The sequence below is a fragment of the Trichosurus vulpecula genome, chromosome 2 (genome assembly GCF_011100635.1).
Source record: "Trichosurus vulpecula isolate mTriVul1 chromosome 2, mTriVul1.pri, whole genome shotgun sequence".
NCBI lineage: Eukaryota > Metazoa > Chordata > Mammalia > Diprotodontia > Phalangeridae > Trichosurus > Trichosurus vulpecula.
The window spans coordinates 188,151,678-188,217,629 of record NC_050574.1 but is presented as its reverse complement, the minus strand read 5'-3'; the positions used below and the strand labels follow the sequence as shown (position 1 = coordinate 188,217,629).

At 41.3% G+C, this 65,952-nt stretch overlaps 1 protein-coding gene across 1 annotated transcript; it reads right to left on the bottom strand.

Moving 5' to 3' along the window:
- Nucleotides 1-30,246: 30,246 nt before the first annotated feature.
- PDX1 (pancreatic and duodenal homeobox 1) lies at nucleotides 30,247-35,855 on the bottom strand. The gene is made up of 2 exons (XM_036747831.1): nucleotides 35,450-35,855; nucleotides 30,247-30,716 (listed from the first exon to the last, which is right to left on the bottom strand). The coding sequence occupies exons 1-2, from the start codon at nucleotides 35,853-35,855 to the stop codon at nucleotides 30,247-30,249; spliced, it is 876 nt and encodes a 291-aa protein (XP_036603726.1).
- Between the last annotated feature and the right edge of the window lie 30,097 nt (nucleotides 35,856-65,952).

Below are 65,952 nucleotides of genomic sequence, written 5' to 3'. Positions count from 1 at the left end.
CAGTTACATGTAAAGACAACTTTTAATATTTTTAAACAAAATTTTGAGTTCCAAATTTTCTCCCTCCCTTCCTCCTCCCTAAGATGGTAAGCAATTTTATATAGGTTGCATATGTGCAATAGTGGAAAAGATTTCCATTAATATGGAAATGTCATTTGGAAATATGGATACTAATGTCATGTTGTGAAAGAAGAATCAGAACAAAAGGGGAAAACACGAAAAAATAAAGTGAAAATAGTGCAATTTGATCTGCATTCAGATTCCATAAGCTGTTTTTCTGGATATGGATAATATTTTCCATCATGAATCTTTTGGGACTGGTTTTTGGAACCACCGTATTGCTGACAAGAGCTAAGTCAAACATAGTCCATCATTGCACAATGTTGTTGTTACTGTATACAGTGATCTCCTGGCTCTGCTCACTTCACTTTTGATCAGTTCATGTAAGTAAGTCTTTCTAGGTTTTTCTGCAATCTGCCTGCTCATCATTTCTTATAAGCACAGTAGTATTTTATTACATTGATATACCACAACTTCTTCAGCCACTCCCCAACTGATGGATATCCCCTCAATTTCCTATTCTTTGCCACCACAGAAAGAGCTGCTATAAATATTTTTGTACATGTAGGTCTTTTCCCCTTTTTTATGATCTTTTTAGGATACACATCTAGTAGTGGTGTTGCTGGATCAAAGGGTATGCACAGTTTGATTGCTCTTTGGGCATGATTTCATATTGCTCTCCAGAATGGTTGGATCAATTCATAACTTCACCAACAGTCAACACACTTTTATTGAGTCTCATATGTGAAAGGTACTGTGCTAAGAACTGGAGCTAAAGACAAAAATGAGATAATCCCTGCCCTGGAAGAGCTTCTACTCTAGGGGAGGGAGTAACACATATTCAGACAAATAGAGAGAACATTAATCACTTGAAAGAGATTAAGAAAGCCTGTCTTGGGAGAGGCTTCTATTCCTTGAAACAATAGAGGAACTCTAAGAGGCAGAGGGGAGACAGGAGTGCATTTTAAACCTGGGGAATAGCTTGTGCAAAGTTGTGGAAATGAGAGGTAGCATATTGAATTCATGGAAAAGCTAGTAGATTGTTTGGCTAAAATTAGCACTGATTATTACACATTTCAAGCTGGATGTCCCATAAGCATCTCAAAGTCAGCATATTCAAAACAACCCATTATCTATCCCCACACTAAACCTTCCCATTTTTGAACTTCTCTATTTCTGTCAAGAGGACTTTCCAGACTTCTAAATTTGAAACTGTGGTGTTTTCCTTCTCATTCTTTCTCACCCCTCACATCCAATTAGTTGCCAAATCTTGTCACTTCTACCTCTACAACATCTCTCCAATCTGACCCCTCTTACCACTCACATAGCCACCACAGTAGCTCAGACTCTCATACCTCTCTCCTAGAACTATTTCAATGGTCTCCTAATGAGTCTCCCTGCCTCAGTCTCTAACCACTCCAACTCACCCTCCAAATGACTACCAAAGTCATTTTCTTTAAGCACGCATATGATCTTTTCTTGCTCCTGCTTGAAAAACTATGTTGATTTCCTGTTGCTTGAAGAATCAAATACAAACACCCCTGTTTGCTATTTAAAGCTTTTCACAATCTACTACCAACTTACTTCTCTAGCTTCATTAAATATGACTCCCTTTCCTGTACTCTATGATCCAGCTACACTGGCCTTCTTGCTGTTCTTTACATAGGACACCTCATTTCCCAACTATTTGCCTTTGCAAAGGCCATTCCCGATGCCTAGAATGCATCCTCTCCTTACTTCCTCCTTTTAGAATTCAATTCCTAGCTTGTTTCATGGCTCAGCTCAGGTATCACCTTTTTACTTTAAAAAGAAAAAAAGCCTTTATTATCTCTCACTTCCACTGCCCCAATTAAATGATTAAAAAAAAAAGAAAACACAACCCTTTGTGACAAATATCCACAATTCAGCCAAAAAAACTCCTGCATTGGTCAAAAGTGTCTGTCTCATGCTTCATTTTACCTTTAGCAGAATGGCACAGTGTGTCTCACCTCCAGTCCTCTGCACTCATGGTTTATCATTTCATTGTTAAGAGAATTAAAGTCCTTTAGAGTTATTTTTCTTCATAAGCATTACCTTCTACATAGGATCTTTCTTGATCCTGATGGTAGCTAGGGAACTTCCTTCTCAAACTACCTTGTATTTATTTTGCATGTGTTCTTTACATATTTTTGCCTATAAATTCTTTATGTGTTTACATATGTACATGTTACTTCCCTTCCCCTCCTCCCCACCTCCTGTACCAGGGGTGGGGAACCTTCATCCTTGAGGTCACATGTGGCCCTCTAGCCCCTCAAATGTGGCCCTTTGACTGTGGCCTCAAGGCCACAGGTTCCCCACACTTGGCCTACACCAATGAAATAGAGAAGAATAGGTGGTCAAAGGGACTTCCCTCAATCTACCATAATACCTCTAAGTTTGATTAGAGAAAGGAAGAAAAGTCTCTAACCACAATATATAGTTATTCTTGTTTAAGATCTTTCATTTTGAAGGAATCTACATGTCAAATTCTCACTTTCCCTTATACATTTTACCTGAAGCCATCCCAATAGGCTGCTGTGGCAATGACTTTTCAAGGCTGCCATTAAATTAGGCCAAAAGTTCATTTGGGCCACTTGGCCCAAATCATTATCTCAACTCCCAGAGATTTTTCCTTAGTATGAGAAATACTGTTAGTACTATTTGTGTTAAACAACTTTTGCTTTGTTCAATGGGAGGAAAGGAGGAAAGGATATGTGTCCAAGTCTCTTGTAGATCGTTTGAATTAGCTTTAGCTAGCTTTTGGGTGATTCTCCTTAATGGGCATTCATTCTACATAACCCATATCCCACAGCTCTCAGTCTCAGGGAGCATGATTTATCCTCCTTTTCCTTTTCTTGCTCCTCCTCCTCTTTTTTTTTTAAATCAGAAGAGTTATATAATTGAGAAGGCTTTGGGTCTTTTCTGTGTTTTTGTGTTTTTGGGGGGGCAAAACCACCCTAATGACTCCCCTACAAATTATGAATATCAAATATCTTCCATAGATGATTTGCAGATACTGAAATTAAGCCTGGAAAGGAATCTTGGGCTCCTACAAAGAAAATAATATCGAAATGAAGTCCAGATCTTATTATGACAGTCGCATACATGAGGTTAACTTTCTTCCTGGATTACTAGGTCAAGAAGTGATGGATTAGTTTACAGAGAAAGGAATGCAGGTGACCTTTTGGCTCATATATTCCTGGAAGCAGCAGATATAAATTTGATGTTCCTTTGTGCAAAGTGAAATTTTTGTCATTAACCAGCAATGGATAAAGATCATATTAACCAGGTACAGTTTTTTCTGCCACAAAATTCTTCCCTTACAAATCTTGTCTTCATATTTCATTCAATTATATCACACAAACTGAGCTTTCCCCATTGAGAAATGATTGCTAAATCTTACATTGACCACCCACATGATGACACACACATAATCATTATAAAGAAAAAGAATTCAGGTCATGCCTAGTTTTCTCAGGACTGCCAAGCAATAAGATTATCTTTACATAGATGTTAGGTCATACCTCTTCAGCGACTTCTTGGTAATGAGGAAATCTAGGCATTTTGTGCATGGGTGGTGGTGGGGGGGGGGTAGGATTGCTGCTAAAGCATCCAGTCCTTGGCTTAGTTTTCCCTCTTAGAAAAGGAGCTTTTTTGCCCCCGTAATTATTCACTTGTTATCTCAGAACCTTCAGCATCACCAGTCTGCTATCTTAACACTTTGTGTCTGAAGTATAACAATAATAGGTTTTATGCAAGTGATAGTTGATAAATTCTCTTCCAACTCAACTAAAGCAAACAATGAGAAACAATGTAGGAGCCACCACTACTGTTGTGCAAACATACAATCTCTTGTTGTGGGGCACTTAAATAATTTCAATTTATTGATGATTAGTGGAATCAGTGACAAGTATTAAGTGTCTAAGCAACAGATTAGGGGCTATTTGAAATCTAGGACTACAGTTACTTAGAAGTCTGCTCTGACACTTAGAGTGTTATTCCATATTGTGATAATCTGTATCATCTGTGAGGAAAAAAAAATAAAAACTTGTGAAGGATAAGAGCTCTGTTCCTTTGCTATGACTGAGAATTCCCTTGGTAGAGCCAGGATAGGGTGTGTTCAAAGCACTGAAAATGAAAAGTAGCAAAGGATGCAGATGAAAACCAGGGAATATTTTACAAGAGAAATAGCCAAAGTGATACAAATGCTTGTAGGAGCAAAGAAGAGAAAGATTAGTTGCCTGGATTCCACAAAAAATCAAGGTGATAAATATTTCTCAAACCATTTTAGTAAATAGAAAAGAGCTATAACTTTTTTGGGTGTTGGTAGCAGGGCTTCTACTAGGTATTAGACATACATAATTCCATGAGCTAAAAGGAGATTACAATGATCTCCTGGAAACTAAAGGATGAAAATAAAAGACGGGGAAAAGAAAAATTGTTTATTCTTACCTATCCTCAGACGTTTCAAATAGGGTCTAAATTCCATTAATTGTCTAAAATCCAATAATACCTATACATCTAAAGTATATTATTTTTACTGTCTCAAAATATATTGAACTAAATTATAGCAGGATGGTCTCTCCATGAAAAGCAATTTGGAATCATACCCACAAAGTCACTAAACTATTCAAACCTTTTGACCCACTAATACCATGGATAGGTTTACTCCATCTCCCTAAAGCAATCAAAGACTAAGGGAAAGGACCCATATGTACAAAAAGATACATAACATCGCTCTTTTGTATCAAAAAACTGGAAACAATATGGGTGCTTATCAGTTGGATAATTAGTAAATAAATTTTGTCATGTAAGCACAATAACATATAATTACACCTAAGAAACAACAAAAGGATTCAGAGAAACCAAGTAAGACTTATATGAGCTGATGGAGGGTGAAAAAAAACCCACCAGGAGAACTTAAAACTTTTAGTATTATATATACATATATATATATATCTTATATATGGATTAAAACATTGTAAAGGACAATATCTTTGAAAGAGCAAAGAATTGATCAATTCAAGGCATAATTCCAACTCTGGAAAACATGAGGAAGCATGTTTCTCATCTCCTGGTCAAGAGGTAATTAGACTGTAGGTACAGAATGAAATATACATTTCCAGAGACAACCAGTGAAACCAATTTATTTTGCTTGACTCTATTTATTCGTTACAAGGGAGGGCTCTTATTTGGGGAAGAGAATATGGTACATTAGTAAAACTGATGCAAAAAAGGAGAAAAAAATCAACAAAACACTTAAAAATACACAAAAGACAACTAAAAGAGAACAAGAGCAAGAAGAAAAGTGTTGGTACTACATGGTCAATTTGATATATATTTTAAAAAACCACAGTGTATGTGGTATACTCATGGTTTCATATGCAATCCTCTTTTTGTCCTTTGTTTATGGGAATGTTCATGTTTATCGATGACTGTCAAATTCATAATAAGAATATTTAATTAAAATGAAATATCCGATATTTCATTTTTTGGTAGGGGAAGGTATATTCCTTGGACAGAATTTTGAAGAACATCCCTGTTTAAAAAAACACACACACAAACATTTGTAAGAAGAAACATAGTGCTTAAGCAGCACCCTAGACTTGTGTTCAAGTCCCATTTTGTCATCTGTGTAACTGCGTATGATGGTCAATTTCCATTGAAACTGTTTCTTTTTCTGCAAAATGGGACTAAAATGCTGCTGGTAGAAACCTCAGAGGATTAGTGGGTAGTTGTGAGGGAATATTTGAAGGCATTTAAATGAGAGTTATCATGATTTATTTTTGCAGAGTTGGTTGTGAAATCTAAAGTTGTTTCTTTTGAATGATGCATATCTATGGACCAACTCTAATCCTGCAGTCCCCACTTCTGAGACTTGGTAAAATTTGTGCTCAGTTTTGTGAACACTGGGTAGGATCATACCATCAAAAGACTAACCTCTTGATTTTGTTTTATTTTGTTTTATTGAGACTGGGACCCCTATCTCTCCCAAAATGGAATTTCTGGAGCCAATCATAGACTGATCCCACTGCTGATCAGCACAGAAGCTTTGCCCTGCTCTGTCTCTGACATAGGCTTGTTTGTAGGCAGCCTGGTGGTCCCCTGCTACCAAAGGCTCACCATATGGCAGGGAATTTAGTGTAGACACCAGATTGATTACAGCCCTACTGCAGCTCAGAACTCCAGAGCTCAAGATATCCACCAGCTTCAGCCTCCTCAGTCACAGGGACTACAGGTATGCCAACCACATCCAGCTAATCCTATCATTTTGCAAATGAGGAAACTGAGGCACACGTAGGTGCCCACCATCACCCAAGACCTCTGATTCTTAAGTGAGAAGTAACAGAGTGGTTATTCTTTTGGACACCTCAGCTTCCCCTTACCTTTAACCTACCCCATCTTTTTATCCCTCCCCCAATTCCTGCCTTTTAAAATACACACACACACACACACACACACACACACACACAGAGAGTTGTTATTGTTTAGTTGATTAGTCATAGCTGACTATTTGTGACCCCATTTGGGGGTTTCTTGGCAAAAATACTAGAGTGGTTTGCCATTTCCTTCTCCAGCTCATTTTACAGATGAGACAAACAGGGTTAAGTGACTTGCCCAGGGATACACAGCTAGGAAGTGTCTGAAGCCAGATAGGTCCTCCTCATGCCAGGCCTGCTACTCTATCCACTGCACTACCTAGCCGCCATATACATACATACTTTTGTGTGTGTGTACACACACATATCTGCATGGGGGAAGCAAACAGTTAAATCATCACAGTACAAATGCATTTACTGAGTATGCCTATGATCCTGTGGCAATTTACAAATAAAAATATTAGCTCTGTTTGGGAACTGCTTCTTCAGTCTCAAATATACTACAAACAGAGCATTCTTCTTTTTCAAATTTTTGCTTCCATTTGGTTTGTGGGCCAGCCAAGTAGTAATGTGCCTGTACCTTTCCTTAGTTAAGCACACCATCTGACTTCCTTGAACTACTCTCATTTGGTAATCTACTCAGAAGGGCCAGAGGTCTTACTTTTTCTCCATAGGGTTTGTAGGCATGACCATGCTTCCTAAGCATTTGAAATATGGAAGTGGAAGATACCAGGTTCTCAGCTAAGCTCCTATAAACTGACTCACTTGGAAAGTAAATGTCAGGTTCAGGGAGGCTGAAATATTCCTTGGGGTGACCATTCATGAACCTTGGGCCTAGTGTAGAGAAGTGCATGAGGGTCAGGGCTGAAGACCTGGTTGGTGTAGGGTGAACTGGTCTGCCCCCTTCCTCTGCCCATTATGGCTTTTGTTGGTTCCTAACAACAGTTTATTTTTTTTTTGGAGGGGGGAAGGCAGGGCAATTGGGGTTAAGTGACTTGCCCAAGGTCATACAGCTAGTAAGTGTGTCAAGTGTCTGAGACTGGATTTGAACTCAGGTCCTTTGGACTCCAGGGCTGGTGCTCTACTCACTGAGCCACCTAGCTGCCCCTGTAACAACAGTCTAACTGCCTGAAGAGCAGTTCCACACATTCCACTTTCCTGAGCTTCCTGTGTATCTGTTCAGGAAAGTCTTTATCTGCTCATTTTGTTGGCATTTTAAATGCTGTGATTTATTCTTCTTTTCCTAAGGAGATCCAGAATTCTCTTTTCTTTTGTCAAGGAGCCCTATAGAAGATCCCAGAGTGGTTTCTAGACCCTTGGCTCCAACCCCCTCTCTATCTCTTCTTCCCTCAACTCTTGGTAGTGCCGTGTCTCTCCAACTTTTCTCTCACTCAGGCAGTGACTGAGACCTCATTGTCTTCCTGGTGTTCATTGAGATTCTGGGAATTTTCACAGCAGCCGCAGGACATACAAACATGTAATGACTTTGGGCAAGTCACTTACAGTTCTCCCAAAGAATCTACAAAATGGGAAGATTAAAATAGATTGTCGAGAAGATGATCCAGAAGAGCTGGAAGATCTAGTAAGGAACATCAGATGATTTGTCCTGCTTTTTGTAAACTGGACTCATAATTGGGGGGGGAGGGAGAGAGAGAGGGAGAGAGAGTGAGAGAGCGAGAGAGAGAGAGAGAGAGAGAGAGAGAGAGAGAGAGAGAGAGAGAGATTGAGAGAAGAAAGAAAGAAAGACAAGACCGGGCTTTCAGCTGCCTCCATTTCCTATTCTCCAGGTAAGCGCCGGGGGTGGGGGTGGGGAGTAAGGACAAGACTGAGGATCGGGGACATTCCCAGCAGGTGGCAGTGTAATCCCAGGCTTTTTGGTAGGTGCCAGGCTCTAGTCAGCCTAACCCTCTGTAGAGTATTAAACACTTCTCACTCCACCTGTAGTCACGTATTATAATATAAAAGCACGATGGATGGGTTGTTATTGATGTTTTTTTTTTTAATTTAATGCGGAAGAGGGAGGAGTAAGGGCTGAGAGTGGAGGATGGTGAGGGGGAAGCCCGAGGTGACGTTCACAGCTTGTTTTTCCAGCCTAGAAGGTAAAAAGAGAAGTTGGAGCTTTTCTATCCGGCTTTAGCTTTACCTCTTCCTTGCCGCCCTCAGGGGGCGCTGCGGGGCTTAGGGTTGTGGGTAGATCGGAGCTTTCGGAGGGATCCGCGGGGTGTTCAGCTCCAAGGTGTTCAGACTTGACGAGGAAGCTTGTTTGCCGGAGGTTTTCTGAGATCCCTACTAGACTTTCTGGTAGAAGAACTATCTTTCCAGGAGTTATTTTCCCAACTCATAAGGGAAGAAGTTTTTAAATTTTGTTTTGTTTTGTTTTTTGCTGAGGAAAGACAGGGAATGAGAAGACGACGGTGGGAGTTCTTAAGTTTTTTGTTTGTTTCATGGACTGCTCTGGGCAGTCAAGCGAAGTTTATGGACGCCTTCTCAGGATAATGTTTCTAAATGCATAAAATAAAATAACATACATAGGATTACCAAAAGAAGCCGGTTATGTTGGAATACACATTTAAAAAAAACATCTTTTTTTAAAAGTCCATAGGATCTGCATGTTAAGAGCCGCATTTTAAAAGGAACAACCCCTTGGTCAAATTGTAGAGCCTCAAAAAAAAAATAGGTGCAATTTTTCAGCTGTAGAGAGACTTACTATCCTGCATTTCCCAGCCTCCATTGGGCATGGCCCATTGACCATCAGAAAGTACCAGGTAGGATCTTTTGATATTCTTTTTCTGCAGTGTTAAACCAGTGATTTCAAGGGGGAAAGCAGGGGTCCGAGGTTGGCGCCCAGCAGGCTAGCTTCTTATCTTGGCTAGAGAGCCTCACCCCAGTGTGCCACTAGCTGGGATTGCATGATTTCCTTTGGTTTTCATGGGTTCCGGGAAACTCCCCCTTCTTCACTCTTTCTATGCTTTCAAATTAAGATTGTGGAGATCTGGGAGCTGATACTAGAGTTCTGAGAGAAAACTGGCTGTGACATCTCCCCAAGTGGCCAGGAGAAAATTCTTAACCCCAAGTGTATTAAAACTCAGTTCATTAGTATTACTATTTGGTTAGTTTTCCTTGCACTCCCCATCACTCTCGACCATGTTTTATGAATTTTGGTGTTACTCCGTAAAGGCCAATTATTGAAGTTAATAATCATAGTGTGAAAGGGTTTCAACTACCCACCAGCAGTTCTTTTGATGTTTCAGTGTTTTTTAAGTCTTCTTTCACTTTGAAGGGCATTCTGAATGACCAGTTGAAAAGGAAACTGGAATATAGAAACACTAGGGTTGAGTCTCCCACAGCAAAGAAAGTTGCAAAGGTCAAAAGAAGCAAGCATGCCCCTCGTAGCCAGGCAGCCACACTGGAGCAGTGCCTTCTTCAGCCTTGCTGGTAAAGCATAAAGGTAAGAGAGATAACGCATCTGGGAGTCATCACATTTGAAAGCAAAGATTCCTGGATGAAGAGAACTACATAGTGCCTCATTCATATAAAAAACAACTGTGCAGGGTGTCCTAGGTTTGTTGTGATTAGCAGACTCCTCACCACTGTGTTCAGAATCTTGGAGTCTTAAGGTTACTTTATATCCTCTTCCTTTCCTTGTGTATAGTCTTAAAAATCAGAAGCTATTTTTTAAAAAAAAATTTATTGTTTTGTTTTTACATCACTTTCATTTTCAAATATATTTCTGGCCTGCCCCTACCCAGGGAGCTTTTCCTTTTAAGAAAGAGTAAAAAGAAAAGCAGTTAATCAAAAAAACAATCACGCACTTGAATCAGTGTTTTACATGAATAGTCCTCCATCTTTGGCAAAGAAGAGATGGATGTACATTTCCTCCTCCCTTCTTATGAGCCAAACTTGGTCACCATAGTTATAAAGCTGTTCAGTTTTATTTTTTTCCCTCTCTTCATGTATATCGTTGTTGGCATTATTCATGGTTCTGCTCACTTTTCTTTGCATCAGTTCATATCAAAGATTATTTTGAAAAGTCTTTTTTCCACAATGTATTTTGATGGGAATTTAAGTGTTCTTTTATAGACCATGGCTTTTTTTTTTTACAAAAAGTTTGAATTGGAAAGCTAATTAAGTGTTCACACAAACATAAATTCAGAGGTTTTTTTAATTACAATTGTCATTCTTACTCAGCCTTCGGTTCTCAAGCAGGACCAAGGACACCACGAAGGTGATATGACTTGAGTGACTTAGATTTAAGTGAGGTATATATGAGAATAAAGAATTCATAGACTGATTGCACATTAGGATGTTAGGGGGTTTTGCTTGTTTAAATTTTAAATTAAATTATTATTTTTTAAATCAGGTTATATTGGCATTGCCCTTTAATAATAGCTCTGCTGCCATGAATAATGTGGTAGAGGGTGGAGTGACTCTTTCCTTCCTCTTCCTTAAAAAAAATCATTTGAGACAGTGCTGTGATTTTTCTTCCATGACAAGAAAAAACAAAAAAAACCCAGATAACCAATGCTGGTAACTGGCCTTCACAATGATGGGCACAGGGCCATGCAGAGCATCCCTTCCAAGGATCTCCTATTGGAGAACCATAAGACTTTCCCAAGAGAGAAGGGAGAGTCTGGAGGTTGAGAGTGCAGTACAACTTGAGATTTCCTACTTACTGTGGCATAGTAATGCATAGAACTTGTGTTCTTAATGGTATGTGTGTGGGAGTGGTGTCCATGAACATGTTTTAAAAATCATTTGATAACTATATTTCATCATAATTGGCTTATTTTGTAATCCCATGTATTTTTTTTGTATTTAAAAACATTCTGAGAAGGGATCCACAGACTTCACCAGACTGGCATGGACCTATGTCCATGGCATAAAAAGGGTTAAAGAACCCCTGCCTAAGGGTGTGCTTGAAGTAGGAGATAAGTGGAAATAGTAGGAGCCCAGGTTGTTGGTATAAAGAAATAAAAAATAAGACTTAGAGAGTAGTTAAAATTGAGAAATAACTAATTGGCACAGAACTCTTATGGCTTTCTACATGCCTCTCTGGGCATTAATTTACATCAGTATTTAGTTTTGTAACCTGGAATAAGAGATGCAGTATGGCATAAGAGTAAAAGGCCAATCTCAGAACTGGGAAGACCAAGTCTTATCTTTGATACAGGTCATGACTATGATGCACATGACTGTATGACTATGGACAAGTTATTTTATTTGATCCAGTGACCCAAGAAATTCTCTAAGACTATGAATCAAAGGCCATTTTCTAGGGCTCATTACTGGAGGGAGTTTCCACACCAGAACTTCCCTACACTGACCAAATTGCTGTTTGAGACAAAAACATTGTAAACATCTAGAGCTACTGCTAGTGCCTACCTCACAGGGTTACTATGAAGATCAAATGAAAAAACAGGTAAAGGGCTTATAAACTTTAAAGCTCTATATAAATGCTATTATTATGACAAATATTAATTCAACAAGCATTTATTAAATGCAAGGCACTATGTTTGGCACTGGAGGATTCAAAGGGGAGGGCAACATGCAAACGACTATGTATGAACAAGGTATGTGCAGGATATATTGTAGATATTCAACAGAGGGAGGGTGCCAGCATTAAAAGGGATTAGGAAAGGCTTCTTGTAGAAGGTGAGATTTTTGCTGGGGCTTGAAGGAAGCCAGGGAAGCCAGGAGGCAGAGATGAAGAGGGAGAAAGAATTACAGGCATGGAGGACAATGCCTGGAATCTGGAAATGAAGTGCCTTGTGTAAGGAACAGCCAGGGGGCCAGTGTCATCGAATCAAAGAGTACCTGGTTGTCATTGTTTGTCCTTCCTCTTTGAAGAGGACCAATGACATCAGAGGGTGATGCCTTGACTTGTCTGTGAATTAGATTTAAGTGAGGCAAAGTCGCACAAAGCCATCAATCAATCAATCTCTCTCTTCCATCATCTTCAAAGTCCATTGGCAAAACAAAAGTCAGAAAAACTGGTAGATGGCCCAGGATGCAAGAGATGACCTTGGGGTCGTCCATGTTTGACCAAGCTCTAAGAGATCCACAGCACCTGCTTCAGCCACCTTCATGGCTATTGAAACAAATTGTTGTCATCCACCCATTCTGCTGGGAGAGATCTTCACATGCTTGGGGTAAACATCCCCCACCCCATCCCAACTCACCAACAAGTTTGAGTAAGATGTAAGAAGACTGGAAAGGCAGAAGGGGTCAGGTTATAAAGGACTTTGAATGCCAAACAGAGGATTGAATATTTGATCCTGGAGGTGATAGGAAGTCCCTGGAGTTTACTGAATGGTTGGGGGATGACAGTGGTCAGACCTGCACTTTAGGAAAATCAGTTTGACAGCTAAGTGGAGAATGAACTGGAGTGGAGAGATTTGAGGTGGAGACTCAAACTAGTAGGCTATTGCAATAGTCCAGCCTTGAGGTAATGATGGCTTACACCATGGTGATGGCAGCATCAGAGGAAAGGAGGCATATATGAAAGAGGTAACAAAGATTGAAATGATAGAACTTGGCAACAGATTAGGGGGAGAGAGAGAGAGAGAGAGAGAGAGAGAGAGAGAGAGAGAGAGAGAGAGAGAGAGGGAGAGAGAGAGAAAGAAGTGTCCAGGGTAATGCCAAGGTTTCCAGCTTGAGTGACTGGGAGGATGATGGTACCCTCAATGGTAAGAGGCGAGTTGGGAAGATGGGAGGATTTGGGAAAAAGATAAAAAAAATAATAAAAAAGTTTTGAACATACTGAGTTTAAGATGTCTACGGGACATTTAGTTCAAGAAGAAGATGTGGGCCTACAGGTCAGGAGACAGGTTAAGACTAGATAAGTAGATTTTAAAATCATTAGCATAAAGATGATAGTTGAATCCATATGAGTTAATGAGATAACTGAGGAAAATAGTATAAAAGGAGAGAGCTCAGGACAGAGTTTTGGAGGAAACCCACAGTTAGTGAAGATCCAGAAAAGGACATGGAGGAGTGGTAATATAGAGAGCAGAAGAACCAGGATAGAGTCCTCTCATAGAAACTTGGAGAGAAAATAGTGTCCAAGAGAATAGGATGATCCAGCATCAAAAGACTTCAGAAAAGTCAAGAGGGATGAAGATTGAGAAAAAAGCCATTAGATTTGGCAACAAAGAGATCATTGGCAATTTTGGAGAGAGCAGTTTCAGATGAATGATGAGGTCAGAAGCTAGATTGTAGAGAAATAAGAAGTGAGAAGGAAGTCAATGCTTCTCAATGGGTTTAACTACAGAGGGAAAGAGAAACATGGACTATTGGGTATGGATGTATTAATTGAGGGGTTTTCTTTGTCCAGTGATTATACCACCCAAATAAATCAGGTAAGAAATAGTTTAGTGTTGCTTATCTTTCCATCCAGTTTGCCATATGACTGTCTTTGGGGAAGATTTTATGAATTTATATGGTGTTGAAAAAAGTTTAGATGAGGTGTCCAAAAACAAAGATCTTGGTTCACTATAGCCTGGGAGTAAGCGTTAAACTCCAGATAAATTAGGATTTCAAAGCTTTGGAAGCCAGATTAATGCATCCCACTATAAAGACAACTTTTAAATGAAATGACTGTCAAAGACCATTTGGGGAAATTCACCCATTTTGGCCTGCATGGTAATACTGATGAAACTCTTCATAGTAGGGCATTGCTCTAGGCAACCAGCTCAGCCCTGTTGCTGGTTGCCCAGACCAGACTGGGATCTCCAGAGTCTAGGGGCACTGTTGATAAACTGCCCTACCTTCAAATGGAAGGAAGCCATTGTCCTCTTCCCACTGGTCTCCCAAGTCTGACTTTGACCTTCCAGGTCTGCAGCCACCTCATCTCAATCTTTCCTAGTATTCTCACTTTGAGTTCACTTCCAGCAGTTCCTGGAGACTTAAGTCTCTGCACAAGTAAGCAGGTGATTAATTGTTGTTTTTTTAAGTTTTACAGCCCACTAGAAACAATGATAACCTTTCCTGAGCTCTACAGCTTCCTGTAACTTGGAACAGTTCTAAAGAAAAGGGCAATAGGAAAAGCATTTAAATAAACATACAATTTAAGCGACTCTTTCCTGCTCAAAAGAGAGCCAAACAGTGCTGAAAACCAGTTACTAAAAAGACATATTATTATAACTCATCCAGTAGTAATTCAGAAATCAACACCAGTGATCAGGGATCTCAACATCTTTATGCCCTATGAAGCTCCATAAATCACTTAATAGGGATGGGGATTGGGCCTGTGATTTTATTGGTATAGGGAACTCCCTAGTAAGCTAACTTCCAGTGCCAATCTATGTCTCCCTTTTAACAGTCTTTTTTTCTTTTTAAAATTTTTTCCCTTCTTAACAGTATGTTTTTTAGATTACATGTAAAGACAATTTTTAGACAATTCATTTAAAAAAATTTGAGTTCCAAATTTTATACATCCCTCCCTCACCACCCTCTCCCTAAGACAGTAAGCACTTTGATATAGATTATGTATCAACAAAAAGTCTTATAGAGTTACATAGAGCACTGTCAATGTAGAGAATTGGAACAGCAGATTGGTTGAGAAATATGATTTGGACCAACTAGGGTTTATTGAGTTGGCCAGCAGGGGAGTCTCACCAGAAGAGGCAAAGACTCCCCAAATGACATAGCACGTTTTAGGGAGTGAGGAACAGGGTAGGGGGAACAGACCAAGAGTTGATTGATCAAGGTCCCTGTTCCCAGGGCTGGAGGCTGATCTGGTGAAATAACCCTTTTACTACTGAAACCCAGATTCAGGGCAGTCATTCTGTAACAGTATGGGCAGGGGCCAGGATTTTCCTCAGAACAGGTGGCACAGCAGGATCCTATGGCACATCATATTTTGGGGGTGCTTGCACTGTAAACACTAATGGGAGAGTCCAGACATATATGTGTGAACAAAATGGAGTAGCCCTGGATTCAAAGCACTGAGAACTTGAGTGGCTTGCCCTGTGTCACACAGTTGATATTCATTGAAGGTGTAGTCAGTCAGTGCATAAGAGTGATGAAAATGGCCTTCCGATAAGCACACTACAGAATTACTTGTTGGCATATATCAATAATTTCGTCTTACAGGTGGGAAGCTGACACAAAGAAAAATTAAGTCTTTATCTGTTTACCTATTAATGAATGACTCAATGAGCAGAGATGGATGCCTTAGGTGGAGCCTCTGTCTTGTCTTTAGATTTTCTCTTCCAGTGTTCCTGCTGGAATAAATGAACCTTAAGCAATACCATAGGAGGTATCCTTCGATATTTCAGTATTTCAAGATATGTGAGTTCATCAGTGCAAGTCCTTCCTTGAGCTATTTAGATTGCAACTCCTCCAAGAGCATGTTCATGAAAAGTCTTAGATAAAACAATTTATCACTTTAGATCAATGTTTGGTAGGTGAGCCACCTATGACAACAGGAATGCATAAAAACCACTTCATGCGTTGAAAATCATCAAATTTACTTGAAATGGAATGGAAAAGCTATGTGCTGAACACTGTCCCAAGTATTGGAAATATAAAAAGAAAGATCAGTTCCATCTTTCGAAGAACTGGAATAATTGGAGGAGAGAGCACGTATTGGAGAGTTCAGCTGCAGAGCAAATGGCAAGGTCCAGTGGTCCTTAGCTGAAGTAGCAGGGATGATGGCAAAGTTCAAAGGTCTTTAGGATGCGCCATTGATGAGTTATTCCACTAGCCTCTGGACAGGTGGGGTTTAGGATGGGGTACTTGTGGGGATGAAGGGGTTCAGTGCTAATCTAATGGGCTTTGCCCTACAGCACCCCATGGAAGTATCTGGGTGGTCAGCGTTTGGCTGGTGTTTTGTTCACAAAACTGTAGCTGTGACTGTTTCTGCAGTGCCTGGTTTGTGACTATCTGGCTTCTTTTTCTGAAGCACACTTTACTTAGGCTATTTTTGGGGACCAAGTCCAAAATAAGCTGTTCCTTTTTCACTTCAGCAATGTGGAATTCTGATCAGGAGAATCCCTGATTTGCAAATCTGTTCCTTATAATGAAACTAATCAATTAAACAGCTACCTGACTGCTGGCACTTTGTCTCTAGCCTGCTGTTTAGTCATTCTCAGGTTAGAGACTGGCTCAATAAAATCCTGTTAATGGAGTTCTGGTCTTGGAAGAGACTTATTTCCAAAAAACTGATGGAAAACTTATCTCTGTAGCTACAACCTCTTGGAGCTCCAGTTTCTTTACTTATAAAATCAGAATAAAAAATCTCTCCCTTACCTTTCCTGCCTTTCTCCTAGAAGTCTCATGATGATCAAATCAGATAATGTGTATAAAAGTGCTCTGTGAACTATGAAGTGTTATATAGATGTGTGATATGAGAACCTTGCTTATATTTGTTAGATGAGGTGTCAAAGGCTGCCTTATCACAGAATCATAGAATTTGGTGACGGCAAAGCAGAGACTTAACAAATGAGGGAAGCTACCTCCCAACAGAATTTCCTAGGACACTTCAAGGTTAAGTGACTCCATTACAGCTGCACAGCTAGTATGTCAAAGACAGGCCTGGAACCCAGGTCTTTCAAATTCCAAGGTGATCGCTCTCTCGCAAGGTACAGATAAAAACTTTACCAGATTAACCAAGCTAAGACCTTTTAAAAGAGCATCTTATTGATTTGAAAAGAAAAAAAACCCTATATATGTGAAAGCACAAATTCTTTGAATTATTTAAGATTTCAAGTAGTTCTTATAATAAAAACAGCATTTACATTTAAGGTTTCCAATGCACTTTATAAATATTATCTCATTTTATCCTCATAAAGAACCTGGGAAGTAGGTGTTATCTCCAATTTGTAGACAAGGAAACTGAAACAAGTTAAATGACTTGTCCAGTGTCTTATAGGTAGTATATGCCTGAAGCAGAATTTGAACTTTAGTCTTCCTTACTGCTAGGTGGTGAAGTGGATAGAGCACCAGGCCTGGAGTCAGGAAGAGTCCTCTACCTAAATTCAATTTGGCCTTAGATACTTCCCAGCTGTGTGACCCTGGGCAAATCACTTCACCCTGCTTGCCTTCGTTCCTCATCTATAAAATGAGCTGGAGAGGGAAATGGCAAACCATTCCAATGTCTTTTTGAAGAAAATCCCATATGGGGTCACAGAGTTGGACATGACTAAAAATGACTGAACAACAGTCTTGGTCCACAGGATTCTATCCTTTGTGTTACCCAGCTGTGCTGAAAAGTCAGCATTAATCTTCTATTCTTTGAGGAGGGGGGGATGTTGGGGAAGGTAATTGGGGTTAAGTGACTTATCCAGGGTCACACAGCTAGTAAGTGTTGGAGACCGAATTTGAACTCAGGTCCTGTACTCTAACCACTGCGCTACCTAGGTGCCCCATTAATTTTATATTCTAAGACACAAAAGAAATAGAAAAGCAGACCAAAATTGAAAGTCTTTTAACTCTACTTCCTATTCCATTTTTTTTACTGCTCTCATGGAAAACTGTCTATGAGAGAAATTTGAAAGTACCTTGTGGGCAATTTTTTTTAAGTCTTAGAGATATAAAGAGTAATGATAGTGTTGGAGAGAGGAAGAGAAATTAAGCTGATGTTACTATGATGTGCTAAATTGATGGAAGTTGCTTAAATGATCTAGGGAATTACAGTTATTGTCATGACTCTGCTCTGAAAGCAAAGAGGTAATATGACTCTCTAGATGACCACACTGACACCAAACTGAATAGCAAATTCTATTTTGGGGGGCATCCTTAGGAGATTCCCCAAGTCCAATGAGATTCCTACATCATTTCCAGAGTTACTAAGGGATCTTATTTAAAAGATGATTTTTTTCTTATTTCACATGCGTTAAGAGTGGCAGATAGATAGATCACATTAAACTACAGTTATCTATGACTCTAGAGTTATGTGTGAATAGAAACTGTTTTCTCTTTTGTCCAGCAACCCTGAGGGTCTTCCTCTCTCAGTCTGATTTTTTTTTAATTAAAGGGACCATCCCTTGACTCACTTCTTAAGGAGGCCTATTTACTGAATGGTCATTACCTCACTGAAAGTGAGAACCTGAAAAGGCCTTAGCCCAAAAAGGTCAGGGTCTCCCATTGCATCCTGGGCCATCTGCAGTCATCCTAATGAATATCAGGCCACTGGACCCGGATGGCTCTGGAGGAGAAAGTGAGGCTGGTGACCTTGCACAGCCCTTCCTCACTCAAATCAAAGTCAGCTGCAAGACATGTCATCATTTCTCCATCTCCAATGTCATAGTCCTCTTCGAGAATGAAGGACAAATACAAGAGTTCTGTGGATATACAGATGGATTCACTCAATAAATATTTTTGAGTGCCACCTAGGTTTAAGGTAAGGTGCTAGGCATGCAAAGACAAAAAATCAATCTCTGATTTTTTTTTAAATCAGTTTTTATTGCTCTTTTTTTTTACATCATTCGTACTTTTCCACAGTATCATTCTCCATTACCTATCCCAGAGAGCCACCCCATTTAACAAATAATATTTTTTAAAGACAGAGAAAAATCATTATAGATGATCACTACGTTGAAAAAGTCTGAAAACGTGTACTGTGTAACACTTGTGGACCTCTGACCTCCACTGGAGTGGGGGGTGAGGAGAGTGTCTTCTTATATTTCTTCTTTTGAGCCACATGGCCATACTTGTTTTTTGTGCTTTTTCAACATTCACTTTTGATGGATAAGGGGATTGTTCATTCTGTTTACATTGGAGTTTTGGTTTACATTGTTGCAGTCTTTGTAGGTATTGTTTTTTTTGTTTTCTTTACTCTGCTCTTCAATCTGCATCCATTCATACAGATCTTTCCACGCTACTCTGTATATATCACACTTGTCTGTTCTTAGATCACAGTAATATTGTTACATTCATGTATCATAATTGATTTAGCCATTCCCTGATCAGTGGAATCTACTTTGTTTCCAATTCTTTGTTATCACTTACACTGCTGCAACAAATATTCTGGTGAATATGTGTACTTTCTCCTTATCAAGACCTCCTCAGGGTATAAGCCTGATTAGTGGAATCCTTGTGTTAAAGGGTATGAACATTTTAGTCTCTATAGTTACATCATTCCAAATTGCTTTCCAATGATTCTACAGATTCACAGCTCATGCACAACAATGCATTAATGTGCCTATCTTCCCACAACCCCTCCAACAGTGCCTATTCCCATCTTTTTTCCCTCTTGCTATTAGTGATTTGGAGTAGAGTCTCTGATCTTTAGGAGTTATTTGAACAATCAAACAGCAAACATTTATTAATCACCACTGTGTGCCAGACACTGTTCAAGGCATTAGGGATGAAGATACAAAAGCAATATGGTCCTTACCTTCAAGGAGATTACATTTGGCGGGGGGTGGGGGGGAGATTAGTATAACATGTTCACAGATAAATACATGCAGGACACACACACACACACACACACACAAATAAGTGTAAAATGATCATTTCAGAGAAGAAACCAACAAGGGCAGGAACGGAGAAAGGCCAGGAAGTGAAGATGATGCTTGAGATGACCCTTGAGGGAGCCAGGGGTTCCAAGAGGCACAGGTAAGGAGTGAGAGCATGACAGACATGAAGAATAGTCTTGCAAAGACTCAGAGAGAGGAGATATGTTATGTATGGGCAATAGGGTTTGGGGTTTAGATCTCCAAAACTCACCAGGCTATAAGTGTGAGATGAAAACTCCTGGACCAATCCCACTCCTGACTGATACAGGAACTTTGACCTGCTCCATTTCTGATCTGACTTGGGCTGATTCTCCTCTCCTTAGGCAGCTTAGTGACTCCCAACTCTGTTGGCTGATCATATTGGTGCCAAACTTAAGGCATATACCTGGCTTAGCCAACTGCAACTCAGAGCTCAAAAGCTTGAGATGCATCAGCCTCAGCCTCCCTGATAGAAGGGATTATAGACATGTGCCAATACACTCAGCAAATGTTTGTGGAAATGTATGGTCCTAATAGTTACTTTATAGGTAACCTACCCTAGAGTGAGTATCCTTTAGACACAATTGGACTTCTCTAGACGACTATCATGTTTAAGAAGCCATATTTCTACTGGGCTTGCTATTCCTGCACTCCTCTTTCATTGAAGAGAGCTATTAAGATATGCATTTTACTCAAATATAAAATATTACAAGAGTTCAAATGCCAACCATATATTGCTATGTGATAGTCTCTCTGCTTTTAATCTTACAACCTGAACATGGCTGCACATATTTTGGCTCTCTGCCCATTATGTCCTCTGTTTAGGGAAAATAAGATTAGTCAGTAAGTGATCTTTGGGCAGAGAACTGCCCCATTAGGGACAAATAACATCCCGTTGTTAGTAGAAACCCTACTTTGCCTGATAAGCTCTAGAAATAGAAAACCTTAGAGATTATTAAGCTCAACTGCCACATTTTAAGGAAAGGGGGGAGGAAGAGAGAAAAAGAACAAGCATTTATTAAGTGCCTACTATGTGTCAGGCACTGTGTTAAGAGCTTTACAAATTTAACCTTATTTGGTTCTCAAAACAACTCTTTGAGGAGTTGAGGGAGGCAGACAGAGTTAGATGACTTGCCTTGGGTCTCACAGCTAGGAAGTATTTGAGGTCAAATTTGAACTCAGGTCTTCTGGACTCCACTTAACCTGGCTACTATAGAGAGGTTAAGTGACTTAACTGGTACATGTAGAGATAAACCCAATAATCTTTCCAATACACTATGTGATTCTTCATCATTTGAAAATAATGGTTTCTCATAGGCAAGGCCAGGAGAGCACAAGGTGTGATAGATTTTCCCAAATTTGAGAGGTCCCAGTTATGGTCTTGATGATAGGCTGTGTCTTCTGTCTAAGAACTAGCATAAAAATGGAGGAAGTCACTGACAAGTTTACCACTGGCTGAAACATGAAAAAGTAGTTACATACATTTATTTAACAGTTCATCATTACAACATGTTTTACATACATTATTTTATTTTTCTCCTCATAACAATCCTTTCTGGGGTGTACAAGTGTAATATCTCCCCATTTTATAGGAAAGTAAGCTGAGTTTCAGATGGTACCTTTGAGATCCAACAGCTGGTGAATGGTAGAGCTTAGAATCAGCCTTTTGATTACAAATTTATTGTACTTTAAAAAAATCTTGACTTCTTATTTCTAAGGTGGAGGGAGGAGAGGTTTTTGGAAAACTCTGAATGCAAAAAATATATGCACAATAATGGAATTTTAAAGAAATGTTGTCCACACTTTATATACCTATGTATGCAATTCAAACACATGTCATTTAGTCTTGAGGAATGATATTACAGATGTATACAGATGAAGTTCAAATTTTGGAGGTGCAACCCACTCTTTTTGTGCCTAAAACACATCATGATTTTCCTTTGGTTTGCAGTTGTGGATATTTGCAGTATTTGAGGCCATTTTAAATCCCACCCACCTTGCTATCCAGTACCTTTGATAGCTAATGGACTGGCTGTTATGTTGCTGAGATTTTCTTGTAGCATCAGCTCAGTGATCCAAGAACTGCATCATTGAAAGCTGTAGTGAAGTGGACCCTCCCTGCTCTCAGTTGTCCACCTCAGCTTACAGCCGGAGAACTGTTAATCTTTCCCCACTATCATGTCAAGCTTAGCAGGCATGTTAAGGTGAAACAATGAGAACTCAGATTTCAATAGAATGTAGGAGTTTACAAAGTCCTTACAACAACCCTGGGAGGTAAGTTACCTAAGTATCATTGGCATCATTATAAAGAGAAGGAGTCAAGGTTCAGCCAGGCCCAGACAGCTAGTAAGTGTCCAAAGGGTTCATGCCAGAACAAGTGAGGAGAAAGTCTTTTCAGTGCATGTCTTGGACTTATGTACGGATAATCCATTTTAGGTGAAATAGGACTCCTAGAGGAAGTTGAAGAAACTATCATGTGTTACCTTTACATATAAAATTAAATTTTAATGTCCCTTTCAATAATTTCATTATTTCATATTGGTCTCTGTATGTCCCCAGATGTCTTGTTTTAATTTCCTTTCTCTCAGAAATCACATTTGCCAGACTGAAAAGGTCTTGTCTCCGCAGACAAGAAAGTTCAGATAATAATTTAGATATTTTTTTCATCACCATCATTGAAGAACATTTATGAATCTCTTGTGTGCTGTGTGGTACTCTTGCTCACTGAGTATTTAACAATCTAAGACAATCTTGCCTCCTGCAAGACATATGCTGACAGTCAAGGACTGTATTTAGCCAATGCTTGGAAAGATAATGAAATAGTAGCTTCCTTTAAGTCCCAACTAGAATCTTTCTCTTACTGGAAGGCTTTCCCAACTCCTCTTAAGTCTAGTGCCTTCCCTTGCTCAATTACTTATTATTTATCCTGTACATAGCTTGTTTTATATATATTTGTTTGCATTTTGTCTCCCCCATTAGATTGTAAGCTCCTTGAGGACAACGACTGCCTTTTGCCTTTTTTTGTATCTCCAGCTTTTAACACAGTGCCTGGCATATACTAGGTGCTTAAAAATGCTTATTGATTGATAGTATATATGTCAAGTTAAAAGGGCATTTCAGAGATAGATAATAAGATAATGTATTACATTTATGCAATCCTTTATGCTAACAAAATGTTCTCACAGAAGCTAATTTATTCTTCAAAATAACTGTGTGAGGGAAGTAGGGCAGGGATTATTAAATCCATTTTACAAAAGAAGAAACTGAAATTGAGATAGGTTAAGTAATTTGCTCACAGTCACATTGCTAAATGGTAATGATGGACTTCAAACCTGGTGGAATGGTAACTAGAGTAAGTAGAACAATTTAAAAATTATAGACACCCTCTAGCCATCCCATCTTGGAGTATATACTCCACAGAGGTCAAAGGCAGACAGAAAGGTTCCATATACACCTGAATATTCAAAGAAGTACTTTTTTGTAGGAGCAAAGAACTGGATACAAAATATATGCCAATGGATTGGGGGATGACCATAATAGGATACTAGTTAATACTATGTAAGAAATGAGAGCTATGAGGACTTCAGGAAAAGATGGAAAGACCTGAATAGACTGATTCAGAATAAAGTTAGTAAAACCAGGAGAATAATACACACTTTGAATGAAATAATGTAGAAGAACACCATTGAATAGTAACCTAACTCTGATTAATTAAAATGACCATAACAGATGATGAAACACTTCCTTCCTTTTAATAGAGACATGGGGGGGGTCTACTAGTATGCAATGCTGCATACATACATTGCCAGACCAGATCGTTGTGTTAGTTTTGCTTACCTGTTCTTTCTGTGTTACCAGGGAGAGTTGAAGGAAGAGTGATCAGGAAATGACTGGTGTGAAAAAAAAAAAATAAAAGACAGGAATTCATCTTTAAAAATATCTAAGAAAGTGAACTCTGGACACCAGTCACCTGGTGCTTAATCTGGCACCACTAATACTGAAGTCAGATGCCTGTAAGAAAAGGCATTTTAATAAACCTCAAAATGCCAAGCCTCATGTTATTATTTTTTGTTAATTACCAGACAATTGTAGTGGTGTGTTCTCTACATGCCTAGCTCGAGGTATCAGTATCATAATGGGGGGGGGGGGGGGTGGAGAGAAGCAAAGAATATATGCAATTATGAATTTTCATGTGCAAAACCAACCTATAATGTCTCTGTTGCCTTCCAAGGGTAAAGACTTAACACCATACTTTCGGAAACATTGGGAAATATTGTTCCTGGAAGAAGACACTCCTCTGATAACTTGCCCGGCTCATCTGTCTTTATTATACTAAATTTCTGAGATTGACCGTTGGCTTGTCGGCGAGATTTTGGGAAGGGGAGCAGAAAGTGATCAGGGAAGAGTATCCCCAACCCTACCCAAATTCCAGTCCTGTGGCTACAGTCACATTTTCCACCTCACAGTGCCCTCGTTCCCACTTCATCTTTCACTCTTTCACGTTAAATTTTGGACCTGAATGGATTCCCGCACCCCAGTCTGCATTACACTGACAATTAAGGGGTGCGGGAATACCTGCTCTTTATTGCCCTTTGTCGTCTAAAGCCCTTGGACCAGTAGCCAGCGCTCTCGGGGAATTTCTGGAGAATTCCGCAATCCTTTGGATTCTTTTTCTCCAGAATCAATAACAGAAGGAAATGGGGGGAGGGGAGGGCCACAGGGGCGGGGTTCGAGATTTCCCTCAAAGGATTTTGAATGAGGATGGGAACTGGTTTACAATCCTATTCATTGAGCGCAAGCTGGGGTTTAAGTGTTGTGTAAAGAAGACGGGAGACTTAGACCATGCACAGGAGCCAGTTGCCTATGCTTGACCAAGCGCACATTTTCAGCCAAGAAAGGAGCAAATTTGTGAACTACCGTTACATTTCCCGGCAACTCTCAAATCTTCATGAAGATCAGATTCTCGGAGCAGTGGCGGGGTGGGGGTGGGGGCGTGGGTGGGGTGGGGTGGAGTTTTATTTAGGTAACTTTAGTAAATAGATTTTTTTTTTACTTGCAACAACAAATGGAAGGCAATAGAGGTCCCGGGAGAACGGCCTGCCAAGGGCCATGCTGATCAAAAAAGTGTCAGAAATATAACCCGAGGGGTGGCATATTGGAAACAAGGCAACAGGACAGATCGTAGAACCACTAGTAGACTGAGCGCTAGAAGAGATTTCGGGATCTATCACCTCCAACTCCCTAATTTCCAGGACAAGGAAACTGAAGAACCCTAGCGAAAGGGATCCCAGTTTGCCAAAAAGGGTATCCACTGAAAGACGTTCAGAGTCAGGGTCTTCTGTTTGACTTTCTCCCGAAGCTGCACAGTCAGCCTCGGAAGAAAGTCACCGGCGCTGTTCCTTACTCAATTGCGATTCCGGGCCGAAAGTGGCGTGTGGATTGTCCTCCGACTGAGGAGAAAAAGAATTCTAACATTTATATAGATTACAACGTCAGGTTATTATTATTTTTGTTAATTACCAGACAATTGTAGTGGTGTGTTCTCTACGTGACTAGCTAGAGGTATCAGCATAATAATGGGGCGGCGGGAGAGAAGCAAAGAATATATGCAATTTGGCGGTAATAATAAATGAATCGACCAATTCATGTTTGAGGAAGTAGATTAGCTGTTAATACTCAAAAGAGACATTGTATTATATATATATATATATATATATATATACACATATGTACATACACATATCTTCCTTGTTTAGAGGTATGAAGGAATGGAACTATTAGAATTTGAATGGATGCTAGCAGGGTCTTGTACTCCACCTAATTTACTAAGAATTTAAAATATGTCATCTAATTTGTGCCTCACAACAGCCCTGTGAGGTGTAGGTAGTGGAAGTTACTAGTCCCATTTTACGGATGAGAAAATAGGCCTCAGAGAGGCTGACTAGTCAAGGATGCACAACTCGAAATATTGATTCCGAATTCAGAGCTACTTCTCTTCTACCAGAAATAGTGGATCCTTGCCCGAGGGCAGGCAGGTGGCAGACCGACGTGACAGGAACCTCCCTGTTTCCTTTCCCTTTCTGGTTCTGTTTATCATTTTTTCTTTTCAAATCCTGAGATCACGATTGAAACGCGGAGAGTCCTCAGTTCTCAGCCAGGGAGAAATTGCTCCCTCCAACAGGGCTCTCTGACCTGAAGCCAACAGCCTTGAGTTTTTGAGCGCGAACCCAAAGATACTGAGCCGCTCAGCAACACCCTTTGTTTCCCCAAAGTTGAGTCCTAGTCCCCAGCCTAGGAACTTGGGTTGTCTCGACACTAGCCTCCTTTCTATGGTCCTAAGACACTCGTAGGAAGGATTCAAGGCTATGATGTTTGGCGAGAGAAGCAGCTAAAGTTCAAATCCCGCCTCCGACAATTAAGCAAGTCATTTAGACTCTGGTAGTCGTCTTAAGTCAAGAAGCCAAAAGCCAAGTAACTTTCTGCTTCCTGGAAGGGATTTATTTTTGCTAAAGGGAAATCACATCGCATTTGACACATTACGGTTATCAGAGTGGCTTTCTCCAGCCTCGGGTAGGAAAATTGGATGGGTTTGGGTCAGAGACTGTCAACAATTGGAGCATATTGCTCCCCAGCCCACTTCCACTTCCTAAGGTTTTCATTGATTTAGGTGCCTTTTCTTGCTCCTCGGTCTCCTTCACCTCCACCCCTCTCCACCCTCATTCCCCCCTTCCCCTCCCCGGACTTGAAGCTATCAGGGAAGTCTGACCTCAAGGTTCCACTGCGAAAGTCAGAAGTTCCTTTTTTTTTCCCTGGGAAGACTTTGGGACGTTTTCGGGGTGATAAGATTCAAAATTCTTTTTAGATGCTCTAGGGAGGGAAGCGGTGATGAGCTAGCCAGCGTAGACCCCTGCATACTTTGCCTTCCCGCTGACTTCGCCACTCCCGCCCCGGGTCTCCTGTGTACGGCTTTGGTTCCTCTTCCGTGGAGAGTTCTTCTAGTTCGGTTCGTCTATTCAGTGGAGAGCTAAGGAATCAGGGCTCTACAGGACCTTCCTGGACCTAGACTTTATAGCTGCCTAATAACTCTCAAGGATTTTGGCTTTCTCCGGTATCTGGCAGCCGGAAGTCCCTAAACCAGATCTGGGAGGTGGTGGGAGTTGGGAAAATTTTCCTTTGAATCTTCACCTCCCTCTTTTCTTCTTTCCAGGGCAAAAGCCTACTTAACGATCTAGGGGAAAGAGTTGGCCTCAGGCTACCGGGATTAACAGAGCGAAGCTGGAGAGGAAGATCTAATGCGCGCGTCCACAGAGTCCTCGAGGCCAGCTCATTCCCTTGTAGGCGTTGGAATCCTTCAGCCAGCTCGGGTACTGGTTGCGTCCAGGCGCAACTTGATTCTGTTTACACCATGCAGCGAAACAATAGTACCGTTACACTGACTGGAGAGTCCAAGATTCCCCAAGGAAAAGGAGAGAGACCGGAGACCACTGTAGGGGACCACTACTGTAGGGCGAAAATACTGATAATTTAGAACTTTGGCCTCAAGATCTCCCTCAGTCTGAAGGGCCCAGCACCCCAGAGTCGCAGGTCCAAAAGAATGCCCCCAAGAACGTCAGAGGAGGAGAGCTACCCCCGGCCTTGGGGGCAGCTTCCTACCACTCGTCTTTACTGCTCTGGACTCAGGGACGCGCGCGGGGGAGAGGAGCAGAAAGGCTGGGAGACGCACAGCTGGCCCAGTCAGCCTATGAGCCCTAGGTCTACAGTCTCTCTACAGCCCAAAAGTTCTTGGAGCTGTGCAAAGAGAATCGAAGGATCTGGGTTTAAATTCCACCCACGATGCTTACTGTCAATGTGACCTTGGACCATTCACTTCATCTCACTGGGCCTTAGTTTCCTCTTATGTAAAATTAGTGGGTCGACTAAATGATCTCTGGAGTCTTTTCCAATTCTACATCTATGAGCCCTGATTTTACCTTTCTGAAGAGAGGAGAGGATAAGGGTAGTGGATCCTAGAAGACTCCAAGTGCTTTCTACTCCAAGTCTGTTGGCAATGAAATCAACCACCAGTTCCCAAGACATAGATTGACACTTGGAATCTGGAGGCTTTCAGAATATTCATTTTGGTGGGGACCCTTAAAGAGAGTAGCAGAATATTCTTTTTTGTTTTTATTGTTTAAAAACGGGCTTAGTAGGCTGGTTCATCTTAGAGGTTAGCCTCCCAAGTGAGAAGACAATTGTCTTCAGAGGTGGGTTTCAAAAACAGATGATTGTCCAGCTAGCCTTCAGTGTGTCATTATATACTTACCTCTTCATCATCCATCCATGGATTATCTATTTCGTGGGTTAGCCAGTAGGCAATGTTAAATTCCACACCCATTATTTTCCCTCATTCTTTCCCCCAACCCCCATAAGCTCTTCCCTGACTATTCAGTGTTTCAGGGGACCAGTTTAGCCTAAGTAACCTGCAACTAATCCTCACCAAAAAAGAAAAAAAAAACTAAACAAACCAAAAAACCAAACCAAAGCAAAAAAAAAAACACCATCAGAATGTATTACAAAAATCTTATAAGTATTTTTAAAAATAGCTACTGGTTCTTATTAGCATGAGACTTCAACGTTACTTTTTTTCTTAATAAAACCAAACTGTTGTTTAGGACTGCTTTGGTAAGCTGAATCTCTATGAGGATGAGGAGGGAGCTTAGTTTCATCACTACGTTTTTTTAAAAAATGGTTTATTTAATGTTTTCCAGAAACATCACTTGATGTCAAAGTGATGTCTGGTGTGTCTGACACCAGAGAATGCACCCCAAAGCATATAGAGCCTTTCATAAAGTACCACTGAGTTATTTCTTAAAACATTGAGAGGCAGAAGGACATAGCTGATAGAGACCTGGTCTAGGAGGCAGGAAGAGTCGGATTCAAGTCTAGCTTCTGACTCCTGCTGGCTGAGACTCTTGATTACTTGATTACTTCCCTTGCTGCTGAGATTTTAAGGGGCCAAACAGGTACTGATCTGTGTTGATTGAGGGAGTTTCATAACTGGGGTTCACTATGACAATGAAACGCAGATGTGGGCATGTTCTCCCCCAACAGGATCGAGAAACCATCCTACATAGAACTGAGACTCATTACTCATTTCTCTCATTCTTAAAGGTGCTGAAATCTTATGGTGGCACAAAACATATACACATGTGCGTATACATGTATACATACACATATATGCAAATACTGAGCTTCCACTTCCAGCAGACATCCAAAGCCCTCCTTAGTGACACAATTAAAATTCCTTATGAACTCCAGAAAAATCCAGGCTTTTCTTCACCAGGGGTTCCTGCGATGCTCTGCTTTGGGGTATAAATACGAATCATAAACAGAAAGATTCAACTTAATCTTGTTCAGGAGTGCTTGCTTAGGAGCCTCCTGCTGCCAGACACTTCTCCCAATTGTCCACTCGTGTCTTTCCCTCTGCCTGCGCTCTCTGTGTCTGAGAGCAGTAGGCAGGAGAATGAAGAACGAATACATAAAAACCTTCTGTCCACCTTCCCTCCTTTTACAGCACTTCCTCCCCCGTATTCCGTCATTTCTACATCTTCAGGGAAAAGGCCGATCTTTGGGTGACAATTTTTAAGACTGCTCAAATGAGTTTGTTTTAAACTTCAAATGCATCACTTTCTCTGTAACCTGATACACCAATTGCGTTAAAAAACGACTAGTCACAGCTTTACATTGCTGCTAAACCAGAAACAGACGTCTATGAAACGGTTCATTCTATATCTAAACAGTCATATTTTGGACAGCAAAGGTTTTGAGGTGAATAATATAGTTATTGGGGAGGGGTGCCGATTCCCCGATTCCCTTACCTCCACTTCCTGCAGCCCTCTGCGTGGGCAGCAGCAAACATCAGCCCACAAAGGTGGCAGAGCACAGTTTAATTTAATTTACTTTTATTTCGAAGAGGCTGCTCTTAGGGATAAACTCCTAGCAGACTCTCCGGAGCTTGGCTCGGGGAAGCCTATTAAGGAGTTTCAGAGGCGCCTGCCAGGCTTGTGACGCAACACAAAACCACATTACTCCCGTCACCCCCAGGCAACATCAGAAAAAGAATCTAAAAATTAAAAAACAAAAACACAAAAACTGCAATTTGTTTCTCTCTCTCTCCCGATGTTGCGCGCAAAAGTTTGCGAGCACAAGGCTGCGCAGTCTCTCTCCTCTCGACTCAGATAATAGCTGAGTCCAGCAGTAGAGGGTGGCGGAGGCACTACCTCCTGACTCCTGCCCCCAGCAGACGGACACCCGTGACTCCCTAGTCCTGGTCTACTCCTTCCTACAGGTCTGCGAAGGGCGCCCAACTCTCACCGAGATTCCTGCGGCCGTGCCGCCTGGGCGCTGGGGCACTGGGGCTGAGGCGGGGGCTGGGGCTGGGGAGAGATGCTAAGACTGGGAGGCAGTCTCCCTTCGGCAGAGGGGACAGCAGGGACCGCAGACGGCACGGTCACCCCCGGAGGTTTCTGTAGCAGCTCTTCTTTGGCCCCCTCCCCAGAGGACACAACGCAGTCCTGCTCCGGCTCCTTGCCTCCAGCCCCTGCTCCTGTCACCCCACTTCTCTTCTTGTCCTCTTCTTTCTTCCACTTCATCCGGCGGTTCTGGAACCAGATCTTGATGTGCCGTTCGGTCAGGTTCAGCATGACGGCCAGTTCCACCCGGCGAGGCCGAGAGATGTACTTGTTAAAGAGGAACTCCTTCTCCAGCTCTAGCAGCTGCGCCCTGGTATAAGCGGTCCGCGTGCGCTTGTTCTCCTCCGGCTCCACCACGTAGGAGCCGCCTGTCAGGGACCGAATGGACGTACGTTAGCTACATTGCTCATTCTAGCCATTGCGGCCGACCCACACTACCAATGCAGATTAAACAGCAACCACCCGGTGTGCGGTGGTATTCGTTATTGTACTTACCACTAGAACCATCACTAATTAAAGTTACTACTAAGTTACCACGTATAATTTTTAAGTGTGCAAAGAACTGTCCATACTATATCTCTGTCGAACTTCACAAAATCATTGGGTGCTACAGGCATTAATAGTCCCACTTTATATAGGAGGAAACGGAGGCTATCCCTACAATTATTACATTCGGTTTTATATCTTTTATTTATTCATTTTTTTTTTTTTGGCAATGTGATTTCATTGGCCTAAAGAATTTCCAGTGAGGGAATACAGATCTGCAACTTTCAATTTATAGTTCCGAAAAGTTGGTTGCCTGGAGGAACGGAGAGTTTAAGTAATTTATTTCCCCAGAGTCACTCGCACCGACAGCATGTCAGGCTGGACTTGAACCCTAGGGGAGTACTAGTTCATCAATCCATCCACCCAAGTTTGAAACAACAGTACAACCAGTGATTGACTACTCTCGAAGTTCTAGGGTCAAGCTCATTTGCTCCCTGTAGAATTGTGCAGCAGCGGAGGGCGTCCTATATAATAACAGCTTGCACCCCGAACCAAATTCAACTCCCTTGAACCCGAATTAAGAAACCGCGGCGGAGAAAGACTAGACGCCGAGAACTAGGCCTCCTCTCTTTCCGGGTTCCTCGGAGGCCAGGTGAAACGGAGGGAAGGTAAAGTGAAAGGACTACTGCCTGACTTGTATCTATATCAGCGTCCCAGAAGTGGTGACCACAGTAGGCCAAGAGCTACATCTGTCTGGTAGATTAGGAGAACGGTGTCTCTGAGTAGCTCAGGTGGGATTTTTCTTAGTCTATAGAATTAAATAACAAACTATTCTTTTAGCATGAGTGAGAAATGCCCTATTCAAACGTTCAAGAGGCGAAATGAGGCTTGGTCCTTGGAGATTTGGCCACTTCCACTCAAGTTTCTTTCCTTTGAACTGAAGTAGGAGGCCCTGAAAAATGTTCGGTGTGCTGGTATGAAAGTGAGGGAGTCAGTTCAATTTTACTAGTCAGGAAAAGCCCAATTAAACTCTCAAAAGTAAAAGAGAGTAGAGGGAAAGTTTTAAAAAAAAATCTAGAGAAAAACTGGCTAACATTTACCCCGGTCTTACATTCGGAAAGGAGCCGGCAAAAAAAAAAAAAAATGGCAGGGATCTGGAGAAGTACCTTTGCTTTTAGTGGGGTTCTACCTGCAAGGGTCTCAGAGCCTGAAAGCAGGTTCAGGCTCAGAGCAGAAGTAGAGATATCTCTCCCCTTTACCACCAGCCCCTCCCCCTCCCCCCCAAAACACTTCTTTAGTGGAAGGCATAATTCAAATTAAATCCACATTCTTACTGTCACTAGAATCTAGAGATGCCAAGATCCCTCCTAAGGCCACACACACACACACACACACACACACACACACACACACACACACACGCGCGCGCGCGCGCGCACGCTCATGTACATAGGAGATCTGTTAGTCTGGGTGTGAGCATTCTCCTCCCCCCAAATGACACCCAATGCAGAAATACTTAGTTTGCTCTTAGAAGTTGCAGTATTTCTGTACCCCACTTGGAGGTCCTATCCCCTGTCATTCCAACCAAATTTTTCAAAGACCTCCTCACCCCACCCTTAAGTTGATGTCTTTAGCAGGATTCTGAGTTCCACAGGCACAAAAAGGCCATCAAAGGGTACTGTGGTTCATTTTGTTTTAAAGGCTCTATGAAAGTGACTCCCATTCTCCAGCTCCCACTTTGGCTGGGCTATTAATATTCTCTGTCTACAAAAACTCAGAGGCAGCAAGATTTGTGTTACCTTGCTTTGCTGCTGGGGACCCAGAGCTTAGGAGATGCTGGAGTGAGAGATCTTAGGGGTTATCAATGGGCAATGTAGTTTCTGGAGTGGGTATGGATAATCTAAAAAAAGGTCTTTATTTTCAATGATTTCTCCTCATCATGGCCATTTGGAGTGGTGAACGTGGCTGATCTCTAAATTTCCCAGCAGCTCTGTCTTATGAAACTTTAATATTAAAGCATGATAGGAGTAGATGGGAGTCCAGTGCTGCCTAGAAGCCAGGAGACAATTTTTGACCACTATCACCTGGTTACCCTCTACCTCTTTTGACCATCCTCTTCCATCACAGGCTAGCCATTTCCTAAGCTCATAGATTTCTTGTTCCTCAGATATTTTAAGAGAACAAGGCCTAAGGATAACTCCCTGGATGTAACTTGAGAGAGAAAAGGAGAGGGGGCTTCTACTTGGGGGGGTGGTTCTATTCGTCCTGTGACTCAGGTGCATCCCTCCCAGGGGAGATTTACTAATTTATTTTATCTTGAGCCAGATTTTGTGTGGAAGAGGCAAAATTAGTGGCAGGAAATAAGGTCAGAGAGGGAGCTCAGACAGAAGGACCAGATCCACTTCCTAGAGAAAGACAGACACTTGTTCTTTCTATCCAAATGGTTTCCCCTGGCTCCTTCATTGCGTAGTAGTGCCCTCCATGCCCCAAGAGAAACTCTCCTCTAGGGTCTTCACAAAGTTGTGTGGCCAGTTTGAGCTCAACTCCCCCAGAGGGGTTGTTTTGTTGACCTTGACCTTGCCCCCGACTCAGAACTTCACTTCCCAATCACCTTTCCCTGGCTGTTTCTCTTCATGGGTGGGATGCTTAGCCCAGGACAGCAACAAAGCAGGGCCACATGGTCCTAAGTTTCTGGAAGTCATCACTTCAACTGGCCACCCTAAGCATGTGTTGGGAAGTAGCAGAGAGACTAGGGGAGTGGGAATGGAAATGCAAAGTGGGTCTGAGGGAAGGTCCCTCTGAGAATTTAAATGTCCACAACTGGAGGAGAGGGCTTGAGACTTACCACCTCCTCCTGTTCCCAAGAAAAACTTCCCATTTTCCAACCCACTGAGGCCTGAGGCCTGGAGCCTTTCTGGGAAGTAAGAGGCCTTCCTACATCACTCCCAAGCAGCTGGGACATCTTTTCTTAGGGGGTTCCCACTACAATAAAATCCTGAACCTTCACCTCATCTTAAGCTAACCCCAGCTTAATTTCTTTGACTTTTTATCCTGGGCCCTATAGGAAAAATAAAAGGAAAAAACCCTAAATATTTAGCATCCAGAGGGCCAGTATCCCGTCTCTATTGAAATCTTAATTTTTCCACTCAGCCTTCCCCGTCTCAGGACAGCCAAGTACAGGCCAAGCCCGAGTGAAAGGACCCAGTGATTTCTCTGTGAGCTCAGTAGACTGTCCCCCCTTCTCTCAACTGTCTATTTGAAAGAAAGGATTAATGAAATATTTGCAGTGCAGGTGTGACCAGAAGTGCACCAGTCCAGAGGCGATAACATTGTGCAGCTACTGAGACAGAGACTGGCTGAGCGGCAGCTGAACTCTCAACCTGGGCTTCTCAGGGGACGGGGGAGGGGTGGAGTGGCTAAGAGTGAGGGGAGGAATGACCTGAGGCTCAGACAGCTCTGCCAAGTGTCTTGGACCCAGGGGGACAGCTAGAGTGCCTGCCACTCCACCACGGCTCTTTCTTCATTTGCAATGAGGGAGATTTTGACGCTGGCACCAATGTTGTTGGCCCCTGGAGCCTTGCAAAGGGTTGAGGGAGCACAGATTTCTAGACCTCTCCTCCTCCAGTGATTGAACCTCACTGCTGTATCTCAATGAGCCTCTCAAATTGACTACTGAAGAACAAGTATGGGAAAGCTTAATTCACCTTAGGATCAGAAAAAAATCTCTCAGACCTAAATGATCTTCCAAGGTGCTTCCAGCACCATTCTCTGACTTTCCTGGAATAAGCCAAAATGCAGGGAGAAGAACACTGCTCCCAGTTCCCATTTCTTTTCCCTGACTCTGGGCCCACCTTTCCAGCTTCCTCCTTCCGTCCTTTAAGGCTGTTTTTCTTTCTCTGATCCCAACTCTGGAATAATCTTAGGTCCTATATAAAATTCTCCCTTTCCTGGAGAAACAGTTTTAGCCAGAAGACTCTAAATCAGGCAACATGGTGTAGGGCCTGAAGTGTCACCTACAATCAATAAGTGAGTGTGTTACTAGTTATCATTGTGCATCTCAGCATTATCCTAGTTATCACCTATCTATGCTACTGCAGTTGTTTGATTAGGACTGTGTGGGCCACAACTGGGTAGGGCCCTGCATTGTTGAAGAGCACCTGGCCTGTGGCTTTGGATCTCTCTTCTCCAGATGTGGGTAGGAGTGGCAGGGAATCACGCTGACCCCTAAGTCCATCTCTGACATTTGCTTTTACAAGCCGCCATCAGGAGAAAAAAATCTGGTAGAAAATGGGGAGATCAGATGATGAATGATGGTGGGCTAGGTGGGTGTTTTGTTTTTGTTTAGGACTTACTGAGGAGGTTTGTTTTTTTTTAATTTGCTTAAACAGGAAATGAGCAAAGGAATTTTCTTGGAAGGCCAGTCGTTGAGAAGGACAGAGCTCCGTCATGCAGGGGGATGCCAAGATCCAGGGGGATGTGCTGGAAAGAGGTGAAGGAGGTGTAGACGAAGGGGAAACTGACAAGGTTGTGAGGTGGTTGAACTGGTGGAAAGGAATCAAGTATAGTGGACAAGAAGAGGAGCATGAAAGAAACAAACAAAAACAACCAAGCTTACCGGTCCATTGCCCCTTCCATGCATGAGACTTGGTCGATTTCATCCACGGGAAAGGCAGCTGAATTCTGCTGGGCTCCTCCAGAGTCCCGGACTCAATCCCATCTGTGAAGGGGATAGTTTGCTGGTGCGGGTGAGGAAGCTGAGAGGGATGGTGGAGATGAAGATGGGAGACCCCTGGATCTTCCGTGATAGGGGGCACCTCATAAGGGGAAATGTCCGGAGGGCTGCCCTGCTCCAGGGCGCTTAGGGCCCCCGGGTAAGGGGGTTGCGGTTGCTGCGGAGGCTGGCGCCCCATGTACAGACACGCTGGGGGGCTGGGGCTGTAATCCTGCACCTGGCACCTCTGAAACACGCAAGACTCCTTGTAGAGCTGGGTGGCAGCGTAGTACTGCTCCTCGGCGTTCATGGCTGGCAAAGGACCCAGGCGATGCAAGGGAGTCCTGTGACGCGTGTCCGTCCCGCAGCTCCCCTACGTCCCTCAGCTGCCCCAGGCCCACAGCACTCCCGCCCCTTGCACTTGCCCCGCTCACTTTGACAGCTTCTTGCGGTTCTCACCAGAACCTGAAGGGGTGACCCGCACTGAATGGCTCAGCGCCTCGGCTCCATAGGCTCCGCAGCAACCCACGTGGCCCCGCCCAAGGTCCCCATTGGGTCTGCTAATCTCTTAAAGAGCATACTCCAGGTACCTGAAAGCCCTTGCTTCCTTGGGTTTGTTTCGTTTTCCACCTTCCTGCCACTGAATATGTTGCCCAAACTTTTTCATTACAGGTGCCCTACACGTATGCGCCGAGGCTGCCTCTTTTTCCGCAGGGTTCCCTTGTCTGTGCAAAGCAGACCAAACAAAAACCCCGCACAGCTTGTGCATGGCGTATACACGTACCCCTAGAAGCAGCTTGGCCTGGAACACCAGTCTGAGAGTCAGGCGAGTTGGATTCCAGGACCAGCTTCGAAACAAGTCATTCCCCCTCTCTGAACCTCAATTTCTTCATCTGTAAAAGAGGATATCAGTATTCACACCACCTACCACAGAACGAGGAAAGCCTTTTGCAAAAAGTCCAACAATGACTTGAGCGTTTAGTAAACTCCATGTAAGCATTATGAACATCTTTCAGTAAAAGTTTTCGTTCCCAATTGCTGAAATAGGCAATCAATGACCCCAAATAGTTTTAGTCCATGTGAACAGTACCTCCTTTTGAGCTCGATGCTTTCTGAGGTCTCGCCAGCATGAAAAATGTCAGTTTCAGACATGTTGCGTTTGCGGGAAACAATTCATTTTGTCTTTTTGGGAACTGCGCTGTCCTTTGGTAGGCTCACATTACTGTTTCCATCAAAAGAAAACTAGTGAAAAACAGAACAACACAAAACGTAGGTTAAAACTCATCTTCCTCGGACCCAAGTGTTTTCTCAGCGATGGACTACTTCTTTTGTTAGCACTTTGGGGGCAAATTCGCATGCAAGTTCATGAAAATGTCCAAAGTATGACAACTGACCAGAAAGCTTGAACTGTCTGCACATACTTAAGCAAAAAATTAATCTCCCAATCTGGGAGAAGGTGCAAAAAAAAAAGTACATAGTTCGGAAAACTAGCCCATAAAATCCTTTTCGAATTGATTATCGTCCAGACCACTTTTGTGGAACAAATCATGACACGTACAATTGCCTAGTTGGGAAGTAAGAACTTATGGAGCCATCCCTAAGTAGTCGTTCAACGATGGTTGTATCCTACAAGACAGAATGAAAAGTAGGGTGCAGGTGGATGGGACCCTTCGGTTTCCTAAAGGCACTCTCTGGGTGCTTGTGTATTGAGTGCACAATGGAAATCTCTAAGCTTTCGGAAGTTTCTGTTTCTTCGAATCTCCAGGGCGTAGCTCAGTGCCCGACACATAGTAGGCTTGCTGAATGTTAGCTGACTGAATGACTAAATATTAAAAAAGAAAAAAAAAACCAAAACCAAAACAAACAAAACTGTAATAATGAACCAAATGAGAGGGAAAGAAACTTTACTGGGTGCTCCGGAATGGCATATGTTCTTCAGAAAAGTCCTTCAGAAAACTAACCCTTTTCAAATTTCTCCCTTTTGAGAAGCCTCAGGATTATCTATTATGTTTCATTTCAGTTTAGGGAAGGGCATACGAAAGGCCTTAAAGTGTTTGAAAATTGCAGTCTCCATGTAAAATAGAATCCAACAAGGCTGGTGGTGAAAGGGATCTTAGGGACCATCTAACCCAAAGGTTCTGAAGTTGGGGTTTGTGAATGGATTTCAGGGGAATCCATGAACTTGAATGGGAAAAAAAAATCACACTTTATTTCAGCATAATTTGTTTCCTTTGTAATCTCATGCATTTTAAAGTGCTATTCCAAAATGAAGCCATAGGCTTCACCAGACTACTGGAGATCACACAAATGGAGAGAACACGTACACAAGTTAAGAATACCTGCCCTAGTCCAACCCACCTACTACTCCCTACTCCAGTGGTAATATCTGTAAAGTGAAGAAATTGAGGCCAGAGGGTTGAAGTCATTTCCCCATAACCCATGTAGTCAGTGGCAGAGAGCCACTGTTCTGAAGCGCTTTCCACCTGGCCAAAACCTGCAAAGGCATATAAATTAGGCAGACGTTAAGTGTGTACGTGTGTGACTTTCGATGTATTCCTCAGGGAAAAAGGCCATCTGTGGCAATCTCCTGGCAGAGATAGTGAAAGGAGGTAAAGATTTGCCCCCTCCCACACTTTTAATCTCTCTTTCCCAGGGAGTCAATAAGGCCGTTGTTTGGTATTAGCTGTAGAAGACCACAATGCTATCAATAGAGTGACCGGGAGTGACCACATTGATTATTGAAGGGGTAGTTTGGGAGACTTCTCAGCAGCTTGGCTGAAATGTATTGACCCTTGGAGATAATCTGCTCCAAGTTGGTGCTGGTTGACTTGGTGACGAGGCTATGGGGAGGCGGAGAGCTACTGAAAAGGACAAAGATCGTTTTCCTACCTGTGCTCATTCACTCACTCACTCAAGCCTCCCGATTACAGGCTCTCCCTCCCTCCCTTCCTCCCTTCCTGCCTGCCTATCTCCCACCCTCCCTCCCTCAGCCTGTCTCCCTCTCTCTCTCTCTCTTTTCCTCACACACACTTCATATTTACTTTGCACTTCTCCTCTAATTACACATTTCTGTAAATTGGCCTCCATTTAAATGCTTCATTTACTCCCATTTAATATTTCTTGCTTGGCCCTCTGCATAAAGAAGGAACTCAGCAAAAACCAGCTCCAAGGCTGCTCTCTCTCCCAGTCAGAAACATGACACACAGAGGTTGTGCAAACACCAGGGGTTAAAAAGCTGAAGGCATTTCAATTAAGGGCATGTTCTTCCTTTCCCACTGTTAAGATACTATAATACCTGCCAGGGAGAGGAGAGTTAGCCAAGGTGTGTGAAGAGTGGGGGAAGGGGGTCCCAAAGAACACATCTTTATATCGGGAAGACATCAGACTCTCTTAACAAAGCTTTTCTATGTGCCAGAGACCCAAGAACCAAGCTAGTAAACCGCTGAATAGAAAATGTATTTTTACGTTTCTTAAATGTATGTTTTCACGACATCATAAAATCTCCTGGTCCATTATAGGTGAAATGGGTTTCCGCTAGAAGACGGGGAGTAGGTTCCTGCCCCCTCCCCCGGCTTCTCTCCCTTCGTAGGAAGGACGCTGAGCATTTGACTCAATACTGAGCCATTAGGCAATTCTCTTCCCAAGCCATTTAACAGCAGCTCTTATGGATAAATAAACAAAAAGGGCTGTAAACCAATTACAGTGTGGATAGTGAAAAAGTATTTTATTAGCAGGAATTACTGATAGACTTCACTGATTTTCAGCTCCTCACCTGTTCTCTCTCTCTTTCTTCCTTTGCCAAGAGATGAGGTTTTAGAATAGGGAAATTTGGATGCCATTGAAAGATTCTGAGTGGAGCAGCACAAGACCAAGTCATTCATATTGCTTAGAGTGGCGCAGAAATGCTAAAGAAAGGATTTAACATGATTCATTAAAAAAATTCAAAAAATTACACTTGTTTCAAAGGCAGAAGAGCTGCACCTGATTTTACTTAATAATAATAATAGAGATTCACAATTTTCATAAGATTTAGAGGTGGAAGGGGCCTTAGAGATTCAATTTAGGTCAACAAAAACATATTAAGTAAGCCCTTTCTATGTGCCAGGCACTGTTAGAAACTGAGGAGTCAAAGGCAAAAATTAAAAGCAGTCCCTACCCTGAAGGAATTTACATTCTATGATGGTGCTACAATATGTAGACACATAAGTAGATCCCAGACAGAAAATGTTAAAAATGAAATTTTGGTCACTTACTTCAGTCCTCTTATTTTACAAAATTGGAAACTGAGGAAAAGGAGGGTAGAGAAATTTGCCTAAGGTGGAAAAAATAGGACTTGAGTAATTTGCTTTCTGAGCTATTCCATTCCTAGTTAGTTGCTAACATCATACCACTTCAAAAATGTAGGTCAATTCCTTCCTTATTTCAGTGAAGATAGAGACTGGACCATGAACACGAGTCTTCCTGGTGCAGAGGCCAGTTCTTTATCCATTACGCCATTTTGACTCTCATTTCTAGTCCCAAATATAGATAAAAACAGTTTGCTTTCCTTAGCAAAATCTCCTTTTTTGGAGGCCTTGACTCATTCTAGGTTCTGGTCTTCTTGACTTCACTTCTTACAGGTTTATGATACACCTTTGTTGTTATTCTTTTTTATTGTTTATATATTTTGGGGATGGGGTACAAGTCTTTATTTCAGGGGTAGGAAACAAGTCTTTATTAAATACCAGGCCTTCTAGATTTCATTGTGAATACCTAAGTTTGGATATTCTCACCACCATGCCTAAGTAGGCAGGTCTTCTTACCTGGTGGTTAAAGAAGAATGAATGGTCCTGGGTGACCTTGGTCAAGTCTTTTACCACCTCTATAGCTGTTATGGAATGAGATTCTGAGGTGGCAAAATAAGGGGATGGAAACCTTTTGACCAACCCTTTGGAGATGACTTCCAGCCTTAGCTATGTTGCTCTCTGAATGACAGACACACACATAGTTTATTATTAGGCTATACCCAAGATCTTGCCAATTTAATAGGCTCTGCCAGACTTTGCAGGCTGTTGGCACAGCCAGAGGTTCACTTCCAGATCATGATGATAAATCAGAGTAAAAACTTAATGTCAGTCCTTATGAATAGCTATGTATTAATGGAATTATTATAACTATATTTTGAAAAGCTCATTTTAAAGGCAATTGTAAGCTCAATATTTTTCACAAATTGGAGTCCTTTTGTAATGAGAGATTCTTTCCTAATTAATATATTCAGGATTTGATTTTGGATTCTTGTGATTCATCATTTCTCTGAGGAGGGAAAATCATAAACAAATTCATTTTGTTTTCCAGCCTGCTTCCTTCTTTCTACTTTGTGCATGAAAGTGCAGAGTCTGAGACTCAGCTGTGAAAGGGACACAGCTCTCAGTCAGGAGGGAGGACCTTGGAATTCTAATCTCACATTTTCCACTGACTCACGGGGTTAGACAATACTAGAAATGAAATGAGAAATGGAGTCAGTTTTCCAGATTCAAACAACTAACTTCTAGGTGCTTCATAAGATTTAGAGCTGGGAAGAACATTCAAGATCATTTAGTCCACATTCTTCATTTTACAAATAAGGTAATTCTGGTTTTCCATATGGTGAATAGCAGAATCAAGATTCCCATGCAAATTTTTGATCCCCAAATCAATATGTCTGCAACTACATCATGCACACATTTGCCTCAGTTTTCTGGATAATTTATCTGACCTTATTTTTTCTTTTCTTTCCTTCCTTCCTCCCTTTCTTTCTCTTCCTTCCTTCCTTCTTTCCTTTCTTCCTTCTTTGCTTCCTTCCTTCCTTCCTTTCTTGCTTTCTTTTTCTTTCTTTCTTTCCTTTTTCCTTTTTCTTTCTCTCTTTCTTTCTTTCCCTCTTTTTTTCTCTTCCTTCCTTCTTTCTTTGCTTCCTTTCTTCCTCCTTTCCTCCCTCCCTCCCTCTCTCCCCCCCTTCTCTCTCTCTCTCTCTCTCTGGCAAATAGATATTAAGTGAATTGCCCAGGGTCATGCAGCTAGTAAATGGCTGAGGACAGATTTGAATTCAGGTCCTCATGACTCCAGGAGGTGTTCTATCTACTGCACCACCTAGCTGTCCCAAACTTATTTTTAAAATCAGAATTATTCAGATAATTAGCTTAATCCTGTAGTAATCACTTTGGGTGATTCCTGGGTGACCTTGGTCAAGTCTTTTACCACCTCTATAGCTGTTATGGAATGAGATTCTGAGGTGGCAAAATAAGGGGATGGAAACCTGAGCTGAGGGGTGGGAAGAGGATGGATGAAACTACTTATACTTCAGTTCATCCCTTCAGCCCCAGGAAAACTTCAGCTTTTGCCATAGCTAGAAACTTGGGACTGGCTCTCTGGAATAAGGTCTCTGGAAGACAGCCCATCTTCTTTCTTATCCTTCAGTGGACCTAATAATACGTGAAATGATTATGTTTACTACTGAGAGGCAGGAGTAGGACTGAAGGGAAGCAAGAAGTTGAAAAGTACCAACTTTTGTTTAATATCCTTATCTTGTTTAAACTATGTTGTTGTCCTGAAGTTTCTGACATTGCTGAGTTGGCCCATTCTTTTTCTAACACTAGCCCAGTCTCTTAATGTATTCATCATAGCAGACCATTCTCAAGGATTTCCAAGTCGTAGTGCATGGCATCTGGCACAGTGTGTGCCATTTCCCTTTTGACCTGAGGTCAAGCTAATTTGCTTTCTTTCTTCCATTCAAATTCATCACTTTCCCTCCTCTCACTCCCCAGCTGATATATACTATTTCCTTTGTTCTCCTCCTGCATCATTTCAACAAAGTATATGTCTTTCAGCAAGGGGTAAAAGCACATACTCATTGGTGTATTGGGGGTCAGAGGAAGAGTTCTGATCACACCAATTACATGTGTAATCTATTGTTCAAGGGGATGATTGATTTGAAGAAAAGTACATGAATAATTGTAAATAGCCCCTAGATTTGGAGAGAGAAGCTCCCCATTTAGTAGTTCTATTGTGTCTGTGTCTGAGGGTTTCAGTTCTAGAGACTGGCAATGTCATATTTCTCCTATCTATAAAATGTAGATAACTGACCAAAATCACCATGGGACAGCAGGCGTGTGTTTGTAAATCATTTTGAATTCATTTGAATTCAGTTCTTTTCCATAAACAATTTTTAAGTGCCTACTATCTGCCAGATGCTGGACTAGCTGCTAGCAATTCTCTCACCTGCCAATGCTCCTGGCCTCAAGGAAACTTACATTCTACTGGAGTATATAATATGAACACAGATAAGAAAATATAAAATATTTACAAAGTTATACAAATCAATTTCAAAAAGGAGAGAGAACCAACCAACAATTGGGTGGACGGGTGAGGTTCAGGAAAGGTGTAGTATAGGAAATGTAATTTATGTTGTTCTTTGAAGGAATCTCAGAATTCCAGGAGGCAGAGGTGAGAAGGGCATACACTCCAGACATGGGCAGGGAGTGCCACTTTGTAAAGTTACAAAAATACAAAAACATGAGAAAGGATATTATATATGGGGAAGGCTAGTCCTTCAGGGAGAGAGGGGGAGGAGAGGGGAAGGGAGGGAGAGAGGGAGAAAAAGAAAGGGGGAAGAGAAAGATGGAGAGAGGGGAAGGGAGGGGGGGAGGAAGGGAAGGAGGAGGGGGAAGTAGAGAGAGAGAGAGAAGGAAGGAGGGAGGGACGGGGGGGGGGGGAGAGAGAGAGAGAGAGAGAGAGCACAGAGGAAGACAGAGAAGGTAAGTGGTAATCACATTATGGAGGATTTAAATCTTTTATTTTATCTTTCAGGCAACTTGGAGCCACTGAAGATTTCTGAGTAAAGGAGGGATGTGGTTAGATCTGTGTCTTAGAAATGTCAATTTGGCAGTTGTGAGAATGATTGCGAAGGATAGAGACTGGAAGCAGGGAGCCCAAATGACAGGTTATAGCCATAGTATGTGCAAGAGGTGATAAGGTGTGAACTAGAATTCATATGAATGAAGAAAAAGAGATGTGTGGGAGGGGTGCTGTGGAGGGAGAGTTGACAAGATTTAGGAGCTTACTGCTGCTGTCTTGCTTGAATTCTTGCAGTAGCCTTCTCATTGATCTTCCTAAATCTTTCCTCACCTCACCTCCTACCTGTCAAATCCATCTTCTGTACAGATGTCCAGGTGATATTACTAATTACAGGTCTGACCATGTCACTTCCCTGTTCAACCAATTGCATTAGGATCAAATAGATATGTCTGTCTGACATTTAAAGCCATTTACGACTTGGCTTTGATCTCTCCTTCCAGTCTTATTATGTCTTACTCTAGACTTCCCAGTCCATCTAAACTGGTCTTCTTTGCTGTTCCTCACAGATGCCACTCTATTTTCTATCTTGGAGACTTTGCACAGGCTGTTCCCTATGCCAGTAATTACTTTCTCCTCATCTCTGCCTCCTAGGATCTCTAGTTTCTTCCAAAGCTCAGCTCAATTCCACTTTCTATGTGAAATCTTTTCTGATTTCTCCCGGTTGCTAGTACTTCCTCTCTTAAATTGCCTCCCTGTATTTATTTTGTATATACTGCCCTATGTATAGACATACATGCATGTTATCCCCCTAATAGAATGTAAGCTCTTTGAGGACAAGGAATGCTCACTCTTATCTCTGCATTCTCATTGCCTAGCATAGAGCAGTTACTTAATAAATGTTAATTGATTGATTGACTAAACATGTGAGTTGAAGGAGAGGGAAGCATTGAGGATGACTCTTAAGTTGAGAATCTGGGTTACCAGAAGGGATCTTCAATAGAAATAGGAAAATTGGGAGGAAGGATGGATTTTGGAAAAAACATGAGAGCTATCTTGGACATGATGAATTGGGAAACAAAAACTGGGGCTTGTTGAGAGAAGTATTTTCTGGTTTTAGGATGTGAAAGAGAGTTGCCAGAATTTTATTTAGTTAAAATGACTATTACTCATAGTAATTTCATAGTAAGGGACCAGTGGAAAGAGCTCTGGATTTTGTTGGGAGATCTGAGTTTGAGTCTTGTTTCAGCTCCTTACTGATCATATGTCATTACCTGTCTGAGTTTTGTTCTTTATTTATAAATGGAGCTGATCCTATTTGTTCTATGTTCCTTAGCAAGGTTGTTGTGAAGAAAGAACCTTAGAAACCAAAACATGGATTGAAAATGCTCATTATTATCATCATCCACATGAAGCTTTGTGGGGCATAAAAAATGTTTGCAAGCTAGTGAGATTGGGTTACACAGAATAGAGGAAATACAATTATCTGCATCATTGTATTGGGGGATTCACTTTGTGATTTTTAGCAAGCCCCTTTTGAGTTGGGCCTGCATGGATTACTGTCCTACTTAATGAGCTCATGGGTCACTTCTTAAATCTTCGGCACCATTTAGCGCCAAGAAGATGCCAATTAAATAAAGTCAACAAACATTCATGCTCTGGACTCAGTACTAAGTGCTGTGAATACAAATACAATCAAAAGTAAAGATAGTCAGTTCTTGCCCTCAAGGAGTTCCTATTCTGATGGGAAAAAGCAATACATAAAAGGCAACAGCAGGGAGGGGCACAGGAGGACAAGTCTTCAGACTCAGGAGCAGAGTCAGGATGAAGGATGAAGGTGTGATTGTGGGATTAGCTTTGACATTTCCTCAAAATAGAGGTTCTGGGAAGGACCCACCTATTAGAGGAAGGGGATGCAGAGGTTGAGAAAGGATGAAGATGCTAGCTCTGAGTACATAGTTGCACAGTCCTGAAGGGTACTTGGAGGAAGTGGAGGAAGTATTTGAGGTTCACACTTGCCTACTCCTCATCTATGTAGAGTAGGGAAAGCTAACCACATTCTTCATTAGATCAACCATAAACCCACTGCAGAGGAGAATGGGGGTAGGTAGAGTGGGAAGGAGAAGGGCTATCTCATCTTGACATTGTCTAAAAGAGCACTTTATGGTCCCTCTCCAAGTCTGAATGGGGGAAATGATGTGAACCACTGTAACACCACAATAATATAGTGATCACAATTAAGTGGCATACAAACATCTGCCAAAATACGACCCCAACCTAATTTTCCAGCCTTATTTTAATAATGATAATAACTAATATTTATACAGTGCTTTAAGGTTTGCAAAGTGTTTTATGTGTATTATCTCATTTGATTGTCACAACAACTGACTGAGGCAATGCCCATTCAGTGATTAGGGCTGTTTAAGAAGTGAGTTGAGGGATGGCCCCCTTAGACTATAGACATTTGAAGAGTAGTGGATAGATATAATTCTAGCCCAATACTTTATTGGCAGTAGACAAAGGAAGGAGAAAGTACACAGCCATGGCCTTCCTCCTCCCCACAAAGGTGGAAATCACACTCTTTTGGAGAAGACTAAGCCTAATCCCAGATCAGATACTATCCACGTCATACTCAAAGCTGAGCCATTTTTATATATTAGACAGCCACTCACATATATCCTACATTTCTATCCCTGACATCTAGTACAGCATCTTCCACATAGTAGGCATGTAATAAATGTTGTTACATTGAACCGGACTGATTCCCTGCCATTATGAAAGGTCAGAATCTCTCAGAACAATGCCAAATGCCCAGAAGTGGCTGAATATACTCTTGACTCACACCAATCTGGAGAACAGACAGTCATTATGAACTTGTTGACAGAACCCCCATGAGGATTTATGGGGAAGTGATGAAGGAAAGGGTCTGATGTGGGTGGAGCAAGGGCCACTCTGGCTTTTCACAGTAGTTGTGCAGGGAGTAGATTTTCTTTTAGGGGTCCAGGACCATGTTACTTCTTTTTTTGTGTGCTTCTCAAACAGTTTGGTGCAGTGAAAAGAGCCCTGCATTTGGGTTCAGAACTTCCAGTTCTGCTTCTTATGGGTTGTGTTACCTTGGGTCAATTACTTTTTCTCTCTGAAAATGGTTCTGCATGTCTAGAGTGAGAATAATAAGAAGAGGTATATTAACTCTTTTACAGGGTTGTTGAGAGATAATGCATGCAAAGTAAATTGTAAAGCATTATACAATTATGAGCTAATTAGTGAAAGAAATAAAAAACCAGGGGTGGCTAGGTGGCACAGTGAATAGAGCACTGGCCCTGGAGTCAGGAGGACCTGAGTTCAAATCTGACCTCAGAGACACTTGACACACTTACTAGCTGTGTGACTTTGGGCAAGTAACTTAACCCCAATTGCCCTGCCTTCCCCCCTCCAAAATAGTACTAAAAAAAGAACTAAAAAACCATATAGGGCCAGGATGAGGAACACACTATTTCAGTCATCTTGTCCCACAGAAGCTTTTAGTGAGACTAGATAAGATGACCTTATATCCTAATTTTATTCAATTACAAAAAAACCAGTAATTTTACATACCTGTACAATAGTCTGCACAAAATTAAAAATAATTATATTTATAATAATAAGATAGTAACTTTTCTCAGAATGATTTTAATCTGGATTCCATTGAAAAGGATGTGAAGAATGAGACTAGCAATAATAATGATAATATAGAATGAGGATTCAATAAATAAATTATTTTGAAACTGGAATAATTATCACAGTTAAACTATCATCCATAATCATTTAAACCTAACATTGATCCACAAAAATTGAAGAGATGGCTTTAATAAATGTTGCTGTAACCAAGCACTCATAACCTCTAAAAATGTGGAATGAAAGGTTATAGAGGTTATATAAAGGTTGTAAATGTTATAGAGACCTCATGGAAGAAATTAAAACAATGAGGAAGCAAAAGAAGTTCATATCAAGCTAACTGTTCTGTCTTTTCCTGTTGTCCCAAAGACATTGAGCCTTCAGAAGATGTCTGCATCCCAATCCTTACATTCAATTACACAGGTCAGTCATCTGATCCATCTGTACAATAGTATACAAAAAATAAACAAAAACAGAACAATAGAAAGATAGTGGCTTGCCTTAGTACTATTATAGTCTGAATACCATTGGGAATAAAGATGAGAACAAGGTGATGGTGATGATGAGGATGGTAAAGATGAGGACCTAAGGATGTGTTGGTTGGCATTACTATGAGTTGGATAATGATTATGGGCCAATAATTCATTCCTAGACCCAAGTGTATGTTTATTCCCCCATAGGAGGGCAGGATTTCAGAGGGGCATGGAAGAGATCCCTTACACACACACACAGATTTATCTATCTGTCTATCTATCTATCTATCTATCTATCTATCTATCTATCTATCTATATCTGTGTGTGTGTCTGTGTGTCTGTGTGTGTACACACACACAGACACATACACACCTTCTCTGGGAGGCAGAAGCAAGAGAACTAGGCTCATGAACTAACACTAGTATTACCATGATTCATTTTCCCTGGTGATGTAATTTTTCTTGAAACAGGTATCTTAAGAGTCTGGTTGGGAATAGAGAGAATCAATCTGAAAAAAAAATATGCATTTCTCATTTTTAGTTTATTTTCAGACATTTTTATGTATACCTACACATTCCTACCTACATATACAGATCACGTAAATATTTTGGCATCTACATGAAGGTGAAATAAACATGTTCATGCCCATAGAACAGTCACATATGTGGAGGGAAAGCACAGGTGTGAAGGGAATTCTGATTTTTAATGGGCTGTCCTAAGGAGGTAAGGAAGTCCCAATGTTTCCATAGCATCCCAAAGTCATATGTCAATGATAGATGGCAGGATTGAATGTGTTGCTTACACCAACTTGGGAAGAGCTGTCCACCTCAGAATGTTGGCTGCTTCGGACCCCATTTGATCTTTAGGGTCAGGTCACCTGAGGGTTCTGAAATCCAAGTGGGCAGTACTGCCCTTTTGAGATGTGACAAGTAGATCCAGGACTCAACTCCTTGGAGTTGGCTGCAGTGGAAGTGGTGAGCAGGATTTCAAAAGGGCCTTTCCACCTTGCCTCCAAGGAGTGTTTTCAGAGGTGATGTTTCTAGTAGACCCGGTCACTGGGTTGGATCAGAGGCTGAGTTTTGGTTGGAATTTCCAAAGAATAGGGTTGTGAGACAAGTTGGTAAGTTTCTGATATTTTCTGAGCCAACTCAATACAGTATTGTAGAAGGGAGGCTTTGGCTGCTATGATTCCCACCCACGGGTATAGTGACATTGGGCATCCTATTACTATCTCATAGGGACCGAGCTTATGGGAACCAAATGGTCTAGATCCAAGGCTTAACAGGGCTAAAAGGAAAGACTTTGGGCCAGGGGATACCTAGCTCCTCAGAGAGTTTACAAGAGAGGTTTTAAGTATCCTATTAACTCTTTCAACCATTCCTGATGACTGGGAGTGATAGGCACAATGGAGGTACTGAGTAATTAGCTAGGATGAAAGTAGCTTAGCTAATGAGCCTCCTGTGAAGTGGGTACCTCTATGACTATATATCTCTTTAGGAACCCTCCATAATGGAATGATTTTTTCTAAAAGGATGTTTGCTCCCCTAGAGGTTGTGGCAGTATGACAGGGGAACACTTCCATCCACCAGGAAAACATACAGACCATATCCAAAACATTTTTGAATCCAAAGGCAGGTGGCAATTGAATAAAGTTGATCTGCCAGGTTTCAAAGGCTGCATCTGGGAGAAGAAATTGGTCACAATAAGGCTTCAGAGGCTTGAATGTGTTGTTCTTGGGACAGGTGGGACACATCTCATAGATGGTGACAGCAGCCCTGTGAAAATTCCTAACCCATAATCCCATAGTCTTATCAAGTTCACATCCCTCCTTTTGAAGCTTGCCCTGCTTTTTGATAAGCATTCTTTTCTGGGCAGTGGCTATCTCTTCTCTTGTTGGGCTAAGAGTCTTGGGCAGGCCCTCATTATAAGATGGATATACTAAGGCTATACTTATAGGGAAAAGTGAAAGTGCCATAGGAACCTGTACTATGGGTGCCATTACCTCAGGAATTTGTAAGGAAGTCCCAGTGTTTCCATAGCATCCCAAAGTCATATGCCAAAGTCTCATTCTCATTTTCCATCTCAGGTAGATAGACGGCAGGATTGAATGTGTTGCTTACACCAACTACACATACCATATGTATGAGGAAACTGTGGTTTACCAAAACAAAATGACCTTTCTAAGGCCACAGAATCTTAGCTGTGGTGGAACAAGAACTCACATTTTCTGATTCTTGGCCTAGTGCTCCAGAGGGCCTCTCAAATGCATACTGATAAGACAGAGTCAAAAATTAACAACCACCACCACAAAAATAATAAGATCTGATATTTATATAGTGCTTTTAATATTGGCAAAACACTATATATAAATACATGTGTGTGTATGTGTACATATGTGTATGTCTGTGTACATACATGCATATATATATGTGTATATCTATCTATATAATTTGATCCTCACAACAATCATGAGAGGAAGATGCTATTAATATCCCTGTTTTACAGATCAAGAAACTGAGACTCAGAGAAGTTAAAATACTTGCCTCACTATCTCATAACTAGTACTCCTCAAAGGCAATATTTAAACCCAGGTTTTCCCGACTCCGAGCTGAGCATTCAAGCCCAGCATTCTATCTACTATGTTGAGCTGCTTGAAATCCAAACACCTGCCTATGCTATCTTAATACCACCCCCCCAAAACTATTCCTTGTAGGCTACTTCTTTTCTCTCACATATTCTTTCTTTCTTTATGTGAATCAGGACTTAGAAAGAGTCAACAGAAGATTATTTTATTATTGTGCTTACAATGATTACCTTCTTTTGAAACAATGTGGTTTGGCCCGGGATGTAATCTGTCTCCAATTTGGACTATGTAAAGCTGATCAGGCCATTTACAACCACAGTAGCTAACACATAAAGGGAAACCGGGCAAATAAAGATGGGCAATAAAACCAGGGCAAATTGATTCATCTCCAGGCAGTGCCATTCACTCAGGGCCTAATGCAGCACTCACTCTGCAGCTACCATGACCAAACAGCTTCCTTTAAAGGTAAGTGAATTTTCTATAATTTTCAGCTAATTCCACTTAATTCTGCCCACATGAGCATGTGATAAGAGAACGTTAAACTAGTTAACAACAACAGCATAAATGGGGACTTCGGGAGGTGGCCAATGTTTGATTTCCAGGCACAAGTGGCTCAGCACAGAGAAATCCAGATGATTCTTCCTAGGGGCAGTTTCTTGGTGATTTGCCTCCTGTGACCCTCGTTCCAGAGTAAAGGGCAGCAGAAAACACTGGGCTCCCATCTGTCACAGTGACAGCAGTAAGAACAACAAGTCCGGTAATGACGAGTCAGCTTCTCGTTCCTCAGCCCAGACACGACGGTAGAATCAGGGAGAATAAAAATGATAGAATTGATAAGAGTTCCATTATCTAGCCACTTAAACAACTCCTGCTTGCTGGGATAGTAAAGCAAGCTCTTCTCTTATCTTGGAAACAGAGAAATATTCTGAATACTAAATTATTATTGAGAAAATATGTGTAATTCCTTTTTGTAGATGGTGACTGGGTGGGTAGAACACATGCTGGTGTTTATTTCTTTATTTTCCAATGTTTTATTGATGTTCTTTTTTCTAAAACATCGCTTTCACTCTTCAATGATTTCTCCAGCCCCAATTAAGCCCTTTATTGTAGCAAAGATGTATAGTTAAGCAAAAGGAAAAAGAAAATGTATGCCTCATTCCACACCCCTTTCTGACAAGATCATGTTGCTATCTATTGTTTATGAGTTTTAGTGTTTTGATGTGTATGATGTGTGAGCTTCTAAAATAGCTGTTCAGTTATTTTCAGTACTGTCTGTGACCCCATTTGAAATTTTCTTGGTAAAGATACTAGAGTGGTTTGCCATTTCCTTCTCCAGCTCATTTGAGAGATGAGGAAACTGTGGCAAACAGGGTTAAGTGACTTCTCCAGGATCACACAGCCAGTAAATGTCTGAGGCCAGATTTGAACTCATGAAGAGACATCTTCCTGACTCCAGGCCCAGAGCTGTATCCACTACTCTACCTAGCTACCCCTCTAAAGTGGCTATGGAGTATAATTTCCTTTTGAGAGAATGCCATATCTTTGTTTTAAATTGATTTTATAGCAAACACTTGAAAATAGAAATTTCTCTAAATGATCTGAATTGTGTTTGTCTTTCGTATTCAAAGAGGGCCGTGGCTTCAGGGAAATGATGCCATGACTTGCAGTTGACTTTGATTTGAGTGAGGGAGGGCTGTGCAAGGTCACCAGCCTCACTTTCTCCTCCAGAGTCCTCTGGGTCCAGTGGCCTGATATTCACCAGGAGGACTGGAGATGGCCCAGGATACAATGGGAGACCCTGGCCCTTTTAGGTTAAGGTCTTTCCAGGTTCTCACTTTCAGTGAGGCAATGCCCATTCAGTGAGTAGGCTGCTTTAAGAAGTGAGTCAAGGGATGTCCCCTTTAATTAAAAAAAAAAAAATCAAACTGGGAGAGGAAGACGCTCAGGGTTGCTGGCCAAAAGAGGAACAAATGATCTGAATGTAAAATATGTGGATACGTAGGTGAGTGTTCCTCTTATTCTGGTGATCCCAGAGATCTTTGGCTATCTCTGTTGGGCACTGGTGCCAGCAAATGCTGCCTACAAAACAGCTCAAGCTCTTAAACATCAAGAGAGTGGACTCTATTTGATTAGACACATTGATCGTTTTATATCCATCTAAGTACTTATGACTAACTGTAAAACCCAGGAAAAAGTCTTTATTTGGAAGTAAGTCCTATCTCCCTTAGTGGAGGCTTACAAATAGGCATTTAACTGGACAATTAAGATGGCTTTTCCTTGAATTATCCAGATAATGGAGGGGAAATTGTACTTCTTCATCCATTTCATGTTGTAGTGCTGTTATCACACACATACTTATCTATTTACTGGTTAATACTTTCTAATAAAACGTAAGTTCCTTTCGAGCAGTGTCTGTTTTTCATTGTCGTTGCTTACTTGTATACAGTGTATAGTTTAGCGGAGTGTATGGCGTAATGGGGTATGTGCAGTGTTTAGGGACTGTTTAGGTGTGTTTAGTGTTTAGGTGTGAGGGCTGCTGAGCCCTTTTCAGGGCTACTCATTCACCTTTGGTATCTACCATCACCCAATTCTCACCTGGGGTGACTTTGCACACTCCTGCCTCAATTAAATGCAATTCATGCAGATGTCATTACATGACCCACAATAATGTGTGGCTCCAAGGGGCTATAGTATTCTCAGCGGCCACATTCTGGTAAAACTGTCCTGGCAGATAGGCTAAACCAGGTTGAGGTTAACCAACAGGCCTCAAACCCATTAGTGAGTTAGGGGAATGGCTGCCCTAAGCATGTGAAGACTTCTCTCTTACCAAATGAGAGGATGAGAACAATTTGTTTCAATGGTTATGAAGGTGGCTGAAGCAGGCACTGTGGAGCACTTAGAGTTTGGTCAGACATGGAAGACGCCAAGGTCATGCATTGCATTCCAGACCATCACCAGTTGTTTTGCCATTGGATTTCAATGAGGCTGATGACTTTGTGTAACTCTGCTTTACCTAAATCCAATTCACACAGAAGTCAAGAAATCAATCACCCCATGATTTCATTGTCCCTCTTCAAAAACAAAGGATGAACAACAGGCTGAATAAATTGCCATTGGCTTGGACTGGAAAGTGAATATTTGGAATATTAATTATTTGCATTATTTGTCTTTGTGTTCTCATTCAATTTTTGTAGTAGAGACTTGAACTCAAGGGCTGGGTTGCCAGGCACTGATCTAGGCTTATAGCCTTACTCGGTATTTCTCAGTCACATTGTCCAACATGTAAGGTTGCATCATTTCCATTGACTTTCTTGGGAAAGGATTATGTGTGGGGCTGTTTCAATGGGGAGGGGGAAGGAATCTTTTCTCTTTCACAAATACAGCATTGTAAAACACAATCAATCAAAATGGGCTGCTTCATTTACAAAGCAATTTATTAAACGGTGTTAACACAGTTACATTCAAACCTTGAAGTTCCTAAAAAGTTGGAATTAGAGATTGCCACAAAGCCAGATAAACAGCTCTGTTTTCCTAACTTCCCACTAAAGTGTGACAGGTGATAACAAAGAAGCAAACAGAAATCTATAACCCTTGGTGTAACCTGTCTTCTGGTTTTTATTACACCGAATTTGGGTTTTTTTTTAAATCAAGATAGTGGGGCAGGACCATGTTGTACTTCTGTGAGCAATCAGTAGTGTGCTGACATCCTAGCCTGATGAAAATTCTTGGAACCACATTTGACAAGGTGCTGATGTTTAATTTTCATCTCACCTTTTCACAGATCATAGAAATAATAACAAGCACATTTACATAAAGTGTTATGATTATAAAGGTAATTACATGCATTATTTAATTTTGACCCTAGCAAACAGCTTATGAGATAAGAGGGTGCAAATATGTGTGTGTGTACATATATATACACATATATATACACATACATACACACATATACATATATTATCCCCATTTTACAGATGAAGAAACTGAGGTACAAAGAGTTCAAGTACCTTGCCATACAGAAGTAAGTACCTGATCACACAGAACCAGGATTCAAACACAGGTAAAAGTCTCATCTTCAGAAGTGGTGTTCTATTTATGCCATGAAGTATGGTTCTCTCCCATTTGGTATGGCTCAATCAATCAGGAGGGAACAAAGAATGAAAGAAGCTTTCCTGAACCCAGCATAAGATCAGCTCATTACCTCCAAATCCACTTTCATTCAATAGGAATGACAGGTCAGTCAAAAAAAAGCAAAAGGAATTTAACTTCTGTAATATTTGAGCATTAGCTCACTATTCTGTATTACCAGGAGCTCTCCATTTAATGAAAAAAAGAAAGAAAAAAATGATTACGCACTTACTCTGTGCTAAGTGATGGGGATACAAGTAGAAAAAGCAAGACAGTTCCTGCTTTCAAGGTACTCACACACATTCTAATAAGAGAGACAATATATATAGGGGTTTTAGCTTTGAATCAGATGGAAGGGTCCAGTGATCCATTGGCAAAGCAGATGGCATTATATCTTCTTTGCTGTCATTTGCATTAATCAAACTAAAACAGTTTCTGATGATGAGCCAATTATGCCAGGGACTTTGGTTGAAGGAGTTTTCTTTCCTCAGGCTGAGGAGGTGGGGTCTTCAGTACCTGATAAAGTAGTTGGCAAGGAGGCCTTTCCACAAGGGTTGCTCCCCTGTTGGTGGCATTTGATTTGCAGTTGGTTTTGATGGTGTAGGAGATGGTGGGCCACTTCTCCAAAGGGATTGCTTGATGGATGATGGCTATGGGGGCTAGGTTGGAAGCAGAGATAAATGTAAAGTCCTACATTTAGGTGAACTTGAATACCTATTCAGGAAAATTTGAGTTCAATCCAACCTCAGACACTTGTGCTGTACAACCCTGGGCAACTCACTTAACCTCTGTTTGCCTTAGTTTCCTTAAATCACTGAGTGTGAATGGTTATATTGATTTTTCTTGATTTCTGCCTTATTTGTGAGTTGTATTGGTAATTAAGGTGGAACTTTTTTACTGTTTTCTCTTCTGGAGCACTTAGGTAATCAAGTGCCTTTGATGAGTCTGGCCTTTGTTTCTTTGATTAAATCACGAGTCTTTGATGACCTGCTTACGTCAAGGGAAAACCTAGTTTGCATGGTTTTGAGTCTCATGGTTGTGACGCCCTTTGACCTTGAACAGGATATATAAATTCAGAGGTCAGCATTTTGTTTGGGGCTCTCACTCACTGAAAGAGTGTTGTGTAATTTGACTAAGACTCTGGGTAGCCATTGTTAAGGAGCCCCCCTCCCCCCTTGAAAGCCCAAATGTTGGTGCTTCCCTGGTAACCATATACTGAGATGTTGGACAGAAAGCTAGAAGCCTGTCTACTGGTTTGTGTTATTTGATCTGTTGATATTTTCTGTTTGTAATTTCTGCTTGTATTTGCTCTGAAGTTCAGGGTGATGGCTTTTCCCCCTCAACTAAGTGAATGATACATGCATGTTTGATTAAAGTGAGATTGTTAACCCCTTAAGGTTGCTTGCCTTAGAAAAGCAGATCAAAGAACCTGTACTGGCAGCTCTTCTGTGTTCTGGTGTTGTTGGCCTTATATCCCCACAGTAGTGGCAAGCCATTTTATTGTTACAGTTGTGTAACTTCTAAAAACTAAACTTCTCAAAACTGAAAAATAGGTTGTGTAGTAGATAGGGTATTGGACTTGGGTGGGGTGTTCAGGGAGGACTAGCACCTCTAGTGTGAGGCCCTGCTGAGCCCTTTTCAGGACTGCTCATCCACCTTTGGTGTCCACTTTCACCCAACTCTCACCTGTGGTTCCAAGGAACTGTAGTATGGGAAGCGGTCACATTCCAGTAAAACATCTTGGCAGGTGGGCTAAACTAGATTGAGGGTAATCAATAGGCCTCAAACCAATCAGTGAGTTTAGGGGATGTCTACCTGAAGCATATGAAGACTTCCTCTAGTGGAATGGATGGATGAGAACAATTCAGTCCAACAGCTGTCAATTTGTTCCAATGGCTATGAAGGCAGCTGAAGCAGGCATTATGGAGTCCTTAGAGCTTGGCCAGACACAAATTACACCAAGGTCATTCACTGCATCTCAGGCTATTGCCATTCATCCTGACTTTTGTATTGCCAGTTGTTTCAACAATCCGGCTAGCAACTTCTGTGGGGGTATAAGATCCACCCACAGCCAGCACCTGGAAAGCTGCCAATAGCACAGGTTCTTTTGATCTGCTTAACTAAGGAAAGCAAGGTGAAGGGGTTGACAAGCTTACTTTAATTCAGCATACAAATATCATTCCCTTAGTTCGGGGGAAAAGCCAGCACACTGAACTTCAGAGCAAATTACAAACAAATTACAAACATTAACAGACAGACCAAATACAGATTCATAGTTACCAACATCTAGGCTCACAACAAGGGCTGGCCCAGAGTCACGAGTGCCACCACTGCTGTGAGTAAGAGAGCTCCAAAGAACAGACAGCCAAACCCTGGTTTTTTTATCTTTTTCAGCATCAGGGGTGAGTCACACATGCGACTCACCTACGTGACCTAGAATCGTCACAAAGAGGCGACTTAAACCCATGTGGTCTAAGAGCCTCTGCTCTTCCAGACATGTAAACTAGGCCCTCCCTGGAGTTAGCCCCACCTTGGGCCCCACCTTAGTTGCCAATCCACACCCACTAAGGTTTTACACCTAATAGGGGTTTGGGCCTGGGGCTTAGCACCTAGTAAGGCTCAATGAATTACTCAAAGGGAACAAAAGCCAAACATTCAAGGGCCCTTGTTGAACTAAGTGCTAAGGAGCCCATTTTGCTTACCAACACACCAGTGAACTTTGATGGCTCTGGAAGAGATTGAGGCTGACAACTTTGTGCAACTCTGCTTCACTTAAACCCAAAGCATATGCAAGTCAAGACATCACTCCATGATGGATAAAAAGCAACAGTTGGACTAGGAGTCAGGAAAATCTGAGTTCGAGTCCTGTTTCAGTCCAGCCATTTAACGCCAATGGACAAATCATCTCACTCTCTCAAGCTCAGTTTCTTCCTTCATAAAATAGGGATAATAATAGCATCAGTGGGTAAAGTTCAGGTTGCTCAAGGTTGTTGTGAGGATCTGATGATTATAGGCAAACTATGAGGCTCTGTTCTGTACCCATTTATCTTCTCCTGTTATAATATTTTGCTCAGTTATTTCATTAGCTCCCATGGATTGAACTATCATCTCTGTGCAGATAAGTTTCAGAACTATTTATCCAACCCTAACTTCTTTCTTGATCTCCTGTCCTGCATGTTCAACTACCTACTGGATGTCTCAAACTGGATAGACATATTAAGCTTAAAATGTTCCCAAATGAACTTTCCTTCAAAACCTCCCCTCTTTCTAATTTCCCCATTGCTGTTGAGGACACCATTCTCTTCTTCATCTAAACTCAAAACCTGGGTGTCATTTGCTACTCCTCATTCTCTCTTACCCCTCTCTCTGCCACATCCAATCAGTAGTCTTGTTGAGTTGACCTTCGTAACATCTCTCTTAATTCTCTTCTGACACTGCTACCACCCTAGCAGAGGCCCTCATCACCTCACACCTGTATTATTACAATAATCTGTTGGCTGGTCTACCTGACCCAAATCTCTCCGCACTACAGACCATCATCCACTAAGCTATCAGCTTAGCCTCCTTAAACCACAGGTCTGATCATATTACCCCAATATGTGATGAATTGCAGCAGCTCCCTATTACCTCCAGAAACAAATATAAATGTTTTTGTTTGGTTTTTAAAGCTCTTCATAGCCTGACTTCCTATTACTCCATCTTCTTGCACTTTACTCCCTTTTACACACTCTGCCATGCAGTGGCACTAGCCTCCTGACTGTTCCTCAAACAAGACACTCAATCTCCCAACTGGTTGTCTCCCATGCCTATAACTCTTTTCTAACCCCACTTCCTCAGTAGCCACAGCTACTGAACTTCTAAGAAAGAAAATTCCCCCCAAACCAACAGCCAATCAAATGCCACCAACAGGGGAGCAACCCTTGTGGAAAGGCCTCCTTGCCAACTACCTTATCAGGTACTGAAGACCCCACCTCCCCAGTAGCTACAGCTACTGAAGTCCTAGGAAAGAAGACTCCCTCAACCAAAGTCCCTGGAATAATTGGCTTGTCATCAGAAACTGTTTTAGTTTGATTAATAGAAATGACATCAAAGAAGATGTAATGCCATCTGCTTTACCAATGGATCACCGGACCTTTCCATATGATTCAAAGCTGAAACTCTACATGTTGTCTCTCTTATTAGAATGTGTGTGAATATAACTTTTTTATTTTCACTTCCTGGCTTCTTTTAAGTCCTGGTTAAAGTCCCACCTTCAGCAAGAAATCTTTCCCAGTCTCCCTTAATCTTGTATCTTTCCTCTGAGATTATCTATAATTCATCATATACATGAATATAACGTACATAGGACATGTGTGTGTACATACTTTCTACACAGTTATTTGAATGTTGTCTTCCCCTACTCCCACCCATTAACTGTGAAATCCTTGAGAGCAGAGCCTTTTTTTTTTTGGTCTTTCTTTGTATAGCCAGAGCTTAGCTTAGGGCCTGGTACATAGTAGGTACTTAATAAATACTTGTTGACTTGATCTAAAATGAAATAATATATGTAAAACATTTTGCAATTCTTTAAGCACTATATAAATGTGAACTAGTAGTAGTATTCTAAAAAAACATTTGTTGAGTTTTTACTGTACTAGGAACAAGAAGTCATAGATTTAAAGCCGGAAAGACCATCTAGTCCAACTCTCACTTTTGAGATGAAGAAACTGAATTTAAGAGACTTACCCCAAATCACACAGCTAAAAAATATAAGAGCTGGGATTCAAACTCCATGTTTCTTGACTCTAAATTCAGGACTTTTCCTGTTTCACTACATAGCCTTCCTGGTACCAGATGTAATAAGAATATATATAGTAATAAAAAGACAATCTCTGTTGATTAAAGAGTTCATAATATAATGAGAAACTATTAAATCTTACTATTCAAGGGGCTCTTGGTAATCATTTCATCTTATGCCTTCTTTTAAAAAAATAATTAATTTATTTTTAGTTTTCAACATTCACTTCCATAAGATTTTGAGTTTTAAATTTTCTTCCCCTTCCTCTCTACCTCCTCCCCAAGATGGCATGAAATCTGATACAGGTTCTACTTATACGTTCATATTAAACATATTTTCACATTAGTCTTGACGTAAAGAAGAATTTGAACTAATGGGAGGAACTGCAAGAAAGAAGAAACAAAACAAAACAACAAAAGAAAATGAGACCAAATAGTATGCTTCCATCTACATTCAGACTCCAAAGTTCTTTCTCTGGATGTGGATAGCATTTTCCATTGTGAGTCTTTTGGAGTTGTCTTAGATCCTTGCACTGCTGAGAAGAGCTAAGTCTATCAAAGTTAGTCATCAGCATAATGTGGCTGTTACTTTGTACAATGTTGTCCTGGTTCTGCTCATTTCACTCAGCATCAGTTCATCTAAGTCTTTATTCTTTCTTAAGAGAGAATATCACTTGCTGGCTCAGACAGTTTATTCACCGTCTCAGTCCCTCTCGACACTTCTTAGTCTCTGAAAAGGATGGAAATTGCTCAGTGGAGAGATGGGCATAATCAGTAATCAGGTCAAATATGGTTTACAAGTAAGGCTTTTATAAATAAAATAACTGTAGTCAAGTGAAATTCTATCCCATTTCAAGGTGGATGGGTAAGAACTGTCCTTTAGCATCTGCTAACCCTGTGGCCATAACCAGTCTTTTTAACATAGTAAGATACACAGTGACTGAGCAGGATTTTTCATTACAGTATCTTCCTGAAACAAGGTGACTTTGGCACTCTATCTTCCAAAAGCAATAGGAGTTCAACAAATGTTTGTTGAATTGGACCAAACAACAATGAAAGAGCCTACCAGTTTGCCAGCTGTTGTTATTAAGACAGGTGTTCTGACTACCTACCTGGAGGAATACTTGCCTCAGGTGGCCATTTCAGCTGTCAATTTAAAGATTAAGTATTACCAGGAGTACCCCGTTATCAGAGTAAAAGTCCACATCTGGTCTTTCCATTAACAACTGGTCAACTACCAAAGTGGAAGGAGACATGAACTATTAGGCACAATCATGCTATTAGATAATTTTGCTGATACTGTTTGGGGAAGGGTGAGGGTGTTGTTTGGGTGTTTGGGAGGATTTAACTCTTGTGTCAAAACAAAATGCACCCATCGAAAAAGTATTTGCATGAGGGAAATGGGATATAATAGAAATATTCTGTTCCCAGGTCCGGACAACCTCAAAGGTATCTTCCAATTCCGAGATTCTGTAAAGTAGGAGAAGGTACATACATACAGTTTCTAGTGATGGATCAACGACTAAGACGTATCTATCCTTGTAAAGACTTGCTTTCTTCTAACTCTGCTGGGTGGGGGAAGGGAAGAGGTGACAAATATTTTTTTCCTGTGTTTTCCTCAGTTTTCTACCAATGTGAATTGAGACTTGCTTTGTAATTTGCAGTCCCACATCCGTGAGGCTAAGTAACTTGTCCAATTCATAAGGTTACCTAAGCAATTATTTTTACTGAATCTTAGAGCTAATCAGAACCTCACAACCTCACAGGTCATCTAATCCAGGGGTGGGGAACCTGTGGCCTTGAGGCCACATGTGGCTCTCTAGGTCCTCAGGTTCAGCTCTTTGACTGAATCCAAATTTCACAGAACAAATCCCCTTAATAAAAAGATTTGTTCTGTAAAACTTAGACTCAGTCAAAAGGCTTCACCTAGGTGGCCTCAAGGCCGAAGGTTCCCCACCCCTGAATTCTAATCCAACCCTTTCCTGCTCATTTTGCAGCTGAGGCAACTGAAGCTCAGAGAGAGGATGGGCAGTGTATTGCTCAGGTTACTTCGTTGCTTGAGAAATTTGCTTTTTTAGCTACATTTGCCAATTTTATTAATGCACCTCTGATTGTTATGGGAAACTCTTGAAGGGGGAACTCCCTGTGCCAATGGGGAGAGGCAACTGCTTTGTAATTTATTGTCTTAGAGAGTTGACTAAGAGGTTATATGACTTGCCCAGGGTCATGCAGCTAGCATGTGTCAGAGGTGGAAATTTTAAACCCAAATCTTTCTAACAGTGAAACCAGCTGTCTATCCATTTCACCAAGATGAGCCAATAATTATGCATGACATTTGTTTATATGGTGCCTTACAAACATTAGCCTCTTTGAGAGGTAGGTACTACAGATGTTATGATAGCCATTTTACAGATTAGGAAACTGAGGCTCAAAGATATTAAGTGACTTGCCCTAAAGTTGCACAGCTAATAAATTTCAAAGGTAAGATCTGAATCCTGGTCTTTGTAATTCAAAGTCTATTACTCTATCCACTACCACACAGTCTCTGGGGACATCATACTCCAAACTTTTTTTTTCTTCTAAAATTAATCTTTAAATCCCTTAGGTGTTTTTGGTAGAGTTTGTTCTGATTTGTGTTTAGATCATCACTTAGGTTAGTAACCTCATCTATTCTCTTTTGTTAAAATATGGAAATAGCACATTTTCAAATCTCAGAACTGTGCCTTTCAGAGGGAACTTGTTTGTTAGCCTGGTTGGGTGATTATCAGGGTTATCATACATCTATCTATGAAGGGAAAGGAAACTTCCCTTGACTAGTGGATGGGAAAAGACAATATTTGTCCAATTCTCCCTGTCTTCTTCTCCATTCCTCCATCCACAATATTGTATTATCTTTTTTAGTACACTGTCTACTATAAGGATGAGGCTGCAGTAGGGCTTAGGAGGGCAGAAATGACATTGGGCTTTTAGGATGGCTTGGTTCCTTTTAGATTGTCTCTCAGCTGTTAGGCAGCTGGGAAAGTCATCAATTTATTAAATAAAATACTACAATAATTAGCATATTAATATTTAATATAATGCATTATATTATTATAACAAAATTAATCTATTAAACAAAACCAGTCAATACAAATTTATTATAGTGCCTTACAAACATTAGCTTATTTGAGAGGTACTACAAATGTTATGATCACTATTTTACAGATTAGGAAACTGAGGCTCAAAGATATTCAATGACTTGTCCCGAAGTTGCACAGCTAATAAATTTCTGTCTGTGGCAGATACTATGCCGGGCACTAGGGATCCAAAGACAAAGTTGAGGGAGTCACTGATCTCAAGGAGCTTAGATGCTGGGTGGGAGAGGGGGTGAAATGTGTTCACAGATAAATAAAGACAGTCTATATTCAAAATAAATAAGCAGTGATGGGAGGGGTGGAGAGGTGGTTCCAACACATGGATGAATTAAGACTCTGGGACAATCAGCTATGTCAGACTGCTTCACATCTGTTATCTCATTCTATCCTCACAACCACCCTGGAAGGTAGGTGATTATCCCCATTTTACAGATGAGGAAACTAATGCAGATAGAAGTTAAGCAACTTAGTCAGGGTCACATAACTAGTAAATATCCAAGATGGGATTTGAACTCGGATCTTCCTGACTCCAAGTCCCTTGCTTTTACACACCGTGATACCTAGCTGCCTAGTTAGAGTATGAACTCCTTGAAAGCAGAGATTGTCTTGGCTTTTTTTCTATCTGAATCCTCAGTGTTTAGTGTACAGAAATTGACTAAATTAATACTTTTTCAATTATTCATTCACATGCCATGATCTCAAAGCCCTTTACCATGCTAGGTGCCTTTCTCTAAACACTCTCTAGTTTATAAAAGTTCCCCGTAAAATGTAGGATGTATAACTGAAAACAATACTTTAGATTTGGTCTGACTAGAGCTGAATAGAGTAGGATTATCACTTCTCTAGATCTGAACACCTTATTGAATCCTAAAATAGAATTAGATTTTTTGGGGGGAGGGGCAGCCATATCCCCTCATGTCACTGAGTTTGCATTTCATTGAAACCCCCAGATCTTTTTCAAATAAGGTGTTATCTAGCCACATCTTCACAATCTTGCACTTATACAGCTGATTTTTTTAACCCATGTAAGACTTTATGTACCTGTACTAAGTTTCATCTTATTCAATTTGGCTCAATGCTGTAGCCTGTGGGGACTGGGTTTTTGTTTTTGCTTGTTTTTCAAAGCAATCAGAGTTAAGTGATTTGCCCAGTGTCAGACAGGTAGTAAGTGTCTAAGGATGGATTTGAACCTCGGTCTTATTGACTCCAAAGCCCATCCTCTAATCGTTGTTCCTCCTAGCTACCCTTAGAGATTGTTTTGAATCCTGACATTGCATCCAATATGTTAGCTATTGTTCCCAGCTTGGTGTCATCTGAAATTCTGATAAACATGCTCTCTATATACCTTTATACAAATCATTGATAAAAATGTTAAACGTCACAGAGCTGAGCAAAGATCCTAGTCAGTTAGACTGTCTCAGTTTTCTTCATTTATCAGTTCCTTTCAAATGAGGATAATAAGAAGTAGCCACTATGGGCTACTTCTCCTCCTCCCACTTTTATTGGTGGGCCAAGTTCTAGGAGTAATGCTGGGGGCCAAAGTTTCTAGTATTGTCACTCATGAGCCCCTACTGGTGTGCTTCCCATTGATTGTCAGCCAGTATCCTAAATTAGGTTTTAGAAAAGTGGTATTTACTCAGGTGAAATAATAAGAACAGTTGGTATAAAACATCTTCCAAAAGTCTGGGGTGTACTCTCTCACAAAGACAAGCAGGTTCCCAGAGTATGAGTTCTAATCATAGAATACACATTGTGGCAAAGGGTAAGCTCACAGTTCCTGGTTAATGAAGCTTTTTTTCTTCTATGGAGTCCTCACGAAGATTCTCTTAAGTGTAGTTCCCTGATGGGCTCTGAGAGCTGGTGCTTTGTGGGTCCATAGTCAGCATTTTGTAAGGACCAATGCTGGTCGATGGTGGGACCTCTGATAGATCTGCCAGACTTTCATGGTTGCCTGGGTAGGTGATTTCCTCTCAGGGGAAGCTCCTCTTCCCCTGAAGAGGCTCCTCTACCATTAGAAAGGCCTGCTGCTGGAATGGGCAGTTCTGAACTGGCTTACTGTTTTTATACATACTCCTGTAGATGCATCTGGTTCTTTCAGTCAATCACAAGATATTTCCTGTGTGGTGTCAACTGTTTTTATACAGCCATCAAAGCATTTTATTCCTCTCAGATTTATTGAGGATTGGTTTGACCCATGTCTCGTTCCATTAACTTGGGCGGGGACGGGAGCTCCCACCATGTGTGTGTATGTGTGTGTGTGTGTGTAGGATCTCAGTTGCTTCATCTGTATCATGAGAGAGTTGGACTATTAGATAATCCTGAATTTTTCCTCCAGGTCTAAGTAGACAGTGTTTCTTTGGTGTTCTTTCATTCTTTTTTTTTTCTTTCTGTGATTCCTTTTCCCAGAGCACCCCAGTTGGGTACGCTTAATCTCATTTAAGTTTTTTCTCTTGGTTACCATATCATACATAACTATTTTCTCAGCTCACCCTCGATCAAAGAATATACCCTAGTGATACAATCCTTCAGGACCCTGTTCATTCTGTCAGGTGACAGTGGCTGGTGATGGGTTATTCAGTCAGATTTTGCTATTCCCCATGATATGTTTGCCCTCTAGTCTGTTGCTATAACACATACAATGTAACACAATCATTTACTAGAGCTAAAATGCAGATTTACACAAGAGGCCTTTAAGGAGATACTATAACAATTGTGGTGAGGTAGGGAATATTTGGTGACGGAGACCTTTTTAAAGACCTGGGACAAATCATTTGTGCTCTCTAAGCACATTTTGAAAATCACACCCCTATTATGGTATTGTCTGTCCATCAAAGCTTTTGAGCCTCGAGTGTGTAGCAAAGTAGACGAGGTTGACCAGAACTCACTTGAAGATCACCTCTCAGCTTGAAATTTTATCTGTTCCCATGTTTAATGTTATCATCCTAACCTCTAGAAAAATCCAGGGAATGTTTGAGATATCTCTCTCATAGTAATTAATTAATAACAATCACCCCATAATCACTATGAAGAAGGGTCCCACCTTTCTTACCACCACCACCAACTGCTGCCACCCAGCAGCTGAGCACAAAAGCCTGAGTGGGGCAACACTTCACAGACCACTGGTTTTGCTTCCAATGCAGCCCTCACAGCCATCCTCTAGGGAAATGACTTCTGTGAAAAAGCAGCCAGCCATCCCCACTAACTGCTAACAAACTGTCACACAAAGAGGCAGGCAAGCCAGCTTCACTGAAGGAACAAGGCACCCTGAGAGAGAGAGAGACAATTAGGGGGCAGTTCGTACCAGGCAAGTTAAACCCACATTACTTTGACCACTAACTTCCCTCAAACTCCAATGGGATATCCCAGGACCTTTGGAATAGCAATGTCCCTCCAGAGCTACAGCCACAGTTACTGAAGACCCAGAGAAAAAGTTCTTGCCACCAAATGCTATATTACTGTCAAATGGTCCAACATCAAGGACTGATATGATTTTATCAGTGGAAATGACTTTAAAGAAGAGGTGTTATCATCTGCCATGCTATTGCACTCTAAAGACCATAGCACCTTTCATCTGTATACAGTAGGAATTTAATAATTTAATAAAGTTTGTTGAATTGAATTCTACTCATGACGTGGGATCACAGGATTTAGAGCTGAACAGGACGTTAGAGGTAATCTAATCTGACTACATGATTTTAGAGATGAGGAATCTGATTCCCAGGTGATTTATACAAGATGACAAAGGTCATAAGTAGCAGAAACGGGATTCTAACTCGGGCCTCTGATTGCAAATTCAGAGCTCTGGGGAAAGGACATTAAATGGAGGTAAAGAACAAGACTTGCTGATATAT

Bases quoted from the DNA above. Each gene is read 5' to 3' on its own strand.
- PDX1 (XM_036747831.1), bottom strand. From the start codon at position 35,855: ATGAACGCCGAGGAGCAGTACTACGCTGCCACCCAGCTCTACAAGGAG. The intron at 30,717-35,449 runs GTAAGCTTGGTT...GGTCCCTGACAG, and splicing joins ATGGAAGGGGCAATGGACCG to GCGGCTCCTACGTGGTGGAG.